At 42.6% G+C, this 65,846-nt stretch overlaps 1 protein-coding gene across 7 annotated transcripts; it reads left to right on the top strand.

The window, feature by feature from the left end:
* Positions 1 to 11,395: 11,395 nt before the first annotated feature.
* Positions 11,396 to 63,967, top strand: ssh (Protein phosphatase Slingshot). Of its 7 annotated transcripts, XR_010518720.1 has the most exons (8): positions 11,396 to 11,906; positions 37,945 to 37,991; positions 46,598 to 47,800; positions 47,868 to 47,933; positions 59,475 to 59,669; positions 59,723 to 59,992; positions 60,054 to 62,849; positions 62,886 to 63,967. XR_010518720.1 is itself a non-coding variant. In XM_065236392.1 (7 exons), the coding sequence occupies exons 1-7, from the start codon at positions 11,844 to 11,846 to the stop codon at positions 62,584 to 62,586; spliced, it is 4,377 nt and encodes a 1,458-aa protein (XP_065092464.1). In that variant the 5' UTR covers positions 11,396 to 11,843; the 3' UTR covers positions 62,587 to 63,967. The 7 variants fall into 7 exon arrangements, 6 of the variants coding, with proteins under 6 accessions (XP_065092464.1, XP_065092465.1, XP_065092468.1 ...); XM_065236392.1 differs by having other exon boundaries at positions 60,054 to 63,967; XM_065236393.1 differs by lacking the exon at positions 11,396 to 11,906 and adding an exon at positions 12,285 to 12,485 and having other exon boundaries at positions 60,054 to 63,967.
* The last annotated feature ends 1,879 nt before the right edge of the window (positions 63,968 to 65,846 follow it).

Below are 65,846 nucleotides of genomic sequence, written 5' to 3'. Positions count from 1 at the left end.
TTGTTGTACAGTTGAAATGACAGGTGTCATTTTGAATTTAACAGAACAATAAATTTTAATTTAAAGACAAGCATTTTCATTTTAAAGTCCTCTCATTATTTACTTTATAACCGTTATTTATTTTTCAAATTATTATATTTTTTTATTCTGTTCTGCAGATTCTGCTGCTCTGTCATAACATCCTTCAACTGATAAAAATTTCAATGCTTCCATACCGTTTGTTCACACGAGCTTAGTGGAGCCGTTGCCATTGATGTACCCAACGCTTCACCTTGTCCAAAGATCTCCCGTCCGTATTCAATAGAACATCTTGACTCGCATTCTGGTCCCATCGTCCGGTACACGAAACGAAAATCAATTATTTTATCCATGTGTTTCACTTATACATTTTTGCCAAAGCATCAGCCTTATAGATTCCATAAGACAAACCACATAGGTCCTATAAGATTGCATAAAAGGTATGTGTGACCGCTTATACATTTCATTTGACACATGATCTTCATTAACTTTTTGCAAGGCGTCTGCTTATAACTTGACTTATACATTTTATGAATAATCAGCAATAGAAATTTGCCAAAAGGTATAAGGAGATTTCTATCCGTGTACGATCTTTTTCTTCCTGCGAAACTGTTATGCACAGCATCGTTAGTTTTGGCCACCATCCTAGCCACCATCCTCTCTTCCACCCGGCAGATGTTGAAGAAATCCAATCCCTGCATGTGATACTTTTCCAGCCGGAATATTCGATCTTGCACCAAGATCAACACGGAAAGTCGAAAACGGTTAGCACTTAAAAAACAATCAATTAGTCACAGTCATGTCACAATTCCTTCAATCTTACCTATTGCATGCAAAATCACCAAATGAAACTAAATTTTACTTAAAGAACACCCGAGGGGAGATATCGGAATCGGTTACCGTTGCAGGCACTGGATGATTTTTAGAGGGATTTTGTCTTAGTGGTTAAGACTATATGCCCTGTTGGCTTTTTCGACGATGATTGAATTTGCTTTTCAATAGATATTTTGACAGTTTAACAGTTTTGGTTTTAAGAATATGCACTTTTAAAATTACGAGTTGATAGTGAAAGAATCACTTTCAAGCTAAAAAATTAAATTTCATTTTGAAATTATTTGTGGTTAAAATAACAAAATTTTGAGAACTTTTAATTTGAAAACACATAATTTTTAATAACATAATTTTTGTTTTTTGTGTGATGTCTTCAGGGTGTTAGTTTATGTTAGCTGATGTTTTCAGTAAAAATATCGTTTGCTGTTTTTCAGTAAAGCATTGGATTGCTGGTCATGATTCAGCAATCCGTTTTACTGATATTGAAAACTTAAATTTGGTGTGCTCAAAAGTGAACCGAATGTTCGGGTGTTCCATATTTGGTACAAAATTACAGTATACTGTAAAAAATCTTAATGTGTAGTTTTTTTTTTTTTTTTTTTTTTTTTTTTATTTCTTTATTATCGAAATTTTCAGCCGCAGGCTGGTTCATCTCCCGTTTAATGGTAACATGGAGAGGGCGTTTGAAAGATCCAGTGAGGCCCCCCTTGGCAATTGAATAATAAATAGTTACAGTGGTTCATGCCATATTATACATATTATAAAGATGTAAAACAAAATCGTAATCCGTTAAACGTTGGCAAATGTGGGTTGTGAGATGATAACAATATTGATGTTAGGAGAATAATCCGTTAGGTGTTTGCAGGATGATCAGTTGTGAGATGGCAAATCTCATAGCGTTAACATAAGATCAGTTTTTCAAATTTGTGTGTATAGTTCGGTGTCTTTCAGGAAGCACAGTAAGGCAGATTCGTATGAAGGATCGTTACTTAGAACGTCTCGCACTCCAGCGTGGATACCATACAGACGTCGATGATCCTCATACTTGGGACAGTTCACAAGTATGTGTTCTACTGATTGTTCTGTCTGGCATATATCGCACCGTTTGTGCCTGTCTGGTACTATGGAATAATCGTGGGTGACTCGAGTGTGACCCGTTCTTAGACGCGATAGGGTTCGTTGGTCTTTCCAGCGGGGCTGATCAGTCCATTTCTTGATGTCACCTTTCACCTTTCGCAAAAATAGCCATCTTTCTTGTTGCCAGCTTTGGGCCCAAGCATCTTGGATGATCGTTTTAACCCATGTTTTGACGTCATCAGCTGGCGTTTCATTGGTATACAAATTTGACTCCCGACCGACAGACGCCAGATGGTCAGCGGTTTCGTTTCCAGCTATTTCGACGTGTCCGGGTATCCAGGCAAATCGAAGGTTGCTATTAGCCGCATTGTGTATAGCTTGGATCCACGGGTGGCGATTCTTGTAAGACTCGAGCGCCGAAAGTACACTTGCTGAGTCAGTGAGGATTGCCGTAGGACACGATGAAGCTCCAGAGGTAGCTAAAAATATGGCGACAGCTTCGGCTGTGAACACGGAACATGTATCAGGTAGGCGATGAAAGTAGGTTATATTGGGACCGGTTACCCCAATTCCCACGTGGCCCAGTGCTTTAGAGCCGTCGGTGAATATGAGTTGGTGATTGGCAAGTTTGGTAGAAATGAATTGTAGGTATGCTTTGTGAAGGTGAATAGAGTTTTCTCCAGCTCTGAAGTTCCTTTTTATTGTCCAGTCGATGTTCAATTGAGGAGAGTTCCAATCTCTGTCTCCTACCCAGTGAGCCTCAGAAACTGGAGGGAGCTCTTGATTGGTCAAATATTGAAGGAGTTTGTTCGCCTCCGTGAGGAGGAACACTCCCTCATTCTCACCGATGGTGCGTTCAAGGAAGCTAACTGCTTTGGAACAGGTAGCGATGGTCATCAGATGCCTAAAGGGAAGTACACCGGTTTCGATGCAAGCAGCTTTTTCTGGAGTGGATGGGAGTAGCCCTGATACGGTCCTGATACAGCGGTTGTAGATCGGTCCCAGCATTGCGACCATCAAGTCGGCCGCACGGCATGTGATTTCGATCCCGTACACACTTAGATTTTTTTGCCGAGATGGGCACCACCGAGCAGCTCGGCATTTTATTTTGCTGGAAATTCAGCAAAAAATATGTTTGTTAGCTGAGATCTCGGCAAAATTCCCGTTTGTTAGCTGAATTTCGGCAATTTTTTCACTGAGATCCAGCGAAATAAAATGCCGAGCTGCTCGGTGGTGCCCATCTCGGCGAAAAAATCTAAGTGTGTAGAGAAGCCTGCTTGTTACTACGGCGTTGGAGATTCGAAGTGCAATGTCTCGGTTATTACATTGATGGCGACTGGTGATAACCCGCAGGAGCCGAATCCGGGACTGGCAGTTCTCTCTAACTGCTGTGAAATGTGGCTTAAAACTGAGCCGGCGATCGAGGAGAACACCGAGGACTCGACATTGCTTTTTATAGGGTATTTCCTCCCCGTCAATCGAAATGGGCCACTTCCAGGGATGGTGGTTACTCATGCAGAGGTGGGTTATTGCACTCTTATTGACGGAGAGTTGGAACCCAGCATTTTCGGCCCATTTGGCAACAGCACTTGTTGCCGTCTGAAGTTTTCTTCGAATTTTTTTTGGGTATTTCCCAACAACAACCAGTAGGATGTCGTCCGCATATACAAAAATAAAGACACCGCTTGGAAGGCAGTCAAATACTCCATTCATAGCCACTAAGAATAGTGTGACGGCCAGAACGGAGCCTTGTGGCACACCCGTTTCCTCAGGAACTTTTTTACTTTTCGTGTTTCCTATCGTCACCTGGAACGTTCTATTGATGAGAAAGTTTTGGATGGAGCGAAGAATGTGGCCAGACAGGCCCCATTCTTGCAGCATCTTTAGTACTCCGGGAGTCCAAGCACGATTATATGCTTTGGAGAGATCTAGAATGGCAACGTCGACATGTAGGTTGTCTCTTAGAGCTTCATCGAGAACCTGGCCCAAAGAAGCAAAGTATGTTCCTGTACCAAAGCCTTGTCGGAAAGCATGTTGTCTATGATCCAGGAAATTGTTTTCTCGAAGGTACGCTGTCAGTCTTCTGTTGATGATTCGTTCGTAAATCTTACAGGCACAGCTGGTTAATGCGATTGGACGGAAGTCCTTGGGATCAATTGATGATGATCCATTTTTCGGTATGGGGATCACCAGGCTGTGACGCCACTGTTCTGGGAAGAAGTCATTTTGCCAGCATAGGGTATCCAATGTCGTCAGGGCCTTCAGATTTTCCACTGCTACAAGCGAGAGCAAATGATAATTCCGCCATTGTAAAAGGTTGGTTGATTGAGGAGTCTTGCTGATCGGATGGTATTACAAATGTTGATACGGAGTTCGTGCATGCTTTGTTGCGGCGAAGGAAGGCTTCACTGTAGTTATTAACAGCTGATAGATTGGCGAAGTAATCAGCAAGGGTGTCGGCAACTATCGCAGGGTCCCGGGAGATTCCAGTGTGACAGCGGATTGCCATTCCCCTTGATTTTCTTTTTCCACTCACGGCATTAACTTTACTCCAGAGTTCTGTTGCTGACTGGTTGCTGTTGATTGTTTCCAGAAATTTCTCCCAGCTGTGACGTTTAGCGTCTCGTACGGTTTGGCGACATCGGTTCCTCTGAGTGCTGTATTCCTTTAATGCTTCACTTTTTCCTGGATGCCCATCCGGCATTTTTTTAACTGCTCGCATTGCTTTTCTCCTTGCTTTAATTGCTGTTCGTGTTTCAGCAGTCCACCAGTGGAGGGCTCGCCGTCCAGAATTTGGGCTTGTCCTTGGGATAGAGGTTTCTGCGGCCAAGTGGATTGACTCGAGAAACTCCTCGATACTGGAAGGTGAGTTTTCGTCTAAGTATGTATCCATCCAAGTTTCAAAGGTAGCCCAGTCCGCCATATCGTAACGCCAGCGTGGTCGACGTGTAGTTTTTGGAGGGTGATCGTTCGTAGAGATTTCGATTGGTCGGTGGTCGCTGCCCATGGGGTCATCATAGCATGACCAGAGTAGGCGGTTTGCTATACTGCTGGTTGCTAGGGAGATATCAATAGCAGTCTCAGTCCGCCCACGGAGGAAAGTAGGAGATCCATCATTTAGGATGATCATGTCATGCATTTCAGTTGAATTTACAATAGAAATACCCCGCGTATCTGATGCAGGGGATCCCCAGATCTGATGGTGACCATTGCAATCTCCCATAATGAGCCTAGGTGTAGCAATTTGTTCCATGGCTTTATCCAGCAGAAGTTCAAGGTTCGGTATTCCTTGGTTGGGAAAGTAGAGACTGACTACAGAGACAGGAAAAGGAGTTGAAATTCTGGCAGCTAGGATCAGAAGCTCAGTAGACACATTTATCGGAGTAAAGGGTACCGAAGAGTGAATACCTAGAGCCACTGATTGATACGTATTTTTCCCTTTTTTAAGCAACCAATTATATTGACCGCTGAGAGTCTTTTCCATGGCATCTATGTTGGCTCTATGGACCTCCTGTATCGCCAGTGTTATGGGAGGGTTTTCCCGTACCATCATCTCCAAGTCAGGAAGATTATGAAAATATCCGTTCATGTTCCATTGAATGGCGATTCGCGTGCGATGGTGAGCTGGATTTGAGCTTGACACAGATTCTTGAGTAGGATCCGGGAATGTTGGTTGGGATGGATAGGTGATTGTTTCGTGCATGCTGTAGGTGGGGATGATCCTGTTATTAGAGCTAGTAGTACTCGGTTGATTGCCCCTCATAGGTCCGAAGAGATTGCGTTGTAATCGTATTCGGTTGCGTCCACCAAGGCGTGTAGAGGCAACGCAGATGGGAAATTATTTGCTAACGGTTGAGTTTCGCTGGTGGAAGGAACCACACAGGGGTTCATAACTTGTGAACGTGTATCGGCAATACTGTTTCTCGTTGCGAAATCCGTGATGTGGTCAGCTCTGGCGGTCTTTTTCGGTCTTGGTATAGTCCTTCTTTGATCCTCCAATCCAGGGGAATGAGCAAGAGTGCCCTTGTCCGTCCCTCTACTGCCGTCCTCAGGAGGTCGGGGGTTGTCCATAAGTTCCGGTATAGATATGGTGTCCGCACTGATGGGGCCTCGACGGTCCTGGGGAGAAGGCAGGGAAAAATCCGGGGAACGTGCTGTTACACACTTGTGCGTCCCGGAGACGAGCGGAATGTCCAAGTGCTGAGGGTTGTCCATCGGTTCCGGTGGTGGTATGACTTCCGCACCAATGGGGCCCCAGCTACTCAATTCATCCCTCGTCTGCTTCATCCAGTGTCTGCTTTCGGTCCATTTAGAAAAATAGGTACTGATACCCTTGTGCGTTCCTAAAGCTTTCAAGTTGGGTTTTGTTGGGTGTGTTTGTTGGGTTGTTTGTTGGTTTTCTTCGCTTATCTCCTCGTTGCCGACATTGTTCGTTTCGTAGGTTGGTTTTGGGTTAACCATTGTGAGATATTATGGAAAAAAACTGGTGTGTAGTGATAGGAGCGAGGAGACGAATCAAGCTGGTGGTTTCTACATATTGAGATCATCATCCGTCGGGCTAGAATGATAGTCAGGCGGAATGAGTCGATTACTGGTGTCATCTGAAGGTCGTATTTTGTGAGGTTTGTTGGTTTTTGGGTCGCCGGGTGAAAGCAGTCGCTTAGACGATCTGCTTCTCGGTTTTTCATTTTTCCTGTTGGTGCGGCTTCGGCTTCTGCTGCGGCTACGGCTACGACTCTTACGAGCCTTGTTTTGTTTTTGTTGTTGTTGTTGTGTTTGTTGTTGTGTTTGTTGTTGTTGTCGTTGGGAGTCTTTGTTGGGTTGGCTGGACTCTCTCGTACCCTGGGAGGCTGGAAGCTTAACTGAGTTAGAATCCCTTCCAGTTTCCTTCAGTAGAGCGATGTATTGTTGGGTAACCTCGTTAAGCTGTTTCTTCGTCGTTCGGTAAAGATTTTTGTACATGTTGAGGTCATGTTGGAGCCGGTCCGTGACCACTTGTTGATCCTGTAATTTTGTGTTCCATTCGTCGTTCTGTTGTTTCATTTGTATATCCTTCTTGTTAAGACGTTCTTCCATTTCTGTTAACCTCTTGAAAATTTCCTGATTTGCTTTGCTGGTATTTTCAACTTGGCCGGGCTGCGAATTATTTTTGGTTCTCTGTAGGTAGTTCTTAGCAGCACCGTATGTTAAACCCAGGTCCACACGTAGTTTAGCTATTTCATTTTCAGCGACGTAAACTGGACATTTTTTACTTGCTACAGGATGCTTATCGGTGTCACACTTTGGGCATTGTGGTGGAAGGTGGCAGTGGATTCCTCGAACCACCTCGTGGTCACCAGCACACGTGCCACAAATTTCGGTTTTCACACAGCGCACTTTGGTATGTCCAAAATCCCAGCATTTATAACACTGCATGGGAGCCGGGTAGTAGGGCCTGGTTTGGACGCGGAGAAAACCGAGATATACGTATTGTGGGATCACAGTACCATATACGGATAGGATTAACATAGGTGTGTTGATCCTATTTTCCTCGTTGCCTTTCCTGGTTATTCTCCGAACGGATGATATGCCTTGCGATGCAACGATGTCTTTCACTGCAGTTTCAGTGAGGTCTACAACCTCAGGGCTATTAATCACACACTTCGCATAATTATGAATCGGGTGCTCATCGATGCAGATCGGAGTGTGATCATATAATTCCTTCAATGCTTTCAGTTGTTCTACCTGCTCTGGTTTCCGGACCTTCAGCGCATATTGAGTTCCTCGATATTCAGGGAAGGCACCCTCAATGCGTCCGCAACACTCTGTCACGGATATACTAACTACAACCGGATTGGTTGGTAGTTTAGCTGGTGCGACTGGTTTCAAGCGTAGAATCGTCAGTGGGCCATAAACGTTTTCCGGGTCCATCCATTCAGGAACTGTACGGCCCCTGTATGATCCATCAATCGTATTACCACCTTTTGCTCCACCACCAGGGTCCCCATCGGGGGGTCGGTCCCATCCCGACTTCATGGTCGGGAAAGGATGGTGAGACGGTTTTCACCCGATGAAATCCAGAATGGTACTTTATAACGCCCGCAGTGGAGATGCTCTAATGCACAAATGAGCAGCGATACCGTGACGATATAGGTACGAACAGCAGTATCCCAGAAAGATGCGAACGAACAGTAGAATAGTCTTTTTCGTAACTACACAAGCACACACTAATTCGTCGGCAAACAGGGCACTGATAATAGCCGATTGTCTTTTCCGTTGTATCACAACGAAATAACTCTTGCGGATGGTTCTTTTTGGGGTTCAATCACTAGAAACTTCTTTTGATTGCACTCCACGTAATCGAATAGAACGCGTTGGAACGCCTTCCGGCCTGCTCCGAAACAATCCCGGTTAGATGGGAATAACTGTTTACTACTCAAAAAGCGATTTGAAAAACGGTATATAAGTACCTCGCGAAGTAAAATGAGAAACGAATGCGACCGTACGAAACGAGAGCTTTCGATCAACTGATTAATGTGTAGTTCATTTTAGTACACAAACTAACATTTCTTCCTCCTGTGGAACTATAGTCGCTATATTTATAGTCTGGTGGATAGGATTTCGATCTATCAAAAAGCGGAACCAATTCAATATATTTTAAACCAACAATTGAAAAGGTACTATCAACTTTTATAAACAAAACGTTGAATATTCTTTCCTCGCCAATCGAACGCAAATTACCGGCATCATCGGATAAGGGAAACTTTCCTCAACCCAAAGATGGTGTTAGTTTGCGTAGGCGAGCCTTGAGTTAAGAGAAAAGGGTTTCCGAAGTTTTGTTCGCAATAGCTGATGTGCTCTTTTCTGTTGTTGGTCGTGATTTGCTCGATTGGTTCCGCATTTGACAGCTCAATTGGCTTACGAGATTCTATCCGCCAGACCCAAGAGAGAGGCGCCAGCTAGCTCTGAAGCCGATCGCGTAAACGTCAATGCGAACCAGTCATGATCTGTCACTGCGAACCGAAATTTTGATTCAATAAAGTGGGGGAAGTATTGTTAATCGGAAAAAAATCTGCGTATTGTTTTTTTTTTTCAAGATAGTTTTTTTGAAATGGCAGTTAATGACGGTGCAGAATACAAATGTTTTTGGACGTTCGGCGTTTCTGTTACTTATTGTGAAGCAGGGAGGGTAGTTTTCACGCAAAGGATTTATTTTCCATTGAAATAGAGACAACTTGTAGGGATTGAAGTGAACAATCGTTACGTAATTAAAAATTGATTATCGTCTATCCACTCGAAGTATGAAAATCGGAGCAAGCAACAATAATTTCGATGCCGAAAAAACTAGAAGTCGTACCTAATGCACAATGTTGCTCAAGTATTCGTACGCTGCTACTCCGAGCTCCTAAAAAATAACCATTTTTTTTTTGCACAATACATTGACTATTTGGCGACTACTGTGAAGGAGTGGGTGGTCTATTTCAGATTTCTGACTAAAATAATTGTTAATTTGTGAAATAAAGACATATTTATTGTGTTATCTCTTGATTCTTATTTGAAGTTTTTGTTTCAATTTAGCATACTTCGACTATCATATTTTCGCTTACGCGATTTCTTCGTACGATTTGAGTTTGCTTTGAATCTCAAAAACCTTTTGATAATTTTGGTTTTTAAATTGTGGCAACCAGGAATTTCCAAAGGTAATGATTTTAAAGACTTTTCAAGAGAAGAAAATTGATGCTTGGTTAACTGGAGGTTATTTTCAAAATGCTGGTTGATGCTTTCTTCCATACAAATAAAAAAATAAAATATGGACCGTGTAACAAAAACAAATGGCTTCTGACGAGCTCTGCCCAGTACTCTCATTGCATCTGTGACAATAAAATCAGCTCCTACATTACAAAACTCAACCCACCGTGCTTGAAGCAATGGATCGTTTGGAAACCGGTGAAACAACACATTCGGGTGGGTTTTCTTGTTCCGGCCGCAACGCTTCACTTGACAACGCATTTTATCTGCTGTGTATCACTTTTAACCTCCTCCTAATCACCAGAATTCACAAAATCAAACCCGTTTAATACGAACCCAATAGCTCTAAGCAATATGCAGTAAGATACTTGCTCACAACATACAGTTCACGACAAGTTTGAACACTCCAACGGCAAAACTATATCAACAAACCGAGTGACAAACGCGCATCCTCGCTTGAATGATTCTTTCCATCAACAATTTTTTCAACAAAAAGGAAGAAGAAGAAGACAACCAAAACAAAGCATCTGTCATTTGAGCTGGCTCCTCTCTCTTGGCGCCAGACTATGAATATAGCAACTATACTGTGGAACCTATAATTCATATAGATCTTGGACCACCCCTTTGGTATAAACGCAGCTCTAATGAAATGTGTGTGGCTATTTTGCTTAACGACGTATTCAGGCTATCATCCCAACCATTTGTGGAAAGGTTCTATCATTTGAGTTATCGTTCGTGCATGGTATTTTTTTTATTAGAGAATCGAATAAAGTTAAATTTTAATCTATTTAGATTAGCAAATTTTTTGAGCGAACTTCATTCTGGGTAGCTTTTTACCTATAAATAGGGAACTGGGGACTTAGCGTGTATTTTTATAACGAACTGTCAAAAAATTGCATCACGCGTTTTCAGCTGCACTTTTTCTCCAAGTGCATTCTGTCAAAAAACAAAAAAAATTCGCCCTCGCACACACACACTCCCGCGCACGCGACTTTTTCTATTTTGCCAGTGTGCGTTCGGGGAATCCAGATGAGATCTTTTTGCGTGGTGAGGCAGCTTGCGAGTTGCGAGTTGGTTGCGGTGAGAAACATCAAGACTGTACCAAAAGAAGAAGTCGCAAGTCGTCCAGAGCCAGACAGTGCGAGACAGCAGACAGTCCGCGAGTCAGCTCCGCATTCAGTTTCAGTAGTGTGTAGAGTGCAGTGGTGGCACGAGTCCTGGAGTTTAACATTTTTTCCTTAACATTTGATACATTTTGCGATAACCATTGTGACGACACACAAAAACAAACTGGCAAGCGGCAAAAATGTCATGACATTTCTAAACTGTTTTCTGCCAGCGACAGAACATTTTCGCTCAAAGAAGCAGACAAGACCGGCGGCGCACGCGACATAAATTTATGTCGTGTAGAATTTTGCTGATTTCTGGCTAATTACTGCATTTATTTGATGTTTATTGCATGGAATTAAAAGATAAGAATGAAGACTGACCACTCATAACCATTGATGTTAAAATTATGCGTAAATAAGGGAGTTGGTAATTTACTGTCACACGCAAGCCTGCAGCTAAAATTTCATTACAATAAACTGTTTGGAAAAATCAGGCTGCGAGATTTTATTTATTCTCTATCTCCGCTGTTCGCTTGGAATGTAGTTATACACGGTCGCCCGTGTGCTGGCTGTTTTGTTTCGCTCTGGACGATGGTTTTTCAAAAAATGTACTGTTGCCACCTCTGGTAGAGTGTGTGTGATGGTGGCAGCAGCAGTAATAGCAGCAACAATCTCGTTCCGTCGGTCGTCTGTCTAGCTGGTGGCAAAGAAGTCCAAAAGTGAACTCTGGGCTGGCTGACTGAAAAGACATCCATGTCCAAAAGAAGAGCTTTCAAAAGCAGGCCATCATCATCGCATCGCGCATCAGCTCTTTTCGCGTTGTCGTCCGTGTTGGATCCGCACAAAAAGGAAGAAAAAGTCGCGCATCGTGTGTGAATTCGGACGGACTAACGAAAGAAAAACCTTTTTTTTTCCTTTTCGAAAGTTACGTGGAATAACGTCGGGTAGTGTAGTGAAAGAAGTTTTTTTTTTCTATTTGATTGTGAAAATTTTCCCGAACAAGTTTTACTGCTGTGGTGGTGAGAAGGAGTAGCAGGAGCAGGAGGAGTTTCTGGAAAAACTGGTGGCCGCGATTATGCGATGGCCCTGGTGACCATCCGACGATCGCCAAGCCTCGCTGGTTCCTCACACAGTTCCAACTCGGTATGCGATTGAATGGGTGTGGAAAAATAAAATAAAACCACGGCGGGATTCTTCGAGGAAACGACCGAAAAAGTTGACCCATCCTCGCAGCAACAGAAGCATCGATGATGATGATGGAAATGGGATGGGTGGCTGACAGTATATATTTTTTCTGCTTTGCTTTTTTTCGGAGGTGCATGCGGGGATTATTACCGTAAACGGTATTGCGATTCCTGTGCGAAATTAGGAATGGATCGCTCTCGCTTGCTTCGCTTTTTGGTGTGTATTTTTATTTTCTCGTCGTCATGACACACACGGTACGACGACTGGCGATTGTTGTGTTGACGTTGTGTGAGTGTAGTGGTGTGGTGTGGTGTGCGTAGTTCGCTCTCATGTCTGAATTTGGTGCTGTTTTCGCAATAGCAGATTTTTTCTACAGCCTCGTTTTTCGATTGTTTCTCGCGACGTCGTCGACGACGGACGGACGGTCGAACGAGGGAAAAACGCGAAAAAGAATAGTGCCTAGAGCAGTTATAGAAGTAGTGAGATGAAGATCTTCCAAGGATAAGTTACGTTTTTGTGCTGTTGAGTGTTTCGAAGGCAAGTAAAGCCATATCTTTTTCGGTTCAGTGCAAAGTTGGTGAGTGTTCTGGAAAAAAAAAGTTTATTTTTTGTGTCCAACGCCCCAGAGAGCGCAGATAGCAGAAGAAAATTGTGGATAGCGAACAGTTTATTTTCTTATTAGTTACAAGAACGAAATGGAAAATGATCATGGCGCCCCATTCGTCGGAAAATAGTGACCATACACAACACTGAGCTAGTGAGTTTGGGTTTTGTCCCATTCGTCATTACGCCCTCGGGGTGGTGATTAACAATTCCTCGGTGAAAAAAGAAAGTTCATTTCCCTGTGTCTTGTTTCCCCCGGAATGGAATGAGCCAGCAGCAGGAGACGCACACGGGAAAAAGGTACGATGTCCATTCCGCCTGATGCCGTTCCCGTCCGTCGTCTCCTTGGTTTCGTTCGTCGTTGTCGTCATCCTGATGCAAGAAGAAGTCGAACGCAGCAAAGCAGCCAAAGTCAGTAGTGTACTGAGAATGTGTTAGTGAGTTGGTGGTAAATGGCAACAAAGGGATTTTCTTGTGTGTTGAACGCAAACGAAACGCAACGGTGCACAGCAGAAGGCGAGCGACGTCGGTGCGGTGAGAAGTGAGACCGTAGTAGTGAGTAGAATTTTCTTCACACAACACATCGATCAAAACCAGAATGGAAACAGCTGCTGCTCATGCTCGAACTCGCGACGTCGACCGACCGACGAAAATGCGATACAAATGGATGTTCAATCTGATGAATGATGATCGATGGATGCAATCGCGGTACGGGAGCGAATGAACCAATACAAAGAAATCCGCTGCAACTCACGGTCATCAACATCAGCCCAACAACAACAGTGAGCTGATGATGATAATCACAGGGAGACAAGTTGCCTGACGGAACGGGACGGGATCAATGCTTTTCTTAAATGCTTTGTATTGCCGGAAATGCTGAACACTTTTTTAAACTACTCAATGTTTGAGTTTTTTTATCGCGATATTGACGTGGGACTACGAGATTATTTCAACCCGAACAATGCACTCTCTCTACTTGACTTCGACGCTCATACGAGATTTCGCCTTCTCTCATGTTAGTGTTCTTTGAAGCACTTCTTCAGTTATTGATTGAGACCTTTCTATGCCAACCAATGCATGAATTAGTATATTGTGTGGTAAGCAACGCGATATTATATGTCCAGGGAAGTCAAGAGTATTATGGACCTAATAGTGTTTCCTACATTAGGGAATCCCTTTTTGATTCCATGTTAAGCGAACATTGAAGACATAGGTGACCGTGATGCGGAAAATTTGCCAGTTGCGCCTAGAATAGCGTGTAAACATGGAAGCTCACCGAGTTTTTTGAGAAGCTGAATGACTTGAAACCCAAGAAGATTTTCGATGAGCAATGGCTGGTGGCATTATCATTCAGTAGTTTTCCGGAGAAATATGAAACGCTCGTGATAGCTTTGGAGGCGAGACCGGATAAAGACCTTAAGTTAAACATAGTAAAAAGAAAACTTATAACTAAGATGGGGGTAAAATGCCCATGCTAAGGAAGATATCCGTTTAATCCACAAAGTGAATCAATATTTAAGTGCAATGCCATCAGAAAATTGTATTAGGCTATTGTCAAGATATTACAATTGATAAAATGGCTAAATTCTTATTTGAACTGATAAAATTAAAAAGGCCATCAAAAACCTGTTTTCGAAATACTACGAGGAAAAATGCACATGCTGATTTCATGCCAAGGTAGCATACATTTAGGCTTTACCTTACACTACAATTCGCGGGGCGCATTAAGCCTCACTTAGAGTAACACATAGCATTGTGGAAAATAGCTCCCTTTCTTAGTAAACAGGCCAGTTGAGCTATCGACCTGAAGTATGAAGGATGTACTTCGCAACTTGCATCAATCAAATCGTTTTGGTTGTGTTCAGAAATACCACCTGTTTCATGAAATAACATTTTTCTTGTGTGGTTTTCTGCCAAAATTGTTTTGTAATTTTATAAATTTCAAATTACTTTCATTAAACAGATTGTAGCTTCCATTCACATAGTACGTTCAAAGTGCAACGTATGTCAGCAATGTTTCGCCATCATATCAACTAGCAGCTGTAACATAAATGGGGTTTATTTTACCCGGGAATTTTACCTCAATTTTTCCTAGATGAATGGCAGAAACGAAAGCGTCGGATACGGTGGACCGGTCGAGGTACGTCAGGATACGTGTTTTCTATGCAAACAAGCTGGACATCATAAAGCCAAAGGTGAGAAGTTCAAGAATTGGATAAGGTGAATAAGAAGGAGAAATCAAATGCCGTAAAAAGATCTGGATGTTTCTAACCGGAAGCACATCGATATCGGACAGACAGTGGATACTGCATTCCGAAGCAACGTGCCACATCGCTAAGCACCGTAAATTCTTTCAAGAGTTGGACGAAAGTATCCAGGAAGACGTATGGATGGCCAACGGGATGAAGGCAAGATCAAAAGGTTGTGGATCCGGGAGAATGGCCGTGTGATTACACTGGATGACGTACTGTTTGTTCTGGACATTAAATCACACTTATTGTCAGTCTAGCGTTTGGTACAAAATAATTTTCAAGTCACGTTCTACACGATAGAAGTTTGCTAGAAGGGCGAGATGCTGAGAAGTCCGATTCCAAAGGTATCGCAGAACAAGTCAACAGGAGTGATGGAGTTGGTAGAACAGCAACTGTTGGGGGCAGAAAGTGCTTCCTGACATTCATGGACGACTATACTAGATACGATACTAGAATCGTATATCAGTTCTATTGGGACTTTCATAAATTTTGAGATAACGACGATAGATATTATGCGATAAAACTACGGACTTTGATCGCGAAAATGTGATCTAGCAAAGTAATCGCATATCAGTCTCATTCGGAAATTCCATCGTCCAGAAGTCAAGTTACTGTTTTGCTTTTTGAATTACCATATTGTTCGCTGGTATAACAAAACATGCAAACTTCATTGCAACTGATTATAACTAAAAAAAAAAAACCAATAAGTTGGCTATGATTTTTCAAATATGTACATGGAAATTGCACTTAGTAACATCGAATGCCATTTTCTCAATGCCTCCTTTTTTCCATATGGGACTGATATGCGATTCTAGGCAGGATAGCCGATACACAACTGTCTACATTTTGCGAAAGAAGATCGAAGCGTTGGAAGCTAGAAGATTTCGTTGAAATGACCAAAACACATTTTGGAAGAAAACGATCTGATCGAGGTGGAGAGTGCCATGGAAAGGACTTTTAACAAAATGGAATGGCATAACAACTAACAGCGCCGTACTCTCCTCAGCAAAACGTGCTACTTCGAACTTCGTGCAAATTTTCAGATGTATGCTCAGCGATGCTGGTTTGGATAACCGTTTCTGGGGAGAATCTGTTGTAACGGCGAACTACTGGCAGAATCATCTGCCAACCAGATCGATACAAGGAACCCCATACAGTCAATGGTATGGACGGAAGCCTATGTGTGCCCTTTCGGTATCTATGTGTGCTGTCACATTCCTTGTGAGAAACGAAATAAATTGGACGGAAAAGCGATCAATTTGAAGTTCGCGATCATATCAACACAAACGTTGGAAGCAATCGAAAGACCAAACATCAAGGAAACTGGGATAACGGCAATCAGCGCTTGTGGAGACAAGAGCAGCATTTTTGGTGAGTTCTCCGCAGAATTAACCATCCGAGGTGTGAGAATACAGGAGTTGGCTACGTGTCATCAAACCCTGATTTGAATGTCCTGGGAATTGAAGCAATCGAGTTATTTGATCTGTGGTCGATTCCTTTAAACTCGCTGGTCAACGCCGATGCTCTCCAGAAACCGGAAGAAACTGTCCAATGATCACGCTCGAAGTTACCTGTAGTGTTCCAGAGCACACTAAAACGAGGGTAAAACTCTATTCGAAGCACGACGTCCGTTCCGTGTACTGTCCAAAAAGACCGGTGGCTTATGCAGCAGTTCCTAAGGTCGATGCCGAACTTCAACGACTGCAAGAAAACGGAATCATTTCGCCAGCAAAGTTTTTTTTTCTGACTGGGCAACTCCGATTGTTGAGGTCCGCAAATCCGGCAACATTTCTGTTCGAATTTGTGGCGACTATTCTACGGGGCTGAATAATGCACTGGAATCAGATGCTCACCCATTTCCACATTCAGATGATATTTTTGCTGACCGGCAGTCTGATGCCTACCTGCAAGTCGCGGTTGAGGCGGAATCACAAATGTACCTTACAATTAACACGCATCGAGGATTGTTTAAATACAACCGTCTGCCACCAGGAATCAAGTTCGCCCCTGGCGCGTTCCAAAGGACTATTGATAGTATGGTTGGAGGAATTCCTGGAGTTAAACTATATCTCGACGATATCATGGTTCCCGCTAGGACGAAGGAAGAGCATGACCGAAGCCTCAATGACCTCCTGGAACGAATCAAGGCGTACGGTTTCCACCTGAGACTCGACTGTGCCGTTTTGGTCTTTCGCAAATCAAGTTCCTAGGCCACATAATCGACAAAGGAGATTTCCGACCAGAACCAGCCAAGACAACCGCAATTTCGCAGATGCCACCCCCCAAGAACGTGTCTCTTCTTCGATCGTACCTTGGGACTATCAATTATTATGGACGTTTTGTCAAGCAAATGAAGGAGCTTAGGGCACCCATGGACACCTTGCTGAAGAAAAACGTTACGTGAGAATGTACTGCCAGCTGCCATAAGTCATTCGAGAAGTTTAAAGCTCTACTCACTTCTGACTTGTTGCTAACACAGTTTGAGCCGAACAAGGAAATCATTGTAGCAGGTGACGCATGCAAAGATGGGTTTGGCACTGTTATTCTGCATCGCTTCTCTAATGGATCAGTGAAAGCTATCGCGCATGTATCAAGATCACTGACTGCTGCAGAGCAGAACTACGGCCAAATCGAGAGAGAAGTCTAGGCTCTAGTTTCAGCTGTAACACGATTCCACAAGATGTTGTTCGGTCGAAAGTATTCGGAAGCAAGAAAGGGATTCCGAAGTATATAGACCTAGTTAACCAACAACCAGTCTTTTATTGGAGTCTGCATCATCTGGCAAACACGGCCACTTTCCAACATCTTCAAACATTTCTTTCCGTATACCGGTTGACACCCAAACAAAGTGCACCTGATGCAAGGGGTAGATCACTTCGCACACCAATCTTGAGTCATCTTTTTTGTCAGTGTGCCGGTCATGGAGCAAGCTGCGATTGTTTGTAACCCGGAATTTCTGACACCTTGAATGTTTTGATTTGAAATCGCAAGGATAAATCGGATTGAGGATTACGCGGGAAGTGGTGGATATGCGAAATTTTGGTGTTTTGTGTTCATAGGATAATAAAAGTTTAGGGCTTTATAATGTCCTTAAAGGCAGATCAGAAACCTAGTCTTTCGTGATGGGAAAAGCAACGGTCTATCAGCGGCCGGAAAGAGTTGGAACCGGTGGGGAACATTGTTGGAGATCGACTATAGAGGATGATGATTAGACTTCTGTAGTTTGTTTTGTGTGAGTTGCAGCATTATTTGAATTAATGGTACTAATGGGGTCTGATTAACTGTCTCTTTCTCTTGAGCCCACTCTAGAACCTACATTTCGTATTTAGATCTATAAGTGAACTGCTGGTCTGAGTTCCTCTGGTATAATCAATTAGAGGATGTTCCTGAACATACAGTCAAACAGCACGTAATGTTGTGAACAGTTGACAATGACAGAAGTGCTCCCATTTTATTTACAACAATCCAATGCCTACGAAATTGTGTCGAATGTGTGCCGATCGATGTGCCCAAGCTGTGCTGAATCTAATATCGACACAATGTGCTGAGTGACTTACCCCTTGCCCTGATAATAAATCACCTGCGGAGTTGTTCCTACGTATGCTCAAGCCTTGAGAATCAACGACACCAGTTGTAAATAGCAAGCAGAACAAGCAATTCAACCGACGCCACGGCACCGTCAAGAGAGAATTTTCCGCTGGTGATTTGGCGTATGCAGAGACTAATAATCATAACAAAACATCCTGGAAAGGTGATCGAGGGAAAAGGTTCCGTCAATTACACTGTCCTTCTGAAGAACGGTTGTCTTATCCGCTCTCACACTAACCAACTAAGGCAACATTATCTAGAAGACGTTAACGGAGCTACTGAGCCAAGTCACAAGTGATAATCTACCATGGACCGTGTGCTTGAAGAGTTCAATATGATATTACCGTTCCTGGAGAAGTACAACAACTGGATGAAGTTCTGGCTAGTGACGAACTGTGACTGAAGAAGAGATGGTTCCACCTGAAGGCGATCTTCAAGATGAGATACAGGCACCTGAGGACGTTGTTGGAAGACATTGCACACTGGGGACAAAATCGAAACAATGTGTTAAAATTCAATAACTTCGGTGCTCGCTGGAACAAGAGACTAAAAAATAGTCATTCTTATAGAAAAAAAGTCTCAGGAATCGATTGGAGTGAGTTTCATCTTGGGCACGATAGTGTAAAATGGGGTTTTTCACAGCTTTGCCCTAAAATCTCTTATTTTGCATGATTTGAATGCTGTTTCTCAAGATACCGATGATATAGACGGACGATTTCTTGGGAAAAGTTGATCAGGAGGTCAAGGACTGTTGGATGATGGACAGAACAATTCGGAATTCTTCCGCTAGGTGGCGCTAGTGAGCATTTGAAGTGAATATATTTGTGCTGCTGTATCTCAAGATCCTGACTATTTAGACGGATGATTTCTTCGGCAATGTTGATCAGGAGGTCAAGGACTGTTGGATGATGGACAGAACAGTTCAGAATTCCTCCACTAGGCGGTGCAAGTGAGCATTTGAAGTGAATATGTTTGCGCTGCTGTATCTCAAGATCCTGACTATTTAGACGGATGATTTCTTCGGCAAAGTTGATCAGGGGGTCAAGGATTGTTGGATGATGGACATTTTTTTTTCTTTATTATAGAGATTTTTAGCCATAGGCTAGTTCATCTCTTAGGATGATGGACAGAACAATTAAGAATTCCTCCACTAGGTGGCGCTAGTGATTATTATATAGTGAATATATTTGTGCTGCTGTATCTCAAGATCCTGACTATTTAGACGGATGATTTCTTGGGAAAAGTTGATCAGGAGGTCAAGGACTGTTGGATGATGGACAGAACAATTCGGAATTCTTCCGCTAGGCGGCGCTAGAGAGCATTCGAAGTGTATATGTTTGTGCTGCTGTCGGTAGTTTTTGTTTAGGATTTTTATAAAATATTCATACAAATATCAAAGACAAATCTTCTTCTTATCGCGGTTGATACATGAACAAAAACAGATTTCATCAGTAGTATGTCTTGCTTTACATTAACGCATTTCCACGCTTTTACTAATTTTCATTCAAGTTTAATTTAAATTGGTTTGGAATCTGCTGTTTTTTGAAAATTTAGCACTTCCCTCAACAGGTACAATTTTTCCGAACTGTTAATTTTTTTAATGTTCGACGGTATCGTATTAAAAACCGTTTCTTTGTTAATTTATGCTGTTTTCTAAAATTAGGTACGCCCAGGGAATATGCTTTCAAGCCACTCTGCCTTCTTCTTAAAGAACCGATCTTTACTGTGGGTTTTTGACCATCGCCGATTAAATTGACCAATCCAGTTTTTAACACCTTGCGCAACAGCCGCAGGTGCTTTCGACAGTGCCCTAGACACAAAGTCAAGTAAACGGTTTTTATCTCGACCAGACGCAAAATATTCCTCAACGATAATTTTATTTGAAAGCATTTTGCTTAATGAAATTCAGTGGAACACACTTAACACCACGTAAGAACTGCACTACACTGAGCTACTGTCACGCAAGAAACAAGAGTAAACAAATAATTCTTAGTCGAGTATTAGTACAAGACACTGAAGAAGTCTGCACATTGTAGACTAAATACGCGTATCTGTCAAGGATAAGCAAATAAAGTAGTGGAATTAAATGGAAAATACTAATCCTTCTCTCTCTCATTATACAGGTATTCCACTAAGACGCCCACATTCATCAGGAAATAATTCTTTTGAATTGGGTTTCGATGACGACATTTCACATTTTCGCGTCAAAGTTGTCTTCGTGGTCGAGTGGTTAGCGGCGTCACCCGTCTAACAGCTATTTTGCGTGTGCCATGGAGTGAGGGTTCGATTCCCGCTCCAGCCGGTGGATTTTTTTTAAAGATATAATACATACAACAATGACCCGATTTTATCAGCCCCCTTTTTGAAAATATTTTCTAATATTCTACGAAACCCATGCGCTATTTCAATGGTTTTATTGCACCAAAGTTTACCCTAAACATCGATCAAGAAGATTAGTGGAAAAGATTTCGAATTATGGATATAGGAAATTACTGAACATTAAACTAATAATGCGTGAAGGGACTGATAAAATTAGGTCATTACTGTAGTTTATATTTTAATGGATATTAAGAGACCAAACTTGCTTATATGTATAGGAAAAATCCCAATTTATTCACCTATGGTCTGACCCTATTTACACTCAATATAACTACCAATGATCTTATTTAAAAATTCTCACGTCATTTGATGTGGCACATGATTGATTTAAAAAAAAGTCAAATCTGGCCACTTCCCCGGTGCAACCCGGAACATATCCGGATTTAGCAAATCTGGTTCAGGGTACTAGATATCATTGTTATTGAACTTGTTTTTGAATTCTGATGTAATTTATTGTGTCGCATGATGGGTTTTGAACTTACTCATAAGCTGGTTATTTTCCCTGAGATACTAAGAACTTGTTCCGGCCGTATCTCCGGAATTGTATGACCAATTTTGAAACTATTCCGTTGCGATCTATGTAATCATAATCCCGAGCAAAGTAAAATATCAAATTGATAACAAGTTCTATGACCCGGTCATCACTTTTTGATAATGTCCTGCAAAATACCTCAGCGGCGAAACCTGCCCAAACATGTTCAAGGAGTAACTGCGCATCGTTCTTGATCTATTTGGATGTATATAAGAAGCTCAAGTGATGTTCTAGGTCATCCAAAGCATTCTGTAGCTTAACATTTGACAACCAAGGCCTGCACAATGTCCTCAGCGTCGAAACTTGCTCTAACATGTTCAAAGAGGTTCTGTACATCGCTCATGATCAGTTTGATGTATATATGATGCTCAAGGTTACCAAATTGTCCTTGATCTCAGATCAAATAATGTACCAGGTCAGTCATAACCGGTACAAGGCCCTTACTGCCGTGAGATGACAAAGTGACGTAAACGCCACCATGGTCAATTTTCACTTTTCTTCATATTCATAATCTATACTCTTCGTGATAAAAATGTGTTTTGGAAGCAAGTGACAAAGTGACGTAACCGTACATTTTCGGAGAAAGAGTAATATGTTTTCACTGCTTCCACGGATAAGTGACGTCCACCATATAAGAATGTTGAAAATTCAAAAGAAGTTTTAAACAGTGAGGTTCATATTTTCCGCTTAATTTTGTTTATGCACTCAGGTCCATGACTATAATGCACATCATTTTCGTTGTAATTGATGGTGTATGAAATGTTCTAGGTTCTCCAGGTGGCTTGGGAGTTCAGATTATTTGATCTACTGGCTCAACCATGAACTGCACGATGTCCTCAGCGACAAAACAGCGACATGTTCATAAAGTTTCTGCGGATCGTTTTTGATTTATTTTGATTTATAATCAAGGTTCTCCAAATTGTCTTGAGCTCAGATCAAATGATTTACCTGATCAACCATAACTGATACAAGGTCCTTAGCAACTAAAGGTCTCCAAACAACATCAATTTAAGGTGTATTAGAAGTTCTAGGTTCTTCAAATTGTTCTAGTGGTCAGATTATTTGATCTACTGGATCAACTAAAATCTGCACGATGATCTCACCGACAAAACTTTCCGAAACACGTTTATACAGTTTCTGCTGTTCGTTTATAGTTGATTTTGAGGTGTGCATTGTACCAGTACCTATCAATCATCCCATTCAGAACGACCTTTTCTGAGGGGGAGATGTTCCATAGTAACCATAGAAGCCTATGAATAATCAAGCTGTTTGACACATTTTTTTTCATAAATTAATGTTCTGACCTCCGAAGTATTTAGATCTAGTTACTCAACAACCAGTATTTTTTTTAGAGTCTGTAACAGTAAACAATCACTTCAATCAACGATTAAACTCCTCTTAACTTAGTTGGAGATGCTTAACGTCAAATATCAGACTTAAAGTGGTCATTCGATACAATATCCTCATGGTTAGGTGTAGTACATTTAAAAATAGTCAAGATAAGATACTCTATAACCACACAATGTAACCAAAAACACTAATCTTGTAATGGTGAATCACCAGGAAAAAGGCAACATTTAAAACCCTTTTTTGACTGGTTGACACATTACTGTTGAGAGCTCTTGTAGCTTGGAAATTTAGTTGCATCAGTTACTATGAAAAACTTCTTACTTAATTGAAGCTTATTTCCATTATTGAAGTGAGATGTTCTACTCCAAAAATCGCCTTTCTGCAATCACAGCTCGGATCGATCTACCCCTCACTAACTCAACTCAGGCGAAGTTCGGTATCAGACCCATGTACAGTATCATAGTAGCCAAACACATGTAGTAGTCATTCTTCAATGTATGGTAGTAGCTAGTATGGTAGACACAGCGTCCGAAGCGCTCACTCGCAGCATGCCGCACGCACGATTGATTGTTTCCTAATTTGGTTGTCTCGAAAGCCTTTTTCGTTGCCACCGATGTTTTTGTTTTTATTGTTTCATTTTGTTCGAGTTTTATTTTTCTCTCCCATGCACTCTGTGTGTGTCATTGTTTATTTTCCTTTTTTTTTTCTACATTGCATCGGTTACGCTCTTCGTCGTTTGCATCTCTTTTCCGCGCGTCGTTCGCCTACTTCAACCGTGGTTGTTTTTGACTTTTTATTATTGTACCACTTTAAAAGCTGCCGCCACAAATAGGGTAATAGTGGCCTGTAGAAGGCGATGGCACCGAATGCCCTCGAAAGTGACCACTCAAGGGTACCTCTCTCTCTCTATATATCTCATCAACAAATCTCCTCCTGTTTTCATGATCGACGAATCGGTAATACCTTCACCGTACAAAAATATACGCCGCCTGTAAATTGCAGCCAATTTTTTGCCATTCTCCGTTTCAATGACTGGGTTCCTTGAGACAGAGACAGACGAATCATAAGTAGAGAAATTAGTTCCGAGGGTCTTGGTGGAGATCGAAATATGTAGGTTTGATTTTGTCTTTATTTTACTTGCTGACGCGCTGTGCCGTGGACGAGAATAAATGGGAAAATAACATGTGCAGCACCCGGTTGAGCTCATCCATCACCTGTTTTGGCAATGCATTTCTGAGATTTTGAAGGCGGTTCGTAATAATGATCAAGTCGCACACGTTTGCATGGGTGTAAAACAAGTGGTCGGAGTTTGCCAAAAAATCTCAACCGTCCAATAAAAGACCGGGTCCACAAATTTGACTCTGCGAAGACGACACCGGCTGGGTTGGCGTCAGTCGTAAATTAAATTACACACATAAATAACATCACGGCAATATACATCCGGGAATTGTTTCGAGTTCTAGGTTTGATTTGAGATGCAAACTTGGAACGGTAGCTGCGACCCGGTTGTCATTGTTGTCTGCGGATTAATTGCTCGTTTAAGGTGATTTCTTGAAGAGTCCAAAAATAACCGTCATTATGGTTGATACGTCCTATCATTCCAAGCTTTCTAGAGCACAAATCTCGGGCACTGTTGCAAAATGCTCATGAAAATGTAACTACCTAATTGCTGCACTGCAGCAAACGTTGAGTTCCAGTTTCGTTGTTGTATGTTTTGTGAGAGCTGATATTGATGGAGGTGATAAGGAGATTAATCAGAAATAAGCTTTCCACAGCGATTCGGATTTAAAGTGGTTTTGCTCAATCCTTTCGATAGACCCTTCTACAAATTTGGCAACTATTTTGAATGTGGGCGTCTTAGCGGAATACCTGTGTAAAGAGAAAAAGAAGGATTAGTAATTTCCATTTAATTCCACTACCTTATTTGCATATTCTTGACAGATACGCGTATTTCGTCTACAATGTGCAGACCTCTTCAGTGTCTTGTATTAATACTCGAGTATTATTACAAGATACTGAAGAAGTCTGCACATTGTAGACGAAATACACGTATCTGTCAAGAATAAGCAAATAAGGTACGTGGTATTAAATGGAAGTTACTTATCCTTTTCTCACTATTTATTACTATTTAGATTTAGATTCTGGATCAGTTGTTATGAAAACAGGTTTTAAAAAAATCAAGGAAGATTTAACGAAATTTTACTAGGGTAAATTTCGGCTTCGGCACTCACTGACTGTTTTTGGCAACCAAAATTTAAACGTTAATGCCTCTGTATTTTCTCATCAAAACACTTCGCTGAATATATTCAAACGATTCCTTAGTTTGTCAGCTTTAATTTGATTACATTTTTACAACTGAGTTATATTGTTAAGCCAGATTTTGCTTTAAACAGGATGTCGACAACCTAGAACAACTTGGAAAATCAGGGAATTAAAAAAATATTTTTGGGACCTTGAAAATCAGGCAATCTCAGGAAATTTAATTTTAAGGCAATGATGTTGGGTGCAATACTGGCGGGCTCTACAATTCACTCTTATTTTATTTATTTTTACGCAGATAGATTTATTTGGGTTTGCAAGAGAATACTATTGAAATATTTCAGAAAGTGCCCAACCGTGCTTCTTCTATTTGCGTGACAAGCTTTCATTGTTGTTTTCGTTGTTTCATCTAGGAAACTAACTTCAAAGTGAAGCATTTTAGTCAAATACTTACATTTGTAAACAGCAGTCAATGTTAATCCATGAACTAAACCCTACGTGACTGTAAAATCGATACTTACTTATGTGGTATTGATGCATATTTAGCTTTTCACGGCTGTCGCATTCAACGCGCCTACGTCTACGGAGCTTACGCAGAAGTGATTCGCAATCCGGTAGAGCTTGTCAATATAGTATAGAATTTGTTCGGTACGGTCGCGACATCTTGAAAGGTTTGATACGTCGGTTAAATTAACTAATTTGGTACAAAGCTCAGTAGTAAACAAGGGGCAAGCCAGCTGTACGCATGATTACTCAAAATTGATCAAAGTAGTTCTAAATTTATCAACAAAAATATTAACCAGTCAAATTTAATTTATTTACAGCGTATTAGCCTGATATTCTAAATCTTTAAAAAAAAATGTATGTTCAGGTTATGTGGCTCTAAGATTATCCAATCCAAATGAATCCATCCACAAGTCCGCCTAAATGTTTTCGAAACCGTGTGAGGGTCGCTACGGGATATTTTAGCTTGGATTGGATGATTAACTTGGAGAACCGTATAGTCAAGCGGAAGCCTTTAGGTAAAAGTGGACAATCAAATAAAAAACTAGCTAGATAGATATATAGCTCCAGAGAAGATGCCATCAACAGTGAAATTGTTGTCGAAACATCCAGTGCATAATGACGGGTCGCTTTATGTTTTAAGCAAATTTGGGGTCCACAATTGTAACTGTAAACTACAGTTATTCAAATAACATAAAACGAATTTATGAAGAAGGAAATTCAAGAAGGTTACAAGCTTTATTTGATTTGACCGAGCATATTGTTTTGAATAAACAAATGTGACTAGACGATGAAAAGCTTCTTTTCCATCGATTCCGTGACAATCTTACTAGATGATAGGTCGTATTACGGGTGTCACTACACGGTGATAAGGAAGTGATACTCAGAATAAAAGCCGTGATTGCCGTACAAATCAAATGGGAATCACTTCACCGTGACGACAAGTGACAAGTTTTCACCGTGAAGTGACATAATAAGCCCCGATGCCACTTGATGTTATACTAGAGAAGTAACGGGCTGCCTAAAAACCTTTTTAATCGATTTCCAGTCTAAAGGCTCAACCTATGTAAAAAAGTAGAAGGGTCTGTGTCTAGGGGCACGAACGGAAGCTTGACGTAGGACCGCTAGTGGACGGAATAAATGTGAAGAGCATTTATTTCTTTTAATTGATCAATTATCTATTATCTAAACTCTTTCCGTTTTTGAATTGTAGGCGTACCAAATTTGTAATTTTTTTTTTTCAAAGAGAAAGTTGATTAAGAGAATCAATCGAAATCACTTGCACTTCTGCTTCCAAGTTTGGTTACATGATTACAACTCTGGAGAGCATTTTGTGTGGTCGTTGGGGGCTTGTGGTTCTGAATATGGACAAACAAGCGCAGATAAATTCTTTCCAACTCTTTACTGATGTAAGCTGGATGGCCCTGAAAAGGGCCGTTTTATTGAAGAGGACATCCATGGCCACTTACGCTTGGCGTGTTTAGTGTAGGTGACAGCATCACGGACCTAATTTTCCAGGAACACCTTTAGCACACCTCGTAGATCATACCGGAGATACGTTTGACACCACCACGGCGAGCCAGACGACCGATGGCGGTTATCTCGAAGAACTTTGCGATGACGCTTGGCGCCGCCTTTACCAGACCTTTTCCTCCTTTGCCACGACCAGTCAATTGTTGCTTGTTAGGTGTGAAGGAGTGGACTAGCCACTACTGCTGCTATTGCTGTTCACCACGCCGTCCGATGCGAAAATGCACTAATGCCATACAGCAGCGCTCTTTTATATGTTCACCACGCCGTTCGAAGCGAAAATGAACTAATGCCATTAAGCAGCGCTCTTTTATATCTTTTCAGGTTAAAGCAGAATGATGTGCAACCGATTGGTTTAACAGCTACAAAGACTCCTCCCATTATGAGTAGTTTGCTATCAAGTAGCGACACTGGCTGTTTTCCTTTTGCGTACACGGCGAATGAGAACGACTCAAATTTGAGTTTAGTTCACTCATAATCGCCAAAAGTGCAGGAACTCAGCGATGAGAAAATTTGTCATGGTTTCCTGTGGAAAACCTCAAAAATCTGCCAGAAAATGAGGAAATGAACGAAAATTTTATTCAGTCTTGAAGTAGTACCAATAGACTGAGTGAATCCAATCTTTACTCTTCTCAAACTCGGGAATTTTTCCCTGGAAAAAACCTGGGAAAACATGAGGCAAATTTACTCATTGCTGAGTTCCTGCACTTTATTTCTTATTTCTGAGATAACTAAACTCACTTTTGGGTCGATCTCATTCGCCGTGATATTACATTGAAAGATATCGGCGCCGGTGGTTAGCGTGATTACCTCTCACCCCAGCAGGCCTGGGTCCCATCTCAGTCGGCGCCACCGGCATGTTCTAAGGCATAACATCTCTGATCACGCATTCCTTCGGGAAGTTAAGCCGTTGGTCCCCGGTTGAGTTGATGGATCGATTGGTAGAGTCCAGGTGGCCTCCCTGGCGTTGGTAGCATTGGAGCTCAGTACGGAAAACAAATCTCGCGTCACTTTTCAATAGGTCCTATCTACATTGTTCGATTCTCTTCATCGACACTCTCTTTCGTAAATAACTCGGCTTCACAAATGTTTCACAAATGCTAGATTGTTGCTTCTTCCATCGAAAATATCCGGCCGTGGCGATTCAAAGTTGATCAAGATAGATCAAAATAATTTGTACCCCTGCTTCCAGTTTGATTACATGAGCATTTTGTATGGTTGTTGGTTCTGAATATGGACTATGGAGATGAATTCTATTCCTACTCTTTACTGTAATAAGCTTGGTGGCCTTGAAAAGAACCGTTTTGTTGCCAAAGTTGGTGATGATTTAACCTCCGAAACCAAACAGAGTGCGTCTCTGTCACTTCAAAACGTAGATGACATCCATGGCCGCTTACGCTTGGCGTGTTTAGTGTAGGTGACAGCATGACGGATCTCATTTTTCAGGAACACACCTCGTAAATCAGACCGGAGATACGTCAGACACCCCCACGGCAAGCCAGACGACGGATGGTGGTTATCTCGAAGAATTTGCGTTTGGTTCTGAATATGGTGATGAGTGTGCAAAATATTACGCAATTCCATCCTCCCTATTCGCACGCGCCCGAGGATCGGAGGCAAATGCCACTTCGACTTGTTTCGTCTACTTACTTTTCTCTGACGACTGTGCTGGGGAAGCAGCATATGCATGTAGGTAATTGGTGGATTTGTTAGTTAATTCGACGCTTTTGGACAATGCTGGACATTTACCAGTTTTTCAATAGTTTCTTGTTAAAAATCAACATTCGAAAGCATTGTTATCAATGCGTAGCCATATTTCTGATCGATTGGTGATAAAATTATTAAAATTAGACCAGGGGCTGAGTTATTAACATTCAAAATCTTTCTTAATTTGTTACATGTTTCATTTTCGGTTTTCACAAAGTGTACCCCCATATAGAAATCAAAGACGTCCTACGTCAAAAAAAAAAATTATAACAAGGAGCATTACCTTGAACAAAACAAAGATTTTTTAATTGACTCTTCTCAGAGAAGGATCAGGATTGAGGATAAAGATCTTGGATTTCTATTAAGAATGCAATCTTCTCCATGTTGATAGTGAACATTGAATGATGATTTTCTGCATTCAATTCAGGTGAAAACTGCTTAGTAAGGATTAGCATAAAAGGTACGAGGATTATGGGATTTTAGGATAGTGATTCAGTATTATACGTCAATAGATGATGGTGGGTTTGAGACTTCTGACATGTTTGTTTCGTCAAACATCTGACCGTGACATTTGGGAAATAAACACACACAGAAACAGGTTGCTGTGTTACCGTGCATTCAATAATGAGCAACTCGACTTACTCAAAATTAACTCCAATATTACTCATTATTAAAAGCTGTCTTGTCTCTAGGTAGTAAATAAGTATAATATCTAGGGAGGAAACGAAAACTATTCAACTTGCCAACATAGGCTTCTTCTTCTTGTTCGCATTTCAAGCTTATTGCTTAGCGCATATTAGCTTATTGCGTGCTCTCAACTTAGTGTTCTAAATGTACTTCCACAGTTATTAATTGAGAGCTTTCGATGCCAATACCATTGCATGAATTTGTATATTGTGTGGCAAGCACAATGATACTCTTTGCCCAGGGAAGTCGAGAAAATTTCCAACCCGAAAGATTCTCTCGACCGGACTGGGAATCGAACCCGCCGCCTCCGGCTTGGTAATACCGTGCTTTTACTGACTAGGCTATAAGGCCCCATCGCAAACATAGGCTATCACATTTATTTTGGTGGCACTCTTTAAATGATAAAATGCCTTTTTTCCTTTATTCGATTTTTTCGCACGACGTTCGGAATTTGTGCGGTTTTCATAACTTACGTAATTTAGATATTACGTTCGAAACGGATTTACTTATTCAATCGGATAACCACGCGGATGTATCTACGCGAACTCGTCACAGCATTGTTTCTATAACTATTTTGAAACAATACACACGGAATCAAGTGTTCAAGCTGAAAACATAGGCTAGTATTTCAGTTGTATTGTCAAAGATAGAAGCAAAATGTATTCAAATGAGTCAAGTCTTAAAAACAAAGCTGTCACGCAGCTCCAGCTTGATACCCAATAAAAAAAGTACTCGGAATCTTATCTGAAGATAAACAAACTGCCTAAAAATCTCTGAAGTTCTTTGAACTTCCCTTAAGATCTTGGAACTTCTTGAAAGTTCTCTGATCTATGCTGAAGCTCCCAAAATTTTACTTAAGTTCTCGAAACTGCCATGAAGGTATTTGAACTTCCCTAAAAATGTTATCGCATTTTTCCGAAGTTCATAAAACAGCGGTGAAGATTCCGCAATTTTCCTGAAACTCTCGCAACTTTGCTTAAGTTTTCGAAAATCTCCTGAGCTTTTCAAAAATAATTTGAAATTCCTGTGATTTCATTGAAGTTAATTGCAATGCCCTAAAGTTCTCTGATCTACTATGATGTTCTCGGAGCTTTCCAGACGTTCAGGCATATCAGGATTTTCCTGAACTTCTCGGAATATATCTGAAGTTATTGGAACTGCCCTTACGACCTCTTAGCTTCCCTGTAGATTTCTAAAGCAACATTCCTTGAGCTTCTTGACAGTTTTTTAAAGTTTTACAATTTTCTTCAAGCTCTCTGGACATCTCTGCAGTTTTCTTGACTTCCTGAAAGCTCTTCGAACTTTTTTAAAAGTTTCTGCAGATTTCCTGGTGCTAATGGAGCCGTCTTGAAGTACTTGAAGCTTCATATAGAAGAGCCCGAAACGTTTCTAGAAGTCTGTTAAGTTCTCAAAAATTCACGGAATTTCCTTTCGTTTTTCGGAACTTATTGAAAGTTTCGTGAAGTAAATAACTGCAGTAAATTTCTCGAATCTTTCCTGAAGTTCTCACATTTCTCCTGATAATGTTCCTGGAATTACTGTGCGCCAAAATCTCACAATGATGCACTATAATTCACACTACTTCCGGCACTATTTATATGGCATAAAACGATAGTAAAATAGATTTTCGATAGTGTTTTTTTTTTCACTTTTCAGCTGTAACGAATTTCGATCATTGGTGCTTAAATTAGCCTGTTGGTGTGTACATAAATAAATACGTTCATTCATGAAGAGCTTTGAGTGGGTTGGTTTATTTTTCTTTAAATTCCGTTATAATTGCTTATCTTTGACAGATACGCGTATTTCGTCTACTACTTGCAGACTTCATCAGTGCCAAGTACTCAACACCACTTGGCACTGATGAAGTCTGCAAGTAGTAGACAAAATACGCGTATCTGTCAAAAGATAAGCAATTATAACGGAATTTAAAGGAAATAAACCAACCCACTCAAAGCTCTTCTTAAAGGGATTCCGTTAAGAGGTTCGACAAATTTAAAGGATTACGTTCGTACCCCGAGATTGAGCTGAATTAAAAATAATCCAACGAATGAAATCGTTAATGCAATTATCTAGATAGATAGGGTTAAATACCCCATTTCCGGCCTATTAAGCACAACTTGCACTTAATCTTTCTTAATCAAGCGCAGTTTAGCACCAAACGGAATGTTATAATTACTGATGGCTTCCAAATTTATTTACCTTTCCGTATGTACCGTAAAATTTGATAAAGAGAAACCAATCGTTGAGATATTGTCAAAAGTCTAACACTGCTTCTTGACGCCAAACTCGGCATACGGATTCTAAACTCGGCCTAACGCCTTTGAAACGCCAATGAATTCACTTCGGCTTATCGGATGAAGATAAAAATTGATTCGGTCGGAGAGCTTCTTTTGTTTTTGGGAATAATGGGTGCAAACCTTCATGTCATACGTTCTCATTGACTATTATCGACGGCCCATACAAATTTAAAAAATGTATGGATAATTGTCTACGGGGGGGGGGGGGGTAAAGAATCCCAAATAACCGTCCAAGTAGTTAATGAACAGCCCCTAAGTTGTGTTTAATTTTTTTGTAAAACCCATCACATTTCACTAGCATGCGGTTTAATCTAATCTAATCTAATAAAAACGCAGCGTACGAAAAAGCATCCAGGAAAATTATTGGGTCTGATTACGCCTCATACTTTTTCTTATCAATATTGATGTTTGTAGAATATCTGAGACATAATACAAACATCAAAACGGACAGGCCTACTGCGTCGTATTTGCCGCAAAGATGATTCTGCGAAATGATTCGAGTTCAAATAAAAATATTCAAACAACGATGCATTTCGTGAATCTACCAGACGCTCCGAGTTACATCAATCAGATTATAATAGTATTTAATATGTCATGTAATTGTTGGTATATAGAATGTTAAACATAAACATAATAGAAAGGTCTCACCTATTCAGTGTTGGTAGTATCGTCAAAAGTTCATTATCGTAATCGAGATGTTTTCGCTAGGGAAATTAGCGATGCGAATTCCGCAAAGCGTTATTTTCCGAACCTGCTTGTTTGAGATCGAGAGGAACTAATATCACTCCCGCTTTGAATTACCAGCGAGAGACACAGAGAGCGTTTGTTAAGAGATATTTTTTGTTCTAAATTCCTTACAAAGCTTCTCGTACACCTGGAAGTATCTCGGCCATAAAAGCCTGCACTCGCGAACTTCTCTAGAAACATGATAACAAGCATAGAAGCAGGGCTCACTTCGATCTGCTCGATAGATAGCACTTCGATAGATTTTGAATTTGTTTCTGCGTTCGAAATCTTAAAAGTTTCTATATATCTAGGGTAAGTTAACCTTGATAATTCGCTAGGAACTTTAACAAAAAATCTTCGCAATGTTCTAAAGAACTTTTTAAGATCACTCATCTACTTGAATTCTCCTTAGAATTCGCAAGCAATTCATCTCAGAAATGTCTTAAATTTCTGCTCTGAATGATCGTGGACCCAAAATTATATTCTCTTTAGAGTTCCCATGGTATTTCCTCAGAATTCTCAATGTGGCAACACTGCGTCGTCTTCGTATTGGTGCGATGCGTGCTGTTCCACTGATACGTCGTGTTCGACGCTTATCCGTCCATTGCTCGAAAGCAAATGACGAAGAAAACGATTTGGCAAGCGTTTTTGCTATCGCTGCTTTTCTCCTTCCTTCATTTCATTGGTGAAATGGTGAGCGAACAACCGAGCATTGAGCTCGCTCATGTGAGCATGCGCAACGTGTCGTTTGTTCGATTTGCACTCAATCGTTGTGTCCGTGTTTGGGATTTTTCGTTACATGTCTGAATTTTGATTTTTTTTTTAATGTGACCCCAAGTATAGAAATTAAAGACGTAGTCCTACGTCAAAACAAGTTGTATTATACGCCCTACGTAAATTCGGTTGGACATCATTTCCTCTTCCATCATATGAAGCAATGCAGCTTATAAACATTAGACTGATGCAAAATTTGTCTTTTTCGCTCCACAGTGCTTAAATGGTTTAAAAACGGATCTTGATTAGCCTCCCAAAGTTACAACTCATTTGGTTAGAAACAAACTTCGCACAAGCCATTTGAAGTTTACATGTAAATTACTATGGGAAATCTCAACTTTTTGTTCATTGCCTTCTAGTCTTTTTCCATATTGAGCTGCGAAACAGTTCAACACCCATTCTTAAAGAAAATTTTCACAGCTACAACTTTGCTGAAGACCGTTTCTATGTAAAACGAGACAAAAAAAAGTTATTAATTATTTAAGAGATTGGTAAACTTATGACATGATCAAGCAGCTGCTCTGTAGGCAACACTGTATTTTGCAGTGTGACATAGTAGCCATGATTTTTGTGTCCTATTCAACGCCCCAGAAACACCAATGTTGCCTGCTGAGCCGTTGATTGAGCATGATCATAAGACATCAGCGCATTGAACCATTGATAACTTTCGATCCTTGCATTTAATCAAAAAGTGGTCGTCAGCAAAGTTGTAGCTGGAAAAATTTCCTACAAGTACAATTGAAAGTTTTTGAAGTAAACCGAAATTGTGAATTATTAGATAGACATGAACAAAAATCTTGGGTTTTACCATAGTAATCCCCATACGAACTTCAAATGGTTTGTGCCATCTCAGTTTCTCACCAAATGGGGTCAAATTTTGAGAGGTTAGTCAGGATCCGATTTGGAATCGTTTAAGTATTGTGGAGCGAAAATTTCAAATTTTGCATCACTCTAATAAACATACAAACATTAAAAGAGCGTCGTTATCAAAATTAAATTTCTAAGCATCTACTCGGCACCTCCGAAAACAAAATTTATTTGCCATAAACCATCATCACACAAATTATGCAAAATAATATAATATAGTATGGCATGATGTCTCGGCATAAAGGGCGAACACGAAATTATTGCGACACATTCAACAGGGCATAACTTTTTTACCATTGGGTAAAAATCAACCAAATTTTGCACACTTTCTCATTGATGTGTATTGTGTACATGCTGTCAAACTCGAAGTCGTGTTTTTCGATTCAACGAAAATGGAGGTGAACCAACGCGAGTTGAGAGAACAAATTCTTTCCAAACACCTGGAATTTCCTGACCTGTCGCACCGGCAGTTGGGAAAAATGTTGAACATTCACCATTCAACCGTCTCCAGAGTGTTGAAGCAGTTCCAGGAGCGGTTGACGTTGGACCACGGCAAAGGAGCTGGAAGAAAACCGGGACCGGAGAGCAAAAAGACGGAGGGAAAGGTGAAGCGGATGATTAAAGCAAATCCCAACGTCTCCAGCCGTGATTTGGCTAAAAAGATCGGCATGTCCCAGAGCTACGTCTAGAATGCAAAGAAGAGAGCTGGACTACATACATACAAGGTACAGAACTTCCCAAACCGCGACGAAACGTATATAAAAGCTGATTTTAAGCAAATTCCGGGGTTGGAGATTTTTACCGGCAAGAGCAAGTTCGATGTGGACGACAAATTTAAGAAGAAGAAAATGTCGAAGTTCGCCTCCAAATATCTCATTTGGCAGGCCATCTGCTCTTGCGGACTGAGGAGTGAGCCTTTCGTGACAAAGGGCACAGTAAATGGCGAGATCTACAAATCTGAGTGCCTCGAGAAGCGCCTTTTGCCGTTCTTGCAGCAGCACGACAAAGCTCCGCTATTTTGGCCAGATTTGGCATCATGCCACTATTCTAAAAGTGTCCTGGAGTGGTATGAGGCCAATTCTGTCCATTTTGTTCCAAAGGACATGAATCCGCCAAACTGTCCGGAGCTGCGCCCGGTGGAGCAGTACTGGGCAATAATGAAGCGGGAACTTCGGAAGAGCAAGAAGACAGTCAAAGACGAGAAGGACATGTTAAGAAAATGGAAAAAAAAACTGAGAAACTGGTACCGGATGACACTGTAAAGACTTTGATGGAGGGCATCAAGCGAAAATGCGTTCAATTTTACACTCAAGGCTCCATCGATTAACTTTTCTTTTGATTTTTGAAGTAAATATATGTATAAAACTACCCTAAAATTTTGGTTTGATTCTAAACATTATAAGAAAATTGGCATGACATTTTCGGTGTCGCAATAATTTCGTGTTCGCCCTTTATACTAAAAAACATTTTAACTCATAATTTTGGCTCATAAGAAGAAAAATACGAAATAGATACTGCTTAATTTTTATTTAAATCTTTATTTCTCATACTATTAAGACAAAATTGTACTTAATTTTTTTTTCATTTTGTATTGTACTAGTCTACGTCGTCCGACGAAATGAATAAACCTAATATCATTGATAGATTTCGGATAGATTAAACATCGACCTATCTCTATAATAAAGTAATTAAAAAAAACCTTCATTAACTTTCTCTGTGGATCGCCACGGCATACTTGAAAAAATGGTCATGAAACAGCAAAACGTAACCAAAAATTGAGGTACTTTATTGAAAAAATTCATAAGGCATCCCCTTGGAGGTCCCCCTATGAAATGTATATGTAACAGTAGGATATAATTTACTGAACGAAATAACGTTGAGATTAGTTGCTAATACCTGATAACCTGCAAGATACACTCCCCTATAGTGTTAAAACATTTAAATACGGATGTAAATCTTTTAAACGAAGAGATAGCGATCTACTTTCCCTTACAGTTTTAGAGTACTTAGGGGCTGTTCATAAACTACGTAGACAGTTTAGGGGGGGGGGGTTGACAAGTATCCACGGCCCATACAAATTTTAAAATTTTTGTATGGACAATTGTCTACGGAGGGGGGGGGGGTCAAGAATCCCAAAAAACTGTCTACGTAGTTTATGAACAGCCCCTTACCAGCTTTGTAAATATTTAAAAAAAACATTGGGAAAGCATAACAAAAAAGTTATGGTAAAAAAAAACGCTTTTTAAGAGGGTATTACCGTTTGTTGTCCATTTTCACTCTATAACTTCGTCCACTTTAGAGATAGAAAATTGTCGTCTACGACAAAGTTTCTTAACATGACTTTATCTACTTTGTTTCCATACATGTTCATCAATTTTAACAATACATACATAGAAAAGTGTATAGCCCTCTTAAGCAAACATTTTTTGCCACTCAAAAATGAAACATTCCAGAAGACATCAAAATGCTACACTCAATAGTTTCGTCGCAAATGGCCATATTCCACTTTTTCGTCCCACTGTACGGCCGTGTTAAGATATTTCCGGATATTTTCGACACAAATTTCGCTGGAAGAAGCAACAATATACCATTTAATACGAAAAACACGACAGGAAACGTTTCTGTAGCCGGGTTATTTACGGAAAAGAGAATAGATTAAGAGAATCGATCACTGTACATTGGTCTAATTTTAATTCTAATTAAATTTCATGCTGGGATGAAATTCATAATGATGAATAAAATTAGACTAGAATGATGCCATTGCACCAACAATCAATACGAAACTAACGATTTTAAATCGGCTCACTACTTGACTAGCCTATTGGTCCCAAGCAAATCGATTAACGTATCCCATTCTAGTCGAAATTCTAGTACTTCACTATGTTTGTTTTGATTCGCTATGAAAGTTTGACAGATAAAATGAGGGGTTAGTGGATTTTCCTATGTTTCGAGGGGTGAATCGATTAGCTTGGGACCGAAGATAGTACCAGAGCTGAGCCAAAAAGTTGAGCACGTTTCTTCGGGACCTACTAGTCCTACAGTTACCTCTATCATTGCACGTAGAGGAGCGCTGGTCTAATTAAAAAGTGACGCAATAATTGCATTTTATGGGGTATACTCGACAAGCAGTCAAGTTGTGACCAGGTTGTGTGATTATTATTGTTTCCACTGTGTCAACAGTTCCTAGTTACATCTAATCTAAATTACTGCTCGCTGAATTAGGTGTATCACAAAGCAATATTTATCACACAGCTAATCAACACCAAGCACCGAAAGTCCCAAAACAACTGCAAAGATTTGCATTACTCATCGCTTAGGACTTCAGCTGTGTGTGACTAAATCGCGCACAATTTTGGCTACTTGCCACCAGATTAGTAGTAGGCAGCTACTTCTGTTCCACAGCATCATCGGCTCAGGTCATCGTGTCACCCGGTGACACGATCTTCGATCCCGTTCTGTATATATATTTTCGGTATCTGTTGTCGTCGATCGACCTATATTCCGCAACTTCCGCGTTCGTTTCTCAGGCTCTCGTAGGAGCAGGCATTGTCACGTACATTCACACTGACACTGCTTTGCCCTGAAGCGTGTGCCGCTGCCTGGCGCGTGTTGTCGTGTGTTTGTTTCTCCTCCGACGACGACCATCCGCGATTCGCAGTTTCGACGGTGGTGGATGGATGGCCGTCCTTCACGCATTCGAAAACTGTGCGCCACTACGCTACCGTGGGGTCGGTTGGTTGCTTATTTGTTGTTTATGTTTTATTTTATTTTTCGCTCAAAATTTTCTGTTTCCTTGGTGCCAACAATATAAATACAGTGTCGTTTCCTCGAATTTCCCTCAACCTCAACCTCAACGAGGTATTTATTTGATGGGGTAGAGCAGTAGTTGATGGTAATAACTCATGAGTCTTCTTTGTCTTTTTTCAATTATCTTTTTGCAGGACGCAAGCTGTACGGAAGACGAAGAAAATGCTAAAGAAAACAAAAGGTGAGTGAGGTTTACCTTATAGAGAAGAGTATGATTTTATTAATTGGTGTTCAATACAGAAAGGATACAAGGTTTTCCATTTATAATCAAATTATGATAACCTGATATTTCTATTTTTGCCGTACACTTATGCCTTGTTCAGACTACAGAGTTGCAACATGGTAAAATTCAAATTATCAGCAAGAAAAACGTCATCAAGATAGCATTGAAACATGTTACAACTCCATAGTCTGAATATATCATATATCAGAGTGTTCCATTTGATGAATTTTCACTTAAATTTGAAACTTCGAAAATAAATTAAAATTTCCTAAAATCGCTCTTTTGTTGATCGGCCGATTTTTGAGAAGGTGGTTGTCAAAATTGATTCCTTTTCTGTCAAAAATAAGTCTGAAATTTTCCATCAAATGTACAACATTCACAGTGCTAATAAATCACGTACACCTAAGTGTTTCACAGTGTTACAGTAGTGGTCCGATTTTGTCAGCCCCCTTTTTTAAAATCTTTTCCAATGCTCTACGGAACCCATGCGCTTTTTCACCCTTCATGCATCTTTAAGATGAATGAGATAGATTTTCAATTACGGTCATGTGAAATTTTTGAGAGATAAAAGTCTTATCCGCGTAAGGTATAAGATTACTCAACAAACAAATGTTCGATCCTTAGATCTTAAAGGGCCACCCACATTTGATCCGGACTAACGCGTTGCGGTAAAGTGACATCTAAATCTATTGTCTAACTGTCAAATTTACGTCAACGCAACGTAAACGGATCTAATGTGGATGGTCCTTAAGGATCAAGTGTCATTGGATTTGAATCTGCTTGACGCTAAAATTTCAGTGTCTCACTAAAAATCACTATGACTCGCAATTTTTTTCCTTGGTGCACTTCATGAAGCGTTGCAGAGAGTGCCGAAACGATTTGAGAACAACCAATTTCATTTTGTTCATATCTGAAACATATCGAACCTTATTGAGAGGTACCATTTGTTTTTCGTCTGGTTCCTGATATAGAGCATTTCCAGGTTAAATATAGCAAACAAACTTGAATTTCAGTCTCGACCTTCTCCGATTCACATGAAATTTTGCATAATTGATTTTGATGGACAATCATTAAGATTTTTGCTAAAATTCGGCCATTTTCATTCAATTCGCAAAAAAATTCGAAATAGCATATTTGAAGGTTTTCATTAAATCATAACTCGAAAACACTACTTTCAATCGAAATGACGTCTGAGACAAAGTTGTAGGAAAAATAATTCCTTTTTCTGAAAAATTCACACAGTAAAAAAATTAGAGAAATTTGGAGTAAACATTAATAAACAAATATATAACACATTAACAACTAAACATTACCGTCTTCAATATAGTCGGGATTGAATGCGCATGTTTAAATATCGTTGTTCCAGTTGCCTTTCATATATATTTGAGTATCATCTAGTTATGATTATTATCAATAACACTTACATTTTGATGAAGATGGTGCTGCATATTTTATGATCCAAACATCACAGAAGTCAATTTTGAAGCGTAGACCAGGTCTATTAACAATACACTCTTTCCGAGAAAGGGCTCTACGGGGCTAGTTCAAATAATTTCAAGAAAATTGCAGAAACCTTAAAGAAGTACCGGAAACTTTAGCAAAGCTCCGAGAGAACTTCTGGAACGCTATAAAAATTATATGAACATCCGGAAAATGTGAAAGAGTATTCTAAGGGTGTGGACATTTTAAGAATTTCACAAAGTCGAGAAAATTTAGCTAGGTTGATTAGCGACCATCAATGAAGTTCCAATAATTTAAAAATAAATACAAGAACTTTTAGCAAGCACCTTCAAGAAATTCCTGAGAACTTCTACGACATGTAGATATGTTTAGATAGTTTCATGATATTCAGCGAAGTTCTTCGAGGACGAGATGACTTAAGAACAATCCCATTAACTTAAGGAAATTTACAGTGACTTACAAGGAGTTCCGTTAGCGGCGCCGGTGGTGTAGTGGTAAGCGTGATTGTCTCTCAATCCCAGTCTGCGCCGTCGGGGTTTTCTGGGGCATAAAATCTCTGATCACGCCTTCCTTCGGGAAGTAAAGTCGTTGGTCCCCGGTCTATGAGTTGATGGGTCGATAGGTAGGGTCCAGTACGGAAAACAAGATCGACGGAAAACAAGTTTTGTGAAATTATGGGATATTCCGAGAATTCTATGATTGATCGGTAAACTTCAAGGAATGTGTGTCAGGGAATTATGAATATATATCAGAACAATTTCCGGAACATTAAACAAATTGAGAGAAGAGGTAAGCATAAAAATTTCAGGGATGTCCAGATAAGTTCAAGGAAAATTATTGATTTAAAGTAAAGTTCCGTGAGCGCTTATAAAGTTTATAAAACAAAGGAAATCGATTTAATTTCAGTAAAATTGTAGGTTCTTATAAAAAATACTGATAAATTCAGGGCAGTCTACCTACTGTCTCCGAAACCTTACAAAAACCTATAGTGAAAGATTACGAACTGATTTTATGGCAACGACTTTTAGCGCTAAACAACGGACAAGAATTGGAACATGGGATGTACTGACGCTAGCCCAACAGGGTAAACTAGCACAACTCGCCAGTGAGGCCCGCCGTATGAAGCTAGAAATCCTGGGACTTAGTGAAGCTGCCTTCGGGACAGGTAATTTTATATTCTGGTATGCGAGGTGAAAACGCTCCGCGACATCGTGGAGTTGGCTTTTTGCTTAGCGCCCAAGCACAGGCTGCGCTCATCAAGTGGGAACCTATCAATGTGAGAATAATCGTTGCCAGATTCAGAACACGGGTCCGAAACCTTACCATAATCCAATGTTATGCGCCAACCGATGCTGCCGAATTGCAGGACAAAGAGAACTTTTACAGTCAACTGAATGCTGTTGTGGATAAGACTCCAAGAGGTGATATCCGACAACTCGGACTATGAGTGCATTATGGGACGCCATGGTCTCGGAGATATGAGCGAGAACGGCGAGCTGCTTGCAGAGTTTTGTTGCAACAACGACATAGTGATAAGGGGTTCGCTCTTCCCCCATCGCCCAGTACATAAAGTCACATGGGTCTCCCGTGATGGATATACAGAGAACCAAATCGACCACATCTGCATCAGCCGAAAATGGAGGCGGAGCCTTCTTGATGTTCGGAATAAACGCAGCACTGACATCGCGTCTGACCATCATCTCCTGGTCGGTGAGATCCGCCTTCGCGCGGGTTCAACGGCGAGAGGAGAGACTCGGGTGGCGATTCAACACACGCTGACTGGAAGACCCAGCAGTGAAGAGATCGTTCGTCGAAGAACTCGAGGCTCGCGCAGCTAATATTCCGGAAGGTGGCAGCGTAGAAGAACAGTGGACGAGCATCAAGAATGCCTTTATTGAAACAAGCGAGAACAACCTGGGTGAGCTGCGTACTCAGAGGAAGGAGTGGATCACCGATGAAACCTGGAGGAAGATCGAGGAGCGAAGAGAAGCACGAACGAGGCCCGTCAACTGTATTCGGCTCTAGAGAGGGAAGTTAACCGTTCCTGTACACGGGGATAGCGAGCATGGGTGGACTCCCTGGCTGATGAAGGGGAGAAAACCGCAGCAACTGGCGATATATGCCTCCTCTATGATGTTTCACGACGCCTGAGCGGGGCAAGGATGAACCCAAGGATGCCTGTGAAAGACGCGACTGGATAGTTGCTCACCGATCCCACTGACCAGTTGAAACGTTGGTTTGAGCACTTTGAACAACTTCTCGAAGTTTCAACGGTCAACCAACCATCAACATCTCGGCATGATCCGCCAAGGGTGAGGCGCGTTACTCGCGTCAACACTGAAGCTCCATCATTGCAGGAAAAATAAGCAGCCAAGGGGGCGACCCCGGCGTAGTGGTTAGCATTCATACCTCTCACGCCAAAGTTACGAGTTCAAATCTCACCCCCGGACAAGTCACGAATGACCCAAAAACGTTAAAGTGACTATAATTAAAAAAAAAAAAAAGAAGCAGCTATCCGAAGTATGAAGTCCAACAAAGCCTCGGGGGTCGATCGCATATCAGCAGAGATGCTCAAAGCTGACCCCATGCTATCCTCACAAATGTTGCATCAACTATTCGTCAATATCTGGGACACCGCGACTTTTCCGGCTGACTGGATGCAGGGCGTCTCGGTAAAAGTCCCCAAGAAGGGGGATCCAACTGTATGCGACAACTGGCGAGGCATCATGTTACTATGTTACTGTGTATTGTTCTCAAAGTTTTGTGTAAAGTTATCCTCAATCGGATGCAGGACAAGATCGACGCGACTCTCCGACGACAGTAGGCAGGATTCCGTGCTGGAAGATCCTATCCATATTGTCACGCTCCGCATCATCTTGGAGCAGGTGAATCAGTTCCAAGAGTCCCTGTACTTGCTATTCATTGACTACGAAAAAGCTTTTGACCGACTAAACCACGCTGTGGGGCGCTCTGAGACGCAAGGGAGTCCCTGATAAGATCGTCAACCTCATCGAAGCGCAGTACGAGGCTTTCTCATGCAGAGTGTTGCACAACGGAGCTTTGTCTGACCCGATTAGGGTAATCGCGGGTGTGAGGCAAGGATGTATATTATCACTGCTACTTTTCCTCATCGTAATTGACGAGATCATGGTTCGAGCCGTTGACCGTGTACCGAACCGTGGGTTGCTGTGGCAGCCTATTACCATGGAGCATCTCAACGACTTCGATTTGGCTGATGATGTTGCGTTATTAGCACAACGGCGCTCTGACATGCAGAGTAAGCTCGACGGCCTTGTGGAACGCTCCTCTGAAGCAGGTCTAACCATCAACGTCAACAATCGTTGGATGTCAACACGGAAAACTGTTCCAATTTCACGGTAGCTGGGCAGGCAGTCGGAAGCTTCCAATTTGTTGGCAGCCAGATAGCGTCGGACGGAGGCACCAAGAGGATGAAGGCGAGGGCTGCTTTTGCCAGTTTGCGAAATGTATGGAGAGCGAATCAGATCAGTTGACGCACCAAAATCCGAATATTTAACTCGAACGTGAAGTCTGTGCTGTTGTACGCCAGTGAAACAAGGTGTGTATCAGCGGAGAACACTCAGAAGCTGCAGGTGTTTATCAACCGATGCCTGTGGTACATAATTCGTGCCTGGTGGCCCAACAATTGGATCTCAAATTCCGAGCTTCATCGTTTGTGCCGATAGAGACAGAAATTCGTGAACGGAAGTGGAGGTAGTTCCGAGGACTACCGTTGGCATTAGAGAAATTACATACATTTTAAAAAAGTTTCGAGAACTTCAGCGAATTGTTGAAACTTTAGAGAAGAATTCATGATCGTTAGGAAAGTTGAAGAAACTTTGGGAAGTCCGAAGTGCTAGTTTTTCAAATCATAAAAGAACTTCAAGACAGTTTCACACTTTGGGAACTTTCAAGTGGTTCTGAGGTCCTCAGAATAGTCCATTCCACATTCAACGGAGATTTCTCATGATAATTCACTTGGAGTTCTCCTCAGCGTTAAACAAAAATTCATTTGGAACGCTTCTCTGAATTATTTTAAAAAATATATGAGCAGGATATACTTAGAATACTCTTCACAAATTATTTGTGGAAAAAGCTCATAATTTTTAAAACAGCAAAAGGGTTTATCTTCCATTTAATTCCACTTAATTAATTTTGGTATCCATGACAGATACGTATTTCGACTACAATGTGCAGTCTTCATCAGTGTCATTCCCACTAAAGAACTTATCAAAATCTAACCCCCTTAAGTACTCATCCCCTAGGTAAAAAAGTCAAGATCATAGGTATAAAAATGAAACTACAATGTGTTGAATCGGGGGTTAGATTTTGATAAGTTCTTTAGTGGGAATGACACTGATGAAGACTGCACATTGTAGTCGAAATACGTATCTGTCATGGATACCAAAATTAATTAAGTGGAATTAAATGGAAGATAAACCCTTTTGCTGTTTTATTTAGCATTCCGCTAACAACCCAATTTCATTACTTCATCATAATTTTTACTAAAAGTTACGATTTTGGTCAATTTTGAAGTGTCCAATGTGTCCATTTCAGAAAATTTAGCATTTTAATACGCTTTCAACTAAACATACTTTAACAATCTTTCGCTATTTGGTCTGAAACTGCTCTACTGTTTCTGCTGATCGTCGTGAAGAGATTCCATAGTGCACTGAATGTAAAGACTGTACTTGAAAAAAAAAGCAACAGATAAAAATGATCACCAAAAATTTATTTTAAGTCAGATATTTTTGAAACTCTCAGGAAATAAATAAACACATATTACCTATGTTTTTGCAGAGTAGGTTCATTCAACCTCCTCTCCTATGCTAAATGAACGCATCTTGGACTGAACGCTACCCATCAAATCCTGTGCAACATTTGCGCCATCTTTCTCACTCTGTCGTTTTTGAAGACCTTCCCTGTTTTCCGGAGCTTGCCCTTCATAATCGCCCAGAATTTTTCTATTGGGCGAAGTACTGACCAGTTTGGCGGATTTGCCTCCTTCGGCACAAAAAAAAAACATCGTTGGCTCCGTACCAATCACTACCACCTTCGTGGGACCGGAGGAAGGACAGCAGGCGCTTCTGGAGGCATTCTTCTTTGTATATTTGGCCGTTGATTGTGCCCGTCCTTATGTACGGTTTGCTGAATTTGCCTCACCCACAGATCGCCTGCCACACTAAGTGCTTCTTGGCAAATTTGTCGACCTTCTTATTTCGGAACGTCCCCGGAACATCCAGGTGGGACTTGCCCCAGTGTCACCGTATTCTGTTTATCTGGTCGATTAGGCGCCTTCCTTACCTTAAAGACATGAAGTCCGGCCCGCTCCATTGTCTGCTGGACGAAGCAGACGGAAGAATTGACCTTCTTGGCCACGTCCCGAATCGAAACGTTCGGATTGCGCTTGAAGTAATCACTCACCTTCCTTGCGTTCACGGAGTTGCTCGTCTTCGCTTTTCTTCCGCTGCCAGCTCGCCGCTTGGTCGTCTGGGTCTCCTTCCAAACTATTTCGCGATCCACCTGTGGGACTGGCCTGGATTTTCTACGACCGCTCCCATAATTTTTTGTCGAAGCACTTCTTGCTTGGAAGCCATCTCGATAACCACTTGACAGATTGTGACGAGATTTTGCACATGTAAACATTACACTCTAAACTAGTTTTACTCAAAATTTCATCAATTTTTCCCCATGCAATAAAAATGTTGCATTTTTTCGAGTACAATCTTTATGCTCGGGAATATTCCCCTTCTAATTAATTCAAAGCATTCTCGAGCCTAACTCGGTTCTCACATCGGTAATCGACTAGACTAGAGCATTGTGATTCTTTTTCTCAAAGCTACTGGAGATGTACAAAATTTATCCTGAGGCCATAAGGTTCCTGCAATTGCAACCTTACGAACACAGGATCAATTTTGCACATCTCCAGTAAGAGCGGTTCTAGCTTTGAACTGGAATAACCGAACACTGAACGCATATCTACTGCAAGATGGAGGAAAGATAAGATTTCGTTAACCTCTAGCTTTTCTTGTCGTAATCAAGCGATAAAAACAGAATCCCGATAAGGGACGGAAAAGAAAAGCACTCAAGTACTGCCGTGATGCCACCCAAAGATTGATGACCAATTTTATGTTTACTTTTCGGATATTTACCCACACTTGTACTGCTGGTAAATACTTGTTATGAAACGCGCTATTTTTAGCTCGAAGGAAAAACGGCAGAAAATTGGCGTCGTTTTCGTCGTCGCGCAGACTGATTTGACTGGGCCGGGGTCTGACCGACCTGTTGAAGAAGCGGGAAAAGCGCCGCGAGAGAGACCATCATGGATGGATGGATGGCGGACGGACAGCCGGCCATTGCGCCATTGACATTGAAACATCGCTCTTCGTTTACTTACTTTTTCGTGTCGTCTTTTCTTTAGGTTTATTTTGCTACACTCACCCGCCTAGCTTAGATAGAGAGAGGCAGAGAGAGAGAGAGCACCGCGTTATAAATTTCGCTAGAAGCAGCAAGTGTGAACTTCCTTGGCATCATACGACGACGCACATGGAAACACATTAGTGACTTAAACCTGATCTCAAAGAGACACGGGTCAGCCCATCAGCGTATATAATTTCTACATCAGAGACGAATGTCCTCGTAAAACTGGCTGAATGAAGACCAAAGCGTTGATGGTTTCTATTAAATTAAACTAAATTAAAATTCTCGATTTGAGGGTCGTTGATTGGTTGGTCCTTTTCCTTAGACACACACACTTACACACAGTTCGATAAAGAGGAACGACTTCCGGTGTCGAATTTTCTCATCAGTTTTTGGCGGTCAATGTTGCAATTTAAATAATGTAACGAATCATCTGAATGCTACCTGCGACGACGATTCCTCTTTGAAGGTCTCTACCGTTCTTATTCGAATACTGGACACCTTAACCCTTCAGCGTATTTAGACTTTCTCCCAATGATTTGCTGCCATATATTTTGGGTGGCAGTAACTTAGACCTTGCTAATAATTGATCAATGTTGTAAGTTTTTAAATTTATTTTCAAAGTTATCTAATTTAATCTTTTTTCTATACCCATCCAATTTCAGCTTGAGTGAAAGCTACCCTGCCGGCAACGGAACCGCCCTGATGCTAGGTTCGAACGAGCGTCTTCGCGCTTCCGGCGAGGACTCAACAACTGACCCGCTACAGCAGACTCCGACAATCCCCACCAGCACGTCTACTACAGCCCGCACTTCGAGTGGTGGGGCCACCCATCAGCAGCAGCAGCAGCAGCAAGATCCTGCCAGCAGCCTTCGCCTGCCGTCGCGGACCCGTTCCGATAGTGCGGACGAACGGGAATCGGTCGCCTCGACTGGTAGCACCGCATCTTCCGCTTCGTCCGCCGGTAGCGACATCCAACAGCACCTGCAGTCAATGTTCTACCTACTCCGGCCGGAGGAAACACTCAAAATGGCCGTCAAACTCGAATCGTTACGCGCTGGTCGCACCCGGTATCTGGTGGTCGTATCCCGTCCACGGGCCAAACGAATCCTCCGTCAGCTGCAGCAACAGCTGCAGCAGCAGCAGTTACAATCGCTGCTATCCTTGTCCTGTTCGATGGCGACATCGACCAGTTCGTCCTCATCGGTTTCGCCGGCACCGATCGCGATCCCGATCAGCAAACAAATCACTTCCGCCTCTCTGTACAAGGCCGCATCGCCTTCCACGAGCAGTTGCAGCAGTGTCCTCGTTGGCGTCGGTGTCGCCGGCGACGAAACATTTGTGACCAGCTTGGATAACTGTGTTCTCAGTGCTTCGCCGAAAAATGCTTCAGCTGCAGCTTCTTCAGTGAATAACAATAATGCTAGCAGCAGCAACAAATGTGTCGATAAATGTGATAGTTATAGACCTAGTAGTAATTGTGGTAGTAATTGTAATATTAGCAGTAGTAGTGTAGTTAGCGGCGGTAGACCGATGTCCGGTGCGAGCTGCAGAAGTGACGGTAGCATAAAAGTGTGCAGCACCGGTCCCAGTGGGTACATCAATGTGACCACTACGAGTGGCATTGGGGTGTGCAAACTGCTGGGGGGTAGTTCCTCGGCTAGCGTCACAAGTGGCAGTGGATCCAGCAGTACTGCCGGCAGTAGCAGCACCAGAAGCAGCGGTGGTCATCATCATCATCAACTGCATCATGGTTGCAACGAAATCGAAGAATCCTGTCTACTGGGGATCGATTGCAATGAGAAGACTACCGTGGGTCTGGTGTTGCGCGTGCTGGCCGACACGACCATTCGGCTGGACGGGGATGGGTGAGTGTGTGAAATGTTTTGAGTAAGATCGCGGTGGATGTTTAACGGAGGTGTTTTTGTTTTGCAGCGGATTCAGTGTCAGCTCGTGTGGACAGCAGCACATCTTCAAGCCAGTCTCCGTTCAAGCGATGTGGTGAGTAGTTTTAATATTTTCCACGTATTAATAGGCGTCACTTTCTCCCTTGGTTGTGTAGGGGAAAAAAAAAGAACTATAATATATGCAGTTCTTCCAGTTAGTGGCCAGACGAAGTAGTGAAAGCGAAACTTGTACGTGGCTATAAATATAGACAAGGCCATGGATCTATTTTTGTTTCGACATGAGCTTGTTTTTGCTCTTAAGAAAAATAACCACTCCAACCGATGTGAGATGTGGTGAATATGTTCTGCTGTGTTTGATTTCCTCGTGAAAGGTGGAACATACTGCGTAGTTATCCAAAATGAAATGGACCGTTTTGCATAGACAGAGGAATTGTAGAGTTCCTGGAAAGGTTTTCAAAATGAAAGTTCAGATGGATTGTTTAGGAAAAATGGATGATCCCTGATCTGTGAAAATGGATTAGATGCGTTTTTGATACAGGTGATGTGGACTCAAGTCCCTAATCATATCATTGTTTAATCGTTTATATAAAAGAAAACTAATATTTACGAGAAAAGAAGCCATCCTACAGTAAAGAGGCGAACCAGTGCAAGGCTGACAGTCACTCTAATGAAGCAAACAAAAAATCCTACAGTACTGGCAATAATAAAGTAATCACCGTTTAGTTTTTGCCTCTCCCAAAACTGTATCTGCAACAAATTTCTGGAATTTTGTCTGCTGGTGAATCAACTATTCATGGTACTGTGGACTGCCAACACTGGACAACAGCGCGCACCTGGATACACCCCTGCATCAAAAGCGACCATGTTGATTTTAGTTAGTAAGTTTGGGACAAGGGAGAAATAAACACGTTGTAAAGTCACAAACGTTTTCGATTTATTCTATCGCGGAGTTCTCCTTCCGGTCCCCACATTGGTGACTCCGACGTGATATCGCGACGCGGAAAACAACGAAAACCGAAAGCCGATCGCTATCGTCGCAGATTCGAAAACTGACGGAGGAAAACGCTGCTGTTACCCCAGCGGTTGCAGTCAAACTTCCAGATTTCTGGAAGAATGATCCCGTGATGTGGTTCGCGCAGGCCGAAGCACAGTTTGCTCTGGCTAACGTGGTATAGGATCACACCAAGTTCTATAATATCGTCGTGAAAATGGACCAGTAGCGGACTTGGTCACGACCCCGCCGGAGGAAAACAAATACGAAACCATCAAGCAAAGTTTGATTTCCCGATTCCGTGTCAGCGCAAGGAAGATTGGAGCGACTTTTGGGCGCTTGCGACCTCGGAGACATGCGTCCTACACATCCCAAAAATTGCAGGAACTTGCTGCGGGCCTGAATGTTAAGGATGATTTGCTTAAAATGCTGTTCCTCTAGCGGATGCCACCGAGTGTCAAAGCCGTTCTCGCTATCAGTTATGGTACCATCGGGAAACTCGCCGAGATGGCAGACAAAATGCTTCAGTCTCCATCGTCACACGTCGCCGCAGGCTCCACCAGCTCCTCCGGAACAGATGCCGTCGCCGAGCTTGCGGCATTGACAGTAGACATACGTAACCTCAAATCGTCGAGAGGTCGATCCACATCGAGATCAAGCCGAGGGACAGCCCTTTAAGTACAATCCAAAAAACTAGAATCTCGTTCGCTCGAAACGGCGGGAGTGGACGCAGCCCCGGAAAGCCGCCCTATTCTGTTTTACGATCGTTCATCCAACATGGGATTTCTTATCGGATGTATCGATAATTCCAGCAACAAACAAGGACAGGAGCAAAGGTTCGTTTTACACGCAGCGAATGGATCATGAATTAAAGTTTACGGTAAGCGATACGTCACAACAGATTTAGGACTACGTCGGCGCTTCACTTGGCCTTTCCTCGTGGCAGATGTGGGAGTTGCTATTATCGGTGCTGACTTTCTCGCAACGTTCGGCATATTGGTACACCTGAAACACTGGTGCCTTCATGGATGGTCTAACTAAGCTTTCGTCGATTGGAGGTTTGACTGATGCATCCGTTCACAGCGTTACAGTAGCGTTGCTGCAGATCATCCGTTCCGAGAACTTTTGTCAGAATTTAAGGAAGTCACCATACTGACAATGATAAAAAAAAGAAGTGCAACACGACGTTACTCATCACATACAGACGAAAGGGCCACCGGTAGCAAGTGTCGCCGAATGGCTCCAGCAGTTGTTGGTCGAGCCCAGTGCCTGTCCCAGATCGATATCCCGTACCTCATATTCACGACTTGCTTAACGCCTTCCAGGGAAAAAATATATTCACAACCCTGGATTTAGAAAGAGCATATCATCAAATTCCTGTGGAGGAGGACGATATTCCTAAGACTGCAGTAATAACCCCGTTCGGCCTCTATCAGTTTACTTGAATGCAGTTTGGGCTATGCAATGCTAGCAAAACATTCCAGAGGTTCATGCACAGGGTTTTCAGCGATATGGATTTTGTGACGGTCTTTGTGGACGACGCGTCACACACACCCGAAAAGCATTATAAACGATTAAAATCCAACGGTCTTGTTATAAACGTGGCCAAAAGCTGTTTCGCGGAGAGTAGTGTCAACTTTCTTGGATACGTGATTGTTGGTACGGCCAAATAAAAAGGCGCGGCACTGTTATTGAACAGCGTTTATTTCCTTTTAGGATCGCTTCAAACTAGAAATTTAAGTTAGGGTTAATTTAGCAATGTAGGTTTAGATTTATAGGTTACCACTTACAAATCAGTGGCCCTTCCTTCACAGGCCTTTTCACTGGCTGTCCAACTTAGCTTTAGTCCTAGTTTTAGTGTTAGTCTAGGTAGAAATCAGTATAATTAGGTTCAAATTCACACTGTAGATTTAGGATTATTTACCGTACGCAACAATAGGAAACTAGATTAGGAAACGAACTATTTAGGCACTAGTTTAAGAAAAATACGTTTCACCCGCGTGATTCTTCGTCTGCTTGACTCAACGGATGACGTCCTTTTTTAGGTGACGTTTATGCTGTCGATCCCGTCGCACAAAGACTGGCGGTCTGCTAGATACAGTTGATTGGACCGGTTGCCAGTTCGCCGGGCGGTTGAGCAAGTGCCCCTGTGGTGAACAAGGATGGAATCCTCCCCTTGCCGGATAGAGTAAAGGAAATTACAGACTTTCCAATCCCTTCCACCGTGAAAGAATTGAGACGATTCCTTGCATTACTGAACTGTTACAAGAGGTTTGTCGCGCACGCGTCTGATCTACAGGCTGATCTCCGAAACCTAATTCCTGGAAATAAAAAGAACGATTGTCGGAAAATAGACCGATAATGCCAGAAAAGCGTTCGATCAATGCAAAATCTCTCTAGCGAAAACCGCACTTTTGCATTACCCCGATTCCTCGAAACGGTTGAGTTTACTTATCGATGCATCGAATACTGCAGCAGGCGCTGTGCTACAGCAGTTCAACGGCAGCAACTGAGTTCCACTGGGCTTCTATTCGGAAAAGTTCTCGCCGGCTCAGGTGAAATATTCAACGTTTGGCTGACAGCGATGAAGATGTCGGTGCAATACTTTAGTCATATGCTGGAAGGAAGGAGATTCGTTATTTACACCGATCACATGCCGTTAATACACGCTTTGGCTTCAAGTCCAAGCAGTCGTCTTCCAAACGAGGAGCGGTGCTTGCGGTTCATTTCGGAATTTTCGAAAGATATTCGTCATATCAGCGGACAGGTCAACGTGGCAGCAGACGCCTTATCCAGAACAAACGATTTCTCTTCCCACACCGATTGACTACGACAAAATTGCTGCTGATCAAGTCGCTGACAACGAGTTGCAAGGCCTGCTGGATTCGTCTTCTGCGTTGAAACTGGAATTGCGTCAGGTGTCACAAAACAAAGTAAGACCATATGTTCCACCTCAGCATCGTGACGCGGTTCTTCAACATGTCCATGGTCTGGCTCATCCAGGAGTGCGTTCTACTCGACGACCGGTTAGCCGATCGGTTCGTATGGAAGAACATGAACAAGGACATTAAGTTACTCGTGCAGAACTGCCTACAATTCCAACGTTTCAAGATCCATCGCCACACAGTAGCTCCTCTTCAGAGTATTTCTCTACCAAACAGCCGTTTTCGACATGTTCATGTGGATATTGTAGGACCGTTGCCACCATCAAATGGCAACCGCTATCTACTAACCTCGACCGTTTTTCTCGATGGTCTGAACCCATACCACTTCAAGACATGACAGGAAGGCAATTCGAATCTGAGCTGTTTCGTGAATTGGCTAAAGCGATGGGTTCCAAACACATCCGAACAACGGCATACCACCCACAATTAAATGGTTTGGTGGAGCTGAAATAATGGTTGTTGATTCGAAGCACTGGTGTGATCAATTACCGATGATAATGCTGGGATTGCGTATGTCTTTCCGATCGGATTTTGATTGTTCAGTTGCGGAGTTGGTGTATGGTCAAACGTTGTGGATTCCCGGGGAGTTTCTAGAACGTTCAAGTCAGGATATCGATAGAACGGATTTCGCCAAGCAATTGCGAGACACGTTTACCAAGCTGAAACCAATTGATCCTGCTCACCATGCAAAACCAGCCGTGTTCGTGAACCCCGAGCTTAACAAGTGCAGCCACGTCTTTGTCAACCTATGGCAACCGCCAACTCAGAAGATTACCGCATACATCGAGCCTGCCGAGTTCAGCAATCGCAATAGCATGGTTCAACTTGTCCATTTGAACCCGATCCGACATGCTTTCGGTTATATACGATGTGACACATAGCAGATTGATGGTTGTAGAGCGGCCAACAGTAAACCCATGTTGATCAGCACTCAAATACTGCTTGCAATGGGACAGCAACGGTTCCATATAATTGCTCGATAGTTATCCACAGCTCGTTTCCTTCCTTTTTTGTGGATAGGATACAGCTAGATGGAAATATGCCACTGGAGAGAGACATGCGGAACAGGAGTTGAAGCGGAATTAACAAGCTAGCAATATGTCTCTTCAAAAATACAGATGGAACTCCGTTAGGTCCAGGATTGAAGGATGACTTGAGCAGAGTCGTGGCCTTAGAAATCATCTCAGCATTATCATCAATTGCACCTAGCGTTTGATCATTTACTGGAACGTTCCTGGCAGCCTGGTTAATGTGGTCGTCAGTTAGTATCCGTTGCAACTTCTCCGTTGAATTCCATAGACGATGGGAGGCCGGATTCCCTGCGTTGCTCGTTCACGTAGTTCCAAAAGGATTTCGGGTGTAGCTTAAGTTTGCGCTGGATGCCTCGTTGGAAACTTGAAAAGCATTCACGACTGACTCGCTGGTACATGTGATTCAGCCTCACATAATGTAGTTTCAGAGGAAACGTGCGATACTTCGTAAATCTTCCCAATGCTGCTCTCTTGATTGACTTCAACCTACGTAGCTCTCTCGTCTGCCAGGGAGGGTGAGACACTTTGTGGTAAGTTCTTTTCGGGACGTGTCTGTCAATGCGAGGGGGACGACTCTATCTACGATGCAGAAAAGATTGTGTTTTGCTGTGTCTAGCTGCGCACACGCTGAGTAGATAGAAAGAAGATTGATGACGATTCTGAAAATTTCCTGCAAAAAAATGATGCGCGATGCAAGTAGATGCGAGAAATGAGAGAAGATTTTTCGAAGATTGATTCGCTAGTGTGAGATTTGTTGAGCATCTAGACTAGAGATTTAGATGTGTCGCCCCCTCGTGTCAATGACATATGCCAAGACATGTGAAAAGGTTTGCGCTGCAGCCTCAACGTCATCTGGATCAAGGATGTTCATCCACACCATGCTAGACAATACACCTAAGATGCTACGGTGGTCAGCTTTACGGAAGTCATAAGAAACCGTAGCAGGATAATCGTCGAAATCACGCACGAGTTTGTCCTCAACAGTGACAATTAGAGGAGGGTGATGTGGAACTAGCTTAGTAAGTGCACAAAGAGCCCTGTCCTGTGTGCTCACGAAGCAGACGTCCAAACTACGATAATTTTCGTTAACTACATGGTTAATTTGAGAAAGCGTTGCTGCGCTGTAGTTGTCGAGAAGGCTAATAGCTCCTGCGTGAAATGTAGAGCGATCAGGTTCTGGATACAGGCATTCGCTATGAGATGGACTCCACGAAACGCCTGGCAGATTGAAGTCACCAAAAATGAATATCTCATCAACTGGAGTGGCACTTTCGATAACTGTGAAAACTGACCGACAGTGAGTATCGATGAGTTCATTGTACCGGACTCGATCAGGTGGAGTGTACAGAGCGCATAGAAATAGTGTGCGATCGCCCAGATTGATGGCTGTCTAAACCTGCTCCACATAGTTCCATGAATCGTTCTCGATGTCCTTTGCCTCCAACCCACCACGGACAGCTACAACGAAACATCCACCAGTAGATTCACGGCTGTTGTTAGGATTCCGATCGCAACGAAAGACCTCATAGTCAGGACCGAAGACTTCACTGGAAAGCGTTCGATTATCGAGCCACGTTTCGCACAGGACAATTAAATCGTAGCAACAATCCGATACAGCTATGCGGTACTCTTCAACATCGGAATTCATTCCAAGATACATCAGGCAATAACTGACCATCATCAAGTCTGATTGGATACTCGCCATAGTGAGTGGGTTGGAAGTACCCCTCTCCACATGCGACCGTAGGTCCGGAACGACTATGATGAACGAAGGCTGCTGATGACAGGACTGAGACGGAGAGATTGGGGGCTTCCATGGGGCTTTCTACGGCGCGTTCCGGATTCCCAGGATTGGGAGTTACAGAGACATCATCACAATGACTAACATAGTCCGAATTGCTGGAAATTTGATCGGCATCAGGCAGTGAATAGTCAATATATTGATTGTACTTGCCTGTAGAGGCAAGGTGGAAGACTCCAGGACGACTATGCTGAACGCTGGCAGGAATCGGCACGACTGGACTGGAGGAACTTGGAGCTTTCAAAGAGCGGTATATTGTGCGTCCCGGAGATGAATTAGGATTGTTAGAGCGGATGTTGTGAATGAGCAGTATCAGAAGTGCTTCTCAACTGGAAACAGCCGGCAGATGCTTGAGGCGTTGCTCTGGAACACGGAAGCTGATCAGGAAAAATTACTGTAACTAATGTATGCATACTTGCCTGAAGACGGTGGTTGGGAGAAGTCTCGCGTGCCAAGTGAAAATCAAATAAGGAAGCAACACGATTGAAAACCCTTTGTAGTCCATTGATACCACCATACGAACTATAGTTTGTACGACGAAAAGGTATCCTCAGCATTGCGTTGTTACGGAGTGCTCTTGGTTGGATCTTTACGTCGATTTGTTGTTGACAATCGATTCTGCCCTGTAGAATGTCTGCCACAAACAGGGCCCTTGTCGTATCTCTTCGACTCCACAAAGGATCCAGGTGAATTAACTGGCACCGACTTTCGTAGCTTGGAAGGCGATGAAGGCAATCGTCGAAGGGCAAACCAGATTAATCGTCGTTGAATAGACTCTACTCTTTGTACACTGTTTTGGTAATTGGGATTCCATACAGGGCAGCAGTATCCTAACACCGACCGGACGAGGGAGCAGTAAAGCGACTTCAAACAGTAGATGTCCGTGAAACTTTTAGCTATCCTGAAAATGAAGCCGAGCGTTCTGGATGCCTTGTCGATCACGTACGAGATATGCTGGCTGTATGTGAGTTGGCGATCTAAGATGACTCCCAGGTCCTTAATGTAATTCACATGATGTACGTCAACGCCTTCTAGGATATAACTGAATGTAATTGGATGTTTGTTCCGTGACCACCATGCGGTTCAGTTGGCACCAATTAGCAAAAGCGTTGAGTTGGAGTTGGAGAAGGTGGCAGTCAGCGATGGCTCGGATTCGAAGATAGATTTTCATGTCGTCTGCGAACGACAGTCGTGGACCTTCGAGGACGAAATTGACGGCCGAGGTGGCTACCTTTCGGAATACCCGAAGTGGCAGGGAACGAAGAAGATCGGCAGTCGTCGATTGCAACTTCCAACTAACGATCAGATAGATAGGATGCGAACCATCGTAGGAGACTGCCGTTTATACCGAGTCTAACCAGTTTGGCGATCGCTATAGGATGGTTCAACTTGTCGAAGGCGGCTGATAGGTCAGTGAAGATGACATCTGTTTGCATATGGTCTGTCGTACTCTCCGTAATGTACGAGGTGAGATACAGAAGGTTTGGAAGTAGTCGACCGCCCTGCCATGAAACCATGCTGGTGTTCGCTCAAGTGCTGCTTGAAGTGAGAGACTAATGCTAGATAGAGCTGGAATTAGGGCGTAACAGCTTTTGTAAACATTGACTTCTTTCGATGATTTCTAGAAAGTTAAGGCTCGCCAACGCAATTCAACAACACCATCCGGTAGGGGACGACTTCCCCTACCCGACGGTTATGATGGTTTGCGTGAGCATGCCTTGAATTCCTAGAAATCATCGATAAAAGTCATTGTTTACAAAGGCTGTTACGTCCTAATTCCAGCTCTATCTAGAATAGTTCCATAATGACCAACTCGAACAGTTTAGATATGGCGATGTGATGCCGCGATAGTTGTCAATGTTTCTTTTGCATCCCTTCTTGTGCACTGGAAACATTTCAGCTGATTTCCAGCAGGAAGGAAACACCCCACTGGAGAGAGACATTTCGAACAGAAGGCAGATAGGAGCCACCAGGATATCGATGTGTTGCTTGAGAAAGACGGAAGGAACTCCGTCAGGTCCAGGCTTAAATGAAGACTTCAGTTGCGAAGCCGTCCTAGTTATCATAGCGAGGTCAATGTTGATAGCTGCCAAAGATTGACCAGACATTGGAACATTACTGGCTGCTAGAGAAACGTGCTCGTCAGGTAGGTTCTCATCCGAGAATACACGCGCAAACTTGGTTGACAACAGACGGCAAATGTCCTGAGGGGATGAAGCTTCTTCGTCGTTCAGTACCATAGTCGATGGAAGGCCAGACTTCTTTGGTTGCTCATTCACATATTTCCAAAAAGTTTTCGGGTAAGATCGAAGCTTCCGTTGAACATCTCGTTGATAACGCCGATAACATTGGCGACTGGTTCGTTGATACGCATGATTGATCCTCGCATAATGGTCCTCGAGTTGTAGGGTGTGGTACTTGGTGTATTTTCTTAGCGCGGTTCTTTTGGAAGAATTTAACATACGGAGTTCACTTGTTTGCCAAGGATGATGATTACCTTGTTTAGGAACTTTTTTCGGAACGTGTCGCTCAATGACATAAGCCAAAATATTATTATTATTATTATTTATCTTTATTAGGGAGACTTTCAGCCTTGGGCTGGTTCGCCTCCAAGTAAGCCAAAATATGCGAGAGCGTTTGGCAGCTGTGCCTAATCCAAATTCGAAAGAAGTTCCCCGATACTGTCGTGGTCAGCATTTCGGAAATCGTAGGAGACCTCTAGGGGGGAGGGGGTGGAATGACTTCAGGAATTTGGTTGCCTTCAAGTGCAATAACTAAAGGAAGATGGTGTGGAACAGTCTTTATCAACGGAGAAAAAGCCATAGACAAATGCGGAGCAGTATCCAAGTAATTGCCGGTAGATTGAAGTCGCCATAGCGATCTGTAGCGATCTCCATTATAGCTCGAATAGACTGATTGTGGGATTCAATTAGCGTAGAGTCGCGAATTCGATCCGGAGGAAAGTAAACTACACACAAAAACAAAGTTCGGTCAGCGAGCTTAATGGCTATCCAAACATGTTCCACACAATTCCATGAATCGTTTTCGATAACTTTTGCCTTCAATCCAGAGCCGACCGCTATGAGAACGCCTCTACCAGTAGATTTGCGACTGTTGTGCGGATTCCGATCGCATCGAAAAACCTCGTATTCGGAACCAAACACTTGATTTGACAATGTGCGAGTATCGAGCCAAGTCTCAGTTAGTGAAACCGCTAAGCGATGATCATCGATGTTGGAATTCATACCACCAGATGGCCTGACTTTGACGATAAGAAGCCTGGCGGGAGCTGCATTGCGATCTAGAATTGGCAACGACATCAGGCAGGGGATGTTCCAAGACAGATCTTGAATTATACTCGCCTGATTGGGAGATTCGGTAGACCCCCTCTCCGTTTGCGGAGCCGGGTCGACTCCGATTAGCGATGTCAGCGGGGGGTGCGACTGCGTTGGAAGGACTGGGGGCTTCCAAAATACTGTCCACGGTGCGTCCCAGGGTCCAAGATGAAGAAGATGGAACCGGCTGATGCGGAGTTGATTCCATGTTCCCAATAATAAATAAGAATAATGTTGGAGGGTAAACACTGTTTCCAATCTTAACAGGAATACCAAAAGCATGACAATCGCTATTCCCGGTCACGCCTATCCTTATCATAACTAGGGATAGGGAAGGTAATGTTGATGTAGTACTTACTTAACGAGAGGCCACAGCGACACCCTCATGAGTGCTACGGAGTTGGAGAATTGGGTGGAGTATTAGGTCAAAATTTGTGCTCTCTAAACCCGGCGATGACGGTTTATTCTGTTGTGGGAAAACTTGGGATTAAACCCAAGATTTTCTGCTCAGTAAGCAAAAACGATCCCAGGGTCATCGAGCATCTCTAAACCATATCACTCCACAACAATGAAGAACAGAGATATGTGATAATTCATATAGTTTCTGCGGTTGATGCATAATTTTAAATATACGAATGGTACTGCCAACCACAGCGAATTTGGAACTTACCATTTGTTTAGGATATAACGCCTGTGCCCGGCACCTCTACTGGATCTTCATGTCCACTATCTGTCACTGTTTGCAAAAATATCTAATTCGGCCTATTCTGCGCGGCGTGTGAGGTGAGGTGACAGTGAAGTAATGGTGAAGTGACAATTGTCACCTCGGGTGAGGTGAGTCTCCCTGCAAATCAAATGGAGAGTCACCTCACGCGAGGTGACAATTGTCACTTCAGAAGTGACAGCGTGTCACCTCACCTCACACACCACGCAGAATAGGCCTTAATAGCATATCAAATTGATTGGTCAATTGAATTTCATAAGAAGAAGGATCAAGCGATTGCCCTTTTCTCTTGCGCTTAGGTACCATGGCGGCACAAACAAGTATCTTCAAATCGATTTCCAAGCAGATTACTATAAGAATCCGAAGGATCGAAGAGGCATTTTCCAAATCGATGTCCAAGCAGGATTACCTCGGGTAGGGTCCAAACAAGGACCGAAGAGGAATAAAAATCAAACAAGGTAGAAATGTTACAGGTTGAGCACTGTTGTAGCTTTGGGTAGCAGTAACGCTTCCTTCAGTAAAAAGCAAATAGATCCGCACGACAAGAGAGCTTGATGTGGACTGATATGAATATATGAAAAATAGAAGTTCTAGATCAACATTAAAAGTGGCATCCTGGCGCGGATGACCACATGTTATGGCACGGAATTTACGAATTTCTGTAACAATCCTGTCTAAACTCCTACCTCGATGTCTTTATTATATCAATCATTATTGAGATCGATCCATCGAAAGGGAAACCATACACAAACCATCGGTGACACCCGATTATGTCCCAGATTTCACCGTTCTTTCCCTTTTCTTCCAGGTCCGCCCTGCAAACCCTGCACAAAGTGTCCTCGAAGGCACGGGAGCACAACTTTTTCGCGGGCGGCTCATCGCACGACTGGGTATCCTACTACGAGAACCACGTCGATTCCGACCGATCCTGCCTGAACGAATGGCACGCGATGGATTCGATCGAGAGCCGTCGCCCACCGTCACCGGACTCGATCCGGAACAAGTGAGTTTCCGCGCGCTTTATTCAGTTGAATGCTTATCGGTATTGTTTTGCAGGCCCACGGAGCGCGAGGAAACGGAACGTGTCATACGCACAAAGCTCAAGGGGATCATGATGACGGTGGACTTGGACGTGGTGACGTCCAAGTTCATTCGCGTTCGCCTGGAGGAGCAGCTGGACATGGATCTCGGCGAGTACAAATCCTTTATCGACGAGGAGATGTTGGTCATTCTCGGCCAGATGGATGCCCCGACGGAGATCTTCGATCACGTGTACCTGGGCTCCGAGTGGAACGCCAGCAATCTGGAGGAGTTGCAACGGAATGGGTAATTTGATTTGAATCAGGTTGGACGTAGTTATTGACGGTTCGGTTTTTTATTTTTGCAGTGTTCGACACATTCTGAACGTGACCAGAGAGATTGACAACTTCTTCCCGGGGATGTTCGACTACTTCAACGTGCGGGTATACGATGACGAGAAGACGGACCTGCTGAAGCATTGGGACAATACGTTCAAGTACATTTCCCGCGCCAAGATGGAGGGCTCGAAGGTGCTGGTGCACTGCAAGATGGGAATTTCCCGTTCGGCTTCGGTGGTGATTGCGTACGCAATGAAGGCAAACGATTGGGATTTCAACGAGGCATTGAAGCATGTGAAGGAAAAACGGAACTGTATCAAACCGAACAAGAACTTTATCATGCAACTGGAGACGTACCAGGGAATGTTGGATGCGATGAAGAATCGGGAAAAGCTTCAGAGGAGCAAAAGTGAGACGAACCTCAAGAGCGGAAGCGGAACGAAGGAGGGACGGTCACTGCCGGGAAGTGAACCGACTCCGTTGATACAGGCGCTGAACAGGGGAAGTGCCACGAACACATTGAACAAGAGCGGCCGATTCCTGAGGAGGTTGGGTAAGCGACCGAAGAGTTGGTCCCCGGACTCGGAAAAGGCTGCCCTGTTGTTGGAAACAAGTCGCCAGCAGTCGCACTCGTTGGAGCATCTCATGGCGCCGACCAATGAGGCTAAAACTATCCGAATGCCATGTGGAAATGGGCAGAATTACAGTGTGTCGCAAAACCAGATTGTGCACCTGCAGGAGGGAATGCAACAAGACGATGAAGAAGAGGAAGAGCAGGAAGAGGACGACGAGGAGGAGGAGGAGGAAGAAGAAGAGGAGCAAGAGCAAGAGCAGGAGCAGGACAAGTCAGTAGTGCCATCAGCGTTATCAGCATCCTCGGTTCGGTCGATAATCAGCGAGCTGGAGTCGTCGAATAAAGCCAAAGAAACCAGCAGCAACCACAAGAGGAAAGGTTCGTCCTCGTCGGTGGCCTCTGCGACCGGTTTGAGTCTAGCACCGTCGATCGGTACGGATGACGACGTACGGGATCATCAGTGGGATCCGGGGGAAAAGATTCCGCTGCCAGCAGTGACCATTGCTCAATATTGTGATACTAGTATCGTAGCTCAACCGGTGGTCTGCTGGACAAGTCAAAGTCAGATCATCCAGCAGGTTCCACCGGTCGTCTTGCCGCCGCAACAGCAACAGCCTGTGCAGCACGTGTCCCGTCAGAGTTCCTGGTCCAGTGTGGATTCCGCCGTGGTAGCCGATATGATCCGTGGCACACTTTCATCGGCTTCGCGAAATTCGAGCTGGGGTTCTGGTGATAGTCAACATCCGATGGCCGGAGGGCAACAGGGAACACGAATGGCGCCGGCGCCACCTTCCCGTAACAGTAGCTGGGGCTCGTACGACACGAGCAATGCCAGCAGCATACAGACGGTGATTGAAGTTCCTGTAACTCCGGGCAGCTCGGCGGAAGAGGACACTGGACAGAGTGGAATCTTTCCCTACGATAAGGACGAGATTCCTTGGCACCCTGGAACGGTCAAGCGGACGAAACAAAAGATCGAAGAACGGTCTACGTCTTCAATAAAACGCATTTGCAGTGAAAAATTTGGACAGAAACATCCAAAAGGGGACGATGAGGATAACGACGGCCGGGGGAAGGTTGGAGGATCCCAGCAGCGATCGAACAGTGAAGAGGTTCTACCTTCGAACCGAACCACAACGACAATGGTTTCGACAACGTACACGCGGTTGTCCGCATCGGCACCGGACTCGTACTGTTTGTGTCCCTTCGGAGGTAAAAAGTCCGAAGAGGAACAACAATCCACCGGGAAGGGACACCACCGACGGTTTAGCTTCCGGAAAATCGTTCCGGACGAGAAGAAGACTGCCACCAATGACGAAAACACGGCCATCAGCGTCAGTGGAATTGTAAAGAACCTCAAAATGAGCTTCGAAGCCAAAGTGGGCGATCGAAGCAAGAAGGAACCGAAAAAGGTTCGCTCGCTGCCATCCTCTCCGGTTGCCATACACACAGAACTGAGCAAACAGGGCCAAAACCCTGGAAAGCAGAACCAGCAGGAAGACATCACCGTCCGAGATCTGGTTGATCGATACGAAGCCCCAAAATTGCGCGCTTCGTTCAACACTCACCACCGGCACAATAGTAGCAGCGGCAGTTCCACGACGACCAGCACCGGCAGCACGGACCAAGTAGTCCTCCGGCAGCGACCACGATCCGTCTTTGAACCTTTTAAATATAAACATCTTCCGAACCGGCCGATGACGATTACAAACTCATTCAATATTCTTCGGTCGGCGGACGACTTCAGCCGACCGCCGCCATTCGGTGGCGGTGGTCCCTTTGTCCGAAGTATCATCGTTCCTCCGATGACCACCTCCTCAAACAGTGGCAATCCCGGTACCGACGGTGGTCCGGGACCCGGCTCCGGTACCGGTAAGAAAATAATCCAATACCACGGGAAAACTCACCCGCTGGCCAAGATCAATCTGACCAAGCATCGCATCAATGCGACCTCTACGACGGCAGCTACGGCGTACAATACGATGTAAAGTGAAGTTTGTTCCGAGTGGATTTCCTCATTTTTTAGATTGTGGAAGCGAAAATGAACCCTCTCTCTTAATAACCGACAAACAGGGCTTTCAAGAAATACTAATCCGATTCCAACTCCGACCGTGTTTCCAAAATAACACATATGCCACAAAGCCCCACAGTATTAGGTAGCCACAACCAACGAATTTGGAAAGACCAGCATTTTTTTTAAAATCTAAAATCTTACTCCGCCTCACAACACAATTGGCATGCCTCCCAGCTTGTCGTATCATGGACGGTTCTTCGGAAAGGATGCGAGCTTCCCTGTTTGATCTGAATGAACGGAGACTCTCTTATCAGAACATCTCCCGCATCACGTTTTCGTGTGTGGTGAAGAAGATTTTCATCTAACTAAACTAGGTCACAAAAAAACAGAAATCTTAACGAAATACGCTTCGCAAATTAAAAAAGGCACTTTTTCTTTTCCTTCGTGTGCGTGCGGTTGTGTGTATGTGCGACTCTGCAATCACGCTAGTGTCCTCATTATAGGAATGCGCATACATATGTGTGAGTTTGAGCTGACAAGGGCAGCAGCAAAGCAAATCAAGTGACGCGCTCTTTCTATGATTTTTTTTCTGTACATATACAATTATGCAGTGTTAGATTTTAAGAACTCCCACAAACCCGCCCAACTCCTGTCACGATGATGACTTAGTCCTGACTACCTATACCTTTAATGTTTGTGTTGTATAATTTAGTGGATAAAGGGGGAGATCCCCCCGAAATGCTGTGTTTGTCCCCGCCTACCCATTTTCATCGATTCAAATTGCCTTGCTTGTAAAAAAACAGTACGATTATAGATAGTGCAGCGCCTCGGTCGATGAAGCCATTTTTGTGATTTTCAGCTTTCCCCATTATTTGATAAGTCGTAGTAGTTTTGTGTATTTTTCTGATTTGGTTTGTTCGGGCGCGCAAAACTGCTATCAGCTTTACCTACTAAATTGTTGGAATAACTAAAACTATACAAATATACGAAACTAGTGCGCAGCGCATTGCGAATGTAACACTGTGGAAAGGCTAAAACAAACAAAAGGTAAACGCATAGCAGTCATACAAGCAAAACTAGTAGCTACACAATATTCAAATAATTGTTCGAATATTTTATGTGGTTTTTATAAGCTTTTAAACTGAGAAATGAATCAGATTTGGAAACGAAAAAAACAAAACAACAAAAACAGAGTAAACATACTGGATCATTCATTGAAAACGCATATTGTAACAACAACAAAAAAGCGACTTGGCATCAATTGTGAAAGGTTACAACTTATAGGAACAAAATAAAACAAGAATTTGTATTTAAAGACTATAAAAAAGAGCTAAAACATGATACAAGTAAACGAGCGATGTCGGGCTGGTTGATTCTTCGAAACTCTCCCTGGTGCAACTTGTGTGCTGTGTGATTATACCGTTATTCTGTTGACTGAGACATGGCTCGATGACCGTTTATACAGCATTCAGGACCACTCCCTCGGTGCAATTGCTTCCAATTTGGAATTCCATGACTAAATGGTGTACTCGATAAAAATGGCACACACATAAACAGCTGTAATGTTTTAACTATTATATACCAAATAACTCTATATTTTCAGAGACGATTCTTTAGAGAGTACTGAACAGCGTGGATTTTCCATTCGCGACCGGTAACTTAGATGAATCTACAGCTGTTCTTAATAACGCTTTGAAAACGTGTACCAATCAACTAATTGAGCAAAAGTTTGTTTCTTTGAAAAACTCGAACAGCTGGTACAATTTGGATCTTTTGCGTCTTAAACGGAAAAGGGACAAATGGTACAAAAAGCTTTGTAGATCAAATAATGACAATCATTGGTACACAATCGCGCGTAATAAGTATTCACAATTGATAAAGAAAACTCGTTGCGAATAGGTATGTTCAAAGGAAGATTTATCAGCATTGTTATTGCAATTGCAGCTAAGTTTAATGATTATTTTGTAGACAGTGTTTCATTCATTAATCAATCCATTGAATTGGTCGATGAACATGACGAAATAAAACAGCCAGTTAATAGTAGTTGTAGATTTGAAGTTTTTCACCCAACTACATTAGATGAACTAAGAGTTATTTGTTTTTCGTTAGGAAAATCGGCTGGAGTAGATAATGTTAATGCTAGATTTATTCAAGATTGCTTTCATGTCATTGGCCACATCTTGCTGGACCCTATTAATGAATCATTGCAAACTGGACATGTGCCACAAATTTGGAAGGAATCCTTAGTGGTTCCTATTCAGAAAGTTGCTGGAACGATTAAAGCCGAAGAGTTTCGTCCCATCAACATGTTGCACACATTTGAGCAAATTTTAGAACTTGTTGTTAAAAGCCAGCTGTTGGAGTATTTAAATAGTAATAGTTTGTTGATACCAGAACAATCGGGATATCGGGAACGTCATACCTGCAGGGCTGTTACAACAGGCGCGGATATCGCGAATTTCGCGGATTTCGTGATTTTCGCGGATTTGTCGCGGATTTGAAGTTTCAGTCGTGAAAATCGCGGAAACATTAAATGATGTCGCGAAAATAGCGAATTGAATGATGTACTGTCACACAAATTGTGGAATTCATTGTAACCTTTCCGTCCCGTATTACCTATTTAGCTGTCATAAATTTTGTTGTTCATTTGGCTTTCAATTTTTTACCGGTTCAAACTAAACACCCTGCAAATAATCTAGAAATGATCTTAATTCCATAAGTCATACCGGATTTACACGGAAATTCCCTGAGATTTGTCCAATGTGAGACATTATCATGTTTTTTTTTATTTCCAATATGAACATAGCATTTTTCGTTGTCAAATCATAAACGAAACGTATATATGCGAGTAATAGCCATGTATACCGGATATTCTAGATTCTCCAAACCGTCCTGGAGTTCAGTTGATTTGTTCTACTATATCAACCAAGACTGCAATAATGTCTGTAGTATCGAAATAGGGAAGAGCGCTACTTCGTCGTAATCGCCCATTTCCGTTTTATCGAGCAGAAATCATCAATAATATCAATGATTTCACAATGCACAAAACAATAATACGTTTGTTCCGATGCGTTAGTTCATTAGCTACAACATAAATCCTATTAGAGCGCATTGCATGCATATGTACGCTCATTGTTCTCAAAACAAAAGAAGCGCTCCTAGTGCATCCCCTTTTTCTCCGTTTATCCGTAGGACGAAGAAAATCTAATGGCGTTTCAATGCGTTTGGACGGAA

Source organism: Ochlerotatus camptorhynchus, unplaced genomic scaffold, assembly GCF_037179485.1.
Source record: "Ochlerotatus camptorhynchus isolate MF236.1 unplaced genomic scaffold, CSIRO-AGI_Acam_v1.1 ptg000550l, whole genome shotgun sequence".
In the NCBI taxonomy this organism is placed as follows: domain Eukaryota; kingdom Metazoa; phylum Arthropoda; class Insecta; order Diptera; family Culicidae; genus Ochlerotatus; species Ochlerotatus camptorhynchus.
This window is presented reverse-complemented; position numbering and strand designations above follow the sequence as displayed.

Bases quoted from the DNA above. Each gene is read 5' to 3' on its own strand.
- ssh (XM_065236392.1), top strand. From the start codon at position 11,844: ATGGCCCTGGTGACCATCCGACGATCGCCAAGCCTCGCTGGTTCCTCA. The intron at 47,801-47,867 runs GTGAGTGTGTGA...TTTGTTTTGCAG, and splicing joins ATTCGGCTGGACGGGGATGG to CGGATTCAGTGTCAGCTCGT. The intron at 59,670-59,722 runs GTGAGTTTCCGC...ATTGTTTTGCAG, and splicing joins CCGGACTCGATCCGGAACAA to GCCCACGGAGCGCGAGGAAA.